Source organism: Nannospalax galili, unplaced genomic scaffold, assembly GCF_000622305.1.
Source record: "Nannospalax galili isolate Female #2095 unplaced genomic scaffold, S.galili_v1.0 scaffold406, whole genome shotgun sequence".
Taxonomy (NCBI): domain Eukaryota; kingdom Metazoa; phylum Chordata; class Mammalia; order Rodentia; family Spalacidae; genus Nannospalax; species Nannospalax galili.
In genome coordinates, this window is record NW_008357033.1 from 7,696,470 (window position 1) to 7,766,898 (window position 70,429).

At 45.6% G+C, this 70,429-nt stretch overlaps 3 protein-coding genes across 11 annotated transcripts in view; 2 read left to right on the forward strand and 1 right to left on the reverse strand.

Moving 5' to 3' along the window:
• The first annotated feature begins 13,964 nt into the window (after positions 1-13,964).
• On the forward strand, positions 13,965-42,618 carry Rbsn (rabenosyn, RAB effector). Of its 4 annotated transcripts, none has more exons than XM_008854927.3 (12): positions 13,965-14,248; positions 16,427-16,736; positions 22,214-22,354; positions 23,796-23,896; positions 24,952-24,997; positions 25,097-25,258; positions 27,838-28,079; positions 29,614-29,684; positions 33,991-34,077; positions 35,208-35,310; positions 37,988-38,092; positions 38,883-42,618. In XM_008854927.3, the coding sequence occupies exons 2-12, from the start codon at positions 16,592-16,594 to the stop codon at positions 40,029-40,031; spliced, it is 2,352 nt and encodes a 783-aa protein (XP_008853149.1). In that variant the 5' UTR covers positions 13,965-14,248; positions 16,427-16,591; the 3' UTR covers positions 40,032-42,618. The 4 variants fall into 4 exon arrangements, with proteins under 4 accessions (XP_008853149.1, XP_029412917.1, XP_008853150.1 ...); XM_029557057.1 differs by lacking the exon at positions 13,965-14,248 and adding an exon at positions 14,300-14,354; XM_008854928.3 differs by lacking the exon at positions 13,965-14,248 and adding an exon at positions 14,571-14,755.
• A 1,997-nt stretch (positions 42,619-44,615) lies between these two features.
• On the forward strand, positions 44,616-55,968 carry Mrps25 (mitochondrial ribosomal protein S25). Its single transcript, XM_008854933.2, has 4 exons — positions 44,616-44,775; positions 48,767-48,873; positions 54,976-55,063; positions 55,608-55,968. Exons 1-4 carry the CDS (start codon positions 44,642-44,644, stop codon positions 55,792-55,794), a joined length of 516 nt encoding a protein of 171 aa, XP_008853155.1. The 5' UTR covers positions 44,616-44,641; the 3' UTR covers positions 55,795-55,968.
• Positions 55,969-63,279: 7,311 nt separating this feature from the next.
• Positions 63,280-70,429, reverse strand: part of Nr2c2 (nuclear receptor subfamily 2 group C member 2) — an 88,205-nt gene continuing 81,055 nt past the window's right edge. For 2 of the 6 annotated variants that reach the window (XM_029557049.1, XM_029557048.1), the window contains exons 12-15: positions 68,398-68,642; positions 67,737-67,874; positions 66,555-66,660; positions 65,888-66,182 (exon numbers count right to left, since the gene is read on the reverse strand). In XM_029557049.1, coding sequence (XP_029412909.1) covers positions 65,936-66,182; positions 66,555-66,660; positions 67,737-67,874; positions 68,398-68,642 — 736 coding nt within the window. In that variant the 3' untranslated portion in view covers positions 65,888-65,935. Of the gene's footprint in view, positions 63,846-65,886; positions 66,183-66,554; positions 66,661-67,736; positions 67,875-68,397; positions 68,643-70,429 lie in introns of those variants that run through there. The other 4 variants (XM_029557051.1, XM_029557047.1, XM_029557046.1 and 1 more) reach the window with 4 other exon arrangements.

Sequence of the window (70,429 nt, forward strand, 5' to 3'; positions counted from 1 at the left end):
AGACCTGGGTTCAAATCCCAGCACCCACACGGCAGCTAACAACTGTCCATGACTCCAGTTCCAGGGGATCCAACAACCTCTTCTGTCTTCCGCGGGCATTGCACGACAGGGTGCACTTACCTACATGCAGGTAATACATGCATACACATAAAATAAAAATATAATTAAATGAAAAAAAAACTCTAAAAAAAGAAACTGCATTTTCAAAGTAAACCTGCAATGCTGATCAACTGATTAGAACTTCATTGATTGTGGAGAGTTTAGAATGTTGTAGGTTGAGAGCATAATTACAATTTATCTTGGGTTATCTTTTTAAAAAATATGTATTTTTTATTTTATGTGTGTGAGTGTATTGCCTGCATGTGTGTAAGTGCACCCATGTCGTGCAATGCCGTGGAAGTCAGAAGAGGGCACTGGATCCCCTGGAACAGGAGTTCAGACAGTTGTTAGCCACCGTGTGGGTGCTAGGAACTGAACCTGAGTCTTCTGTAAGAGCAGCGAGTGCTCTTACCTGCTGAGCCATCTTTCCAGCCTCCATCTTGGGTTATTGTTAGCCCTCTAAATAGTTGTTCCTAGCCCACCTGTGTCTGACCTAACATTCTGTGACAACAGAAAAAAAACCTTTTGGAATATATTAACAAAACTAATTTCCATCAACAAAAGGCTGAATGCCATCACATAGCATCTGAGGTCTATAGCTGAAATTTTTGGCTTTGCTGTAACTGCCTACTTAATGTTTCCACCAATGTATTTGAAAAGTATCTTGATACAGTCACTTTTTTGTTACTATAAAGAATTTTTTGTTTTTATTTTATGAGTGTTTTGCTTGTATGTACAGAAGTGCACCACATGCATGCAATGCCTGTGGAGTTGATTCTCTGGAACTGGAGTTGCTACCATATAGGTTCTGGGAACCAAACCCTGGTCCTTTGTAAGAGCAGCCAGTGCTCTTAACCACTGAGCTATCTTTCTAACTCTAATATCTTCTGTTAGTAGAAAAAGTCATCAAACTGCTTCCATGTTGGAACTGGTATTGGGTTGACCTAAATTGTGGGAGCCTGAGAGTGACTCTGCAAAGATGGCACTGAGAGGAAGCGAGCAGGGTGAAGCTTGGTGTGTTTTGAAAACCTCCTGATTGGCTGAAGGACAATTCCCCGTCCCTGGGGATGCATGATCAGTGCATGATCATCGTTGATGCCTATGGAACCCTGCCCATGTGGCAGGTTGACCTTTAAGTTGATTGGGTGCTTTCGGGGGAGGGGGTTTCCGAGGGGATTTCCAGACTGCGTTTTTTGCCTATATAAGCTCTGTGACACCTGCAATAAACGAGTTCCTGCTTGACTAGACTCCCTGTCGCATCTGATTGTCCTCGGCGAGGAGGGCTGGCGGAACAGGCGGACAGCGTGCTCACCTTTCCCTGACCCCCATTGTGTCAAGTCCCTCCTGGGCGGGACCTTGGGGCAGACCCCTGCAACTGGCGCCCAACGTGGGGCACGAAGAGAGGGCCTAGATCAGTCAGGGCCAAGCGAGCTCTGAGGTGAGTGAGACCCAAAAAGATGGGTAACAGCAACAGCAAGCCAGAGGACCAGGCGCTTAAAGTGCTGAGATACATGCTGAAGAGTTGGGGTCTGGAATTAAGGGGCCAGAGTGCACTGAGGGTGTGGGGGGATGTCCTACACTTGGTCCCTTGGTTGCCCACCAGCAATATGTTTACATGGGATGTCTGGGACCAGGTTGAATGGCTCGCTCGGCAGAGGGAGATTCACCTGGGGGTGGACACTCCATTGGGATTCTACCCCACTATCTCTGCCCTGAAGTCATGTTTTAGGGCCGGGAGCCCAGTGCCCCTGGGGCCAGAGCCCAAAAAGGCCAACCCCTGCTCTGATGATTGGATCAGGTTTGATGAAGAGAGGAGCCAGGTGACAACACCAAAACCAAAAGCCACCATGGGTGCTTGCTCTCCCAAGGAGGCTGTCGGGACTGCCTGAGTGCAGCCACACCCTGGGCCTATGAGTTCCGGAGCACTTCCGCAGCCTGACCTAGAGTCAGTCCATCTGTCCGGTCACTTTCGATTCTCACCAAGATGGCACCCGGCACAGGTCAAGGGGGAGGGATGGGGAAAACTCATCCCTGACATAGGATTGGCTCCACCTGGCCCTGCCTCATTCGTGGCATACAGAGGGAGTGGCCCCTCAGCCCATAGGTCCGCGACACCAGAAGCAACTGTCACTCACGGCTCAAACTTCCCGCCGTGAGACTTTGCCTTTAAATACCTGTGCCTGCTGCAATAAAGTGTGTTCCTGCTCTGACTTGGCACCCAGCTCTGTGTGTTCCTTTTGAGCCATGCATTTACCATCCCGCTCAGCCCTGAGGGGAGAAACAGATTATCGGCTGGCTCCAAGGATCTCTCTTTTTCCCTCCCCGCGTGTCGGAACCCGACAAGAGGCGGGGGGAGCACATGTAAAATGGCCACCATGGCTGGAAGAAGAGTGTCTTGCCTCCCCCTCGGCCCCCTTCAAACACCCGGAAAAGAAATGGAAGCCCACAGAGTACAAGGGAGAGAGGGTGAAACCAAAACAGGAACCCCCTGTGGGTGCTCACGCTTGCGCGAGTCCCCCACCACACACAGAGGGACCACCTGCAGAATGGCTGCCATGGGTGGGGATGGAGCACCTTGCCCCCTGAGCACCCCCTGAGCAACTGGAAGGAAAAGGAGAGTCCATATGGGGTAAGGAAAAGGAGGACGAACGGCCAGCATATCCCAGGGCTAGTAAGCTGCAGGGGGCGGTAGAGGTGTTTCTGGTTAATGTAAACCCTGGGGGCAATCATCCCACCCCCTGGTACCCCTGGGATGCCAAGGATTTAAAAGAGTTAAAAAAGGCTGTGGCTGAGGATGGACCCAATTCACCTTGGGTGGAAACCCTCTTACAGGGCTTGGCCCACCAGCCCTGTACCACTAAGAACTGGCTGGACCTCATGAAAGCCGTCCTCCCAAGTCCCATGTTTATTAAATGGTGCACCTTCTTTAAGGAGGAGTGCCGAGTTCAGGCAGAAGGGAATTTGGCTGCCACCCTCCCCCCATCAGGTACTGCTGTCAGGTACTGCTGATCAGTATTCTACGGGGGCATAGCAGGTGGCCATCACTGCACCCTATACAGATCAAGTGAGGGCTTTAGGGCTATCGGCCTGGAGAAAGTTGGATGAGGGACTCACAGAGGCTCCAATCGCAGGGATCACACAGCACCCTAATGAGCCCCTTCATGAGTTTGTGGACAGGGTGGAGAGGAGCCTATGATGCAAATTCCCCCCTCCCCAGCCCACTAAGGGAACAGTTCACTAAGTTATTAATATGGGATGGGATAAACTCTGATAATAAATTGGCCTGTGCTGGACTTAGGGACAAGTCTGTGGGAAGGTGGATAGTGGCTGCTAAGGAAGTGGGGTCTCAGACACACCAGGCCAGGGCCATGGAGGCAGCCTTGCAGTCCCACACGGAGGCACTGACCTCCGCCTTGTCACAAGTATTCTTGGCCTCAACGGGGCTGGGGGACCACAATTAGGCAAAGGGGGGGCACAGAGAGGGGGCCAATACTTTGGCTGTGGCCAGCCTGGACACTTTAAGAGAGACTGCCTGGAAAAGGGTAACAGGCCCAGACTTGGGGGGAGAGGGCCTGATGGGGCCCCCAACCATGCCATGCCCTTGATGCCATAAGGGATTCCATTGGAAAAAAGACTGTAGGTCTCAGTTTGACATTGAAGGGAAGCCTTTAAACTAAATGAGGTGCATCCTCCAGTCCCGTCATCCCAAGGAGGCATGAGATGCCATCCCCCGTTGGGTCAAGCCTAGCACCCTGCCCTGATGTCCAGTTTTAACCCCTGTCTGCAGGCCAACTGGATAGTCCCCATAGTCACAGGCGTTGCCTAATCTCCCCAAGGTCCCTAGGATTCACCCCCAATTCTAGAGGCCAGTATTCCTCTGGTTCCTACCATCCAATGGACTGCGGGACTGCCAGTCTGGGTGGAGCAGTGGCCATTACCTTCAAATAAGTTACAAGCCTTAAAAGAGATTGTTCAGGAGCAGTTACAACTGGGCCATATCTGGCCTTCTACAAGCCCTTGGAACACTCCTGTGTTATCCAAAAGTCCTCAAAAAAGTGGAGCATGCTCCAGGACCTTCAGAAGGTTAATGAGAGAATGGTCCCAGTGGGTACCCCCCTCAGGGAACTGCCCTGTATCCCTGCCATCCCCTCTGACCTGGTCTTAATGACCATAGACATTAAGGATTGCTTCTTCTCCATTCGGTTACATCCTGAGGACTGTGAAAAATTCACCTTTTCAGTCCCTACACTCAATTATAGCACCCCTGATGAGTGGTATGAATGGACGGTGCTGCCACAGGGCATGGCCAACAGCCTAGCATACTGCCAAAATTATGTGGGATCACTCCTAAAACCTGTGGAGAAACATGATGGGGTCTTACTATGTGTGTATATGGATGATATAATTCTGGGAGCCCCTACCACTCAACAGCTGGAGGGCATGTATAAGACCACCCAAAAATGCTTAAAAAGAGGAGGCCTTCATGTCTCCTCAGATAAAATACAAATTATCCCACCCTTTAAGATATTAGGGACCAAGCTCTCTTTGGAAGGAGTGTCTCCATTAAAACCCCAGTTAGTCCCTTGGTGCTGACCCTGACCAGTTTACAAAAATTATTGGGAGAGATTAATTGGCTCCGATCTTGGTTCCCCGTTGCCACTGGGGTCTTACAACCATTGTTCCAATTGTTAGTAGGAAAACAACCCTCTGACACAATCCACCTTAGTCCCCAGCACTGTGAGATACTAAGCCAGGTTCAAAAAGCAATAGATCAAGCCCAATTGGCTAGATATAACCCCTCCAAAAATTTAGGATTCTGGGTACTGCCCAGAGGAACCCTAATGATGTTGGCTGTCATCCAAGAAGGAAGGCCTCTCCAATGGGTGCATGCTTCCTTGGGAGGTGTGCTACGGGTCTATACACCCACGGATCAGATGGCAGACCTCCTGCAAAAGGGATGCAAAATAACTGTGAGACATTATGGCTGAGACCCCCACAAAATCATTGTCCCCATTGGCTTAAAGATTTTAATTGACTATGCGAAAATAATGCCAGTTGGCCCTGAGCCCAGAAGGGCTTTTAGATTGCCATATGGGCCTCATAAATGGGTCAGCTCCTTTTGTTCTCTCCCTGGAAGGACCCCCAGCTCTTCCTCTGAAAGCCCCTGCCAGATGCCTGTACGGTGTTTACTGACGGGGGCCGGTATGGAGCTGCTGTGGTGATCTATTCCAAGAAAAATGCCGAGCCGCAAAGATTTTCATATCAGTGCAGCAGATCGGCCCAGTTTAAAGAACTCATGGCCACTGTCCTGGCCTTAAGTAAAGTAGAGGAACCCATAAACTTATTCACTGATAGCTTGTATGTTGCTAACCTCTTCCCAGGGCTTTTGGGCTTGTATATCCAATTTGATAAAAACCCCATTACTCCTTTAATGATACAGGCTCGTACCCTCCTCCAACAATGAGAACATCCGCTTTTTATCCAACACCTTAGAGGACACCAACATCTGCCTGGGTTTCTATCACTAGGCAACGCCGAAGCGGATAAGTTGGCCTCTACCCAGCTCATGTCAGCCAATATATTCTCAGCCAAGATTTACATGAGCTCACCGTAAGGTGAGGACTCCACAAAATATTTCCTCATATACCTATTGTTGATCTAAAGAAAATCATTCAAACTTCTAAATCTTGCCAACCCCTCCTCCAGGTGCCCCCATTACAGCCCCAAGAAGTAAACCCAATTCAAACCTTTGGCAGACTGATGTCACACATTTCCCTCCCTTTGGTAAACTCAAATACATATTTGTCTCTATTGATACATATTCACATGCATGTTGGGCTACAGCCCACAAGGGGGAAAGGGCCAAACATGCTCAAAGTCACTTCCTCCAATGCTTTGCCACTCTGGGCTTGCCCCACAGTGTTAAAATGGATAATGGGCCATGCTTTGCAAGCCAGAGCTTACATGAATTTTTCAAACGATGGAATGTCTAACATAATACAGGAATCCCTTACAATCCCCAAAGCCAAGCAATTGTAGAACGCAATCACCAATGTATAAAATCGCAATTACAAAACAAAAAGGGGGAGGCAGCCCCCATCAGCAACCACTCATGGCCCTGTTTGCTATCAATATTCACAATTTTCAAAAAAATCAATCAGAATCAAAATTTCAAAAACATTGGGGCAAGCAAGAACAATGCCCTGAGGTGCGGTACGCTGGAAGGACCCCATTATGGGGCAATGGAGAGGCCCAGACCCATTGCTAACCATGGGTCGAGTCTTTGGCTGTGTCTACCCTACAAAAGATTCAAACCCCATGTGGGTGCCTGCTAGGAATCTTAAATTCTATAATCAAAGGGAAGATGACTCCAACCAATCAGAACCAATAGAAAATGATGACTAAATGATAAGTTCAATAGGCCACTAATCGGCATAATGGTCCATGGACAGAGGTTCATGAGACAAAATTCCTCTTTTATTTATAGGGCTGCAATGAACAGGCCTTGGAAATTGTTGGTGGTTTTTACGGCCATGGGAATTATAGCTGGAGCTCTGTTCATCACTATCATGGTCATCCGGGATTTGTATGTAAGGATAGCGTACACCAACAGCACAATTAAGGGTTTTAATTCCTCTCATAGATCCAAAATGTCAGGAGAATGGAGGCTCGTAATGGTGTTGATATGGACCTTCATGGCCCAAGGGAGAGTACATGAACCAAAACAACTGACATGGATGGTCATGTCAGAGTATGGGGACACTATGTTCCAAATAACCAAGCGTGTTCCAAATAACCAAAGAGGAGGCTCTATGGACATGGTGGCCTGACCTCTACATGGACATCTGTGACCTTGCAGCAGGGACATGGGGTTTCCCCAAATACATCCCTGGGGACCCTGAGCCTGATTGCAAAGAGAGTGTGACAAAAAACAATGCCCTTCTACAGGGCTGGGGGGACTGGGGTTATGGGTGTAGCCACCCTGTCCTGAGATCAAAGATCAGAAAACTACCCTTTTACATATGTCCTGGGACTGGGAGGATACGTGGGAAGGCCCATCAATGTGGGGGAGGAGGTGACTTCTACTGTGTGGCCTTGGGATGTGAGATGACAGGGAATTTCCCCTGGATGAGTGGCAGATCGCCTGACCTTATATATGTCATTCCAAATCATACCGAGTCAGGCCTGACGGGCATAGGCAGGTGCTCCAACATGGCCACAGGGTTCAGCAGCATGCCCTTGGGAGATTGGACAGGGCCGGGAGGTCCATGTGAACAGTTTCGCTGTAATCCATTAAAAATCGGATTTACAGACTCAGGGAAAAAGGATAAAGGATGGCTACAGGGTAAAATTTGGGGGCTCCATTTATATGTAGATGGACATGATCAGGGAGCCACCTTCAACATTAGGCTAAAGGTATCAGAGCCAATAAGGGTCATTGGGTCGAATAAAGCCCTAGCCCCGGGGCCCCCCAGGACATACCTGACCATTTCACATAATGCTACTGCCCCAGGAGATGAGGACACTGGAAATACCATGCACCAAAGATCGCACCCCATTGGGAATGAGGAAAACCCCCTTCTTCAAATCTTGAGGCATGCATAGCTACTTCTCAACTCCTCTGACCCATCCAAAGTGTCCACCTGCTGGCTCTGTTATGACACAGCACCCCCCGCCCCTTTTATGAGGGGATTGCAACAACAGGAAGCTATGACGTCCCGGAGAACTCCCAGAAATGTAGATGGCAGTCCAAGGCTTCCCTGACCTTGCAACTGGTCACGGGCAGGGGCCTATGTGTAGGTAACCTGCCACAGGCCCTCCAAGACCTCTGTAATCATACTGAGGCCCCTGGTAATACCACCGGGTTCCTCATACTGGGGAATGATACTTGGTGGGCTTGCAGTATGGACCTGACCCCATGTGTCAATTTATAAGTCCTTAACCTCAGGACTACTGTGTCATGGTCCACCTGGTTCCTCGACTCATTTATCACTCAGATGAGGATCTTCTGGATTCCCTTGAGGGGACACACTCACGGGTCAGGTGGGAGCCTGTCTCAGTCCTCACACTCAGCCTTATCCTGGGGGCTGAGCTTCTTGGGGCGGGAACCAGGATCACCTCCTTAGCATGGCAGGGACAGCAATATTCTAACCTTAGGGCCGTTATTGATGTTGACATTGAGAGACTGGAAAACTCAATTTCCCATATGCAGGAGTCCTTCTCCTCCCTAGCTGAAATGGTTTTACAAAACTGCAGGGGACTAGACCTGATTTACCTCCAGCAAGGAGGGTTCTGTGTTGCCCTAGGGGAGGAGTGCTGTTTTTATATAGACCATTCTGGAGAAGTAAAGGACTAGATGGCCAAAGTGAGGGAAGGGCTAGCAAAGAGGAAAAAGGCCAGGGAAAACAAACAGGGTTGGTTCGAATCCTGGTTCAGTTCTTCCCCCTGGCTGACTACCTTAGTTTCCACCATATTGGGCCCCGTACTTGTGGTCATTCTCCTGCTATCCTTTGGGCCATGCATCTTGAACTGCCTAGTAATGTTTGTCAAAAATCAAATAAATGATGTACAGGTGTTTACCCTCAGGCTCCAATACCAACCTGTGCCCCACGACCCTTGAGCTGGTCATGAGAGAGATCGTTATGATTGTCTTGACTCGATAATTAATGCTTGTCCTTGAGTGTTTTGCCAGGTTATAACAGCAGAAGAACCTATGAGACCACTATGACTGCCCCTCCTCTCTATTATAACCTCCCCCCCCAGAAACAAGACCCCCCCCGGTTGTCCATGCGCAGCTAATTTAAATGGGCCGAGACTAGAATCATTATGGGCTGGCATTATCCATATGGCTGCCCTTAATCATGACACATTTTTAGCCAAGGATGGGCAAGATGTCCTATGACAAGCACTCCTAAGACAGGACGTGCACATGGCCAGGTGCATGGTTTAATGATGGGCAAGGCTTGGTCAGGGGTGACACAACCTAAGACAGGCAAAATGCACAAGATTAGAGGAAGGAGATAGCCATCTCTCCTCAGGGAGTAGTCTATGAGAGGGGTAACCCATAAAATAAAGTCAGTCCGGCCTTATAAGATAAAAATAAAAAGGGGGAGATGTGGGAGCCTGCGAGCGACCCTGCAAAGATGGTGCTGAGAGGAAGCAAGCAGGGTGAGGCTTGGCGTGTTTTGAAAACCTCCCAATTGGCTAAAGGCCGCTTCCCCGTCCCTGGGGATGTGTGATCAGCGTGTGATTATTGTTGATGCCTATGGGACCCTGGCCATGTGGCAGGTTGACCTTTAAGCTGATTGGGTACGTTCGGGGGAGGGGGTTTCCGAGGGGATTTCCAGACTGCGTTTTTTGCCTCTATAAGCTCTGTGACACCTGCAATAAACGAGTTCCTGCTTGACTAGACTCCCTGTCGCATCTGATTGTCCTCGGCGAGGAGGGCTGGCAGAACGGGTGGACAGCACGCTCACCTTTCCCTGGCCCCCATTGCAGCAGGTCCCTCCAGGGCGGGACCTTGGGGCGGACCCCCACACTAAATCTGCATTTCCAGGCCAAGGTCACTTACATTTGGCTTCAGACTCTCTTACCTCTTTGAGGCAAGAGTTTTTTTGTTGACATTTCTCAGCTGGCTGAGGGTTCATATGTCTGAAGACTGAGGTCAGGGGATTGACATGGGAAGCTATGTTTTTTTCTCTTACCACTCAAGGACCCTGCTGAGCCTGTGTCCTCACCTCCCTGTACTGAAACCATCCTGTAGTATCTGTGGCCCAGTTGAGCAGGCCTATGGAAGCTCAGGTCCATTCTGAACACCTTAGGGCCAAGTGCATGGTTGTACTGTTTGGGTGCTGGGAATGGAACCTGGGACTTCCAGCATGCCAGGTAAGCACTGCACCCCTGAGCTACTTTCTAAGCCCCTGGTGCAAGGCTTGAGTTCTTGCTTATGCTATCTTTTACCACTTAATCAAAGACTCCTATTAGCAGTCAGTGGCTATCTTCCCAAAGTGGGTGACAAGCTTCAAATTGAATGGCCTTGTAGCTCACATCTCCCAGGTCAATTTCCTGTTTTCTACCCTTCATACTCACCAGTGGGGTCAAGGAATCTAGCTACTGTTGGGTTTTGTTGAAATCAGGGTTAATTTCTGCAATATTGCTATGGTAGGTCTGCTGGAAGACTTCAGAGTGGTACCTAATTTTTAGTGGCAGCAGCAGCAGCTGTAGCTGAAGAGTTCCAGAAAATGCAGAGACCATGAGGACAGAATAGAGATGACAAGAGGCCAGAGAGCAGATGTTGAAGAAATAACTGCAAAGAGTCAGGAAAGAAGGTGCAGCCTGCTGCAAGTGTAAATAAAGGCCACAATCTCTGGTATCCAGGGCTCCTGACCTGTAAGGCTTCTTATTGCCAAGGGCTTAAAGGCCCTAATCCCCTGGGCTAAGAAATGTAACACTTGCTGCTACTGAGGGTCAAGAGTCCTGACACCCTAGGCCCAGAGCTGTATCACTGGCCACTACTGAGGGCTTGAAGATCCCAATGCCCTGGGCCTGAGCTGTAACACTGGTTGTTGCTACAGGAGCTGAGACGGTCCCAGCCTTAGACACATTCAGGAGCTGTGACACTGGCAGCCACTGTGTGCTGCTCCTGCTCACTATCTCCAGAAGCCAAGGGTTATAATAGCTGCTAAGTACCCAGAAGCTGAGGGTTAAAACCCAGGGCAATGAGCCTCCAGCCTGAGCACCTAAGTCTTTGGCTTCTACAGCATGGAGCATCAGGGCCCTGGCTCTTTAGGTTTGGGCTGCAGCCTCTGGCTCTGCCAGTCTATCACCAGGCCTCCAGTACTCAAGGCCCAGGACTGCCAGCATTGGAGAGCTAATCCTTGCCTGCTCAGGTTTCCTTCTGGGTAAGGAATCCCATCAGCTGACTGGTGACATGTTTTCCTCTTTCTCTTCTTGTCTTTGCTTATTTCCTGAGCCACTCTGTGCAGTGGCCACCTACTTTGCCTGAACACAGCACAGTCCATCACCCTTTCTGTGGATCCTGCAGGCCAAGGTCAGAGTCCTCCATCATCATTCATGCTTCCACAAGCCAACTGCAGGGTGTGTCAACCTCAACCCTCAGGATCTCAGCATTAGGCAGAGGTTTGGGCCTGGTGCTAGGGTACAGCTGGCCCCACGGGAAGTCACATGATGTGCCCAGTTTCCTCTGATGTAAGTTTACCCACATCCCCATTTCCTCTTCAGCTCAGATTTCAATCTACCAAGATGTCTTTTGTTGCTTGTGTTGAACTTTGACAAATAAAAGGCCAAGAGAAAGAGAGCCAGAATCCTGAAGTGAAAGGTAAAGGCACCCAGACCAGCTGCCCGAGATTCTTTCACTGGAAGTGGCCCCCTGGGAGCAATGTGGTTCTTCCTTTTCATGTCTAGGTTTCTCTATGCTCCCACTCTTCCCCATACCATGCCCTTGCATGTGCTGTTTCTCTGGCATGGGAAACCCTTCAGGGTTACCTCTACCTGAGTGCCATGCTCATGCATTACTGATCTGGGAAACCTTATAAGGGGTCATTCCACCATTTCTCTTTCCATGCCAGATCATTTGAACATTTGTCTTTGAATGAATTGGCTCATAAGCATCTCCCTCTCCCTCCCCTTGCCAGAGGGAGGCCTCTCCCAGTTGTGTGGTCTTGGGGGAATCACCTAACCTCTCTGTGCTGCAGCTTCTTTATTAAATGGGAAAGATATCAGTTAGTACCTCATAGGATGGCATGATATTAAATGAGTTGAGATATGTATAGCATATCAAACAGTTGGCATGTGCAAATCACTCATTAAATATTAGTCATTATTATTAAAATGGAGACAGTGGGGCTGGAGAGATGGCTAAGTGGTTAACAGCTCATCCTGTTCTTGCAGAGTACTATAGTTCCCAGCAGCCACACTGGGCAGCTCGCAACCACCTATAACTCCAGCTCTAGGGACCCAACACCCTCTTCTGGCCTCTCTAGGCACTGCATTCACACACACACACACACACACACACACACACAGACAGACACAGACACAACTCTTCAAAATAAAGTGTGGTAGCCCCTACCTTTAATCCTGGCTCTTGGGAGGCAGAGGCAGGCAGAGCTCTGAGATTGAGGCCAGTCTGTTCCACATAGCAAGTTCCAGGCCAGCTGGGGCTACAGGGAGACCTGCTCTCAAAACACACACACACACACACAAAGTAGGCACAGTTGGGGCCACAACTCAGGTCTGTGGACCCCCTAACTCTTGTCTTTTTCCCAGCAATTGCCTACCCCAAACTCTGTGCTGTCTCCATACCCTACATGAAGTGTTAGCATGAGGAGGCACAGGGATCAGCAGACTAGAGACCTGCTGGGGAAGGGTCATGTCATCTGGGTCATGTCATCTGCACAATGAAGTGGAGACTGTGATCATGGGTTTCATTTTACACATATGATACCAGGAGTTAAATGGGTCAAGTATCACAGCTAGGATACCTTGGATGTGGAGGTGGGAAGGATGGAGGCCACCTTCTGTCCCCAAATCCCAGGATCTTCCTGTCATTCTTTTTGGTTTTTGCTTCAGACGCTCAGAAGGGGTGAAGGACACAAAGCAAATGGGCTGGGGGGGGGGGATAGATGAGTCTGCTTCCATACCCTGTGGTTCAATGGGTAACTTGTCCATCATCTGTCCTTGGTAAGTACCATATATTTTACAGAGATTTGGCCACCCCCAGTGGAACTCTCCCCCATCCACGTTTTTTTTTTTTTTTTGCTTTTGAGACAGGGTCTTATGCATCCCAGGCTGGTCTTGAATTTGCTATGTAGCCAAAAATGACCTTAAACGTCTGATCCTCCTGCCTCCATCTCCAGAGAGTTGGGGTTATTGGGGTTGGCTACCACCCCTTGTTTATGTGATGCTGGTGATGGAATCCTAGGCTTTGTACATCCTTGGCAAGTGCTAGAGCGCTCAAACTGAGCCACATCGTCAGTCCCCTGAGACGCCTTCTCAAGCCTCCACCCTCTTGTGGCTCTAACCTATCCGATCCAGGTCTTTCAACCTCTTGTCTGCTGATCAGACCTTCAGTCCCTCACTCAGGAACTTTCTGCGAGCACGGCAGGTGAGGATGAATGGGAAGCCTTAACGATTCCGCGGCTGCCTCACTTTTTAAGACCATCAGTGAAGTGCCAAAGCACTACACCACTTGATAGTGTAAATTTCAGAAGAGACATAAGCTTCATTAGAGGAGGTCATAAAAACAAATTTCTTAGAGCAGCTAACTGGCTCTAAATTGGCAGGCTGGCCTTGCTCAAGCCTTATCAACTGGTTACTCCCTGGACTGAGAGAGACCGTTTATGGAGCCCACCTCTCTCCTTTAGTGCTATAGATAACCCACCTGCCATGCCTGAGAAAATAATCTTAGGAAGAAGACCCTCAGTCACTCCAAGGACACCAGACCCTGGCAGTGAGTTAACTCCTGAAAGCTGCAGCTGTGTCTAAGAGCTTTCTTATAAGAACCTCAAGGTTTCTTAAATTGTAGATGTTAGATTCCCTGACAGCGTCTACTCCTCACTGTGGCTTCGCCCAATAAAACAAGTCATATTCCTGTTGCAGGTCTGGTTCTGGTTCTTATTTAACTTTAAACGCCTTCCTTTTCTGCCCTCCTAAATCTACTAGTCTCAGTATCTCCTGCCCCCGAACCTCCATCTCGGAACGGGTGAAGGGCAAGCGCCAGGCTACACAGCCTCTCTGGTGTGTAACATCCCCCTCTCCTCCCCGGCAAGCTCACTGCAGAAACCAGGCTCCACCTCTTTCCACCGGACACCCTTGTGACAGTGCGTGCGCAGAAACCTCGGAACTGCTCAACTTCAACATATCCCCGTCCTCCACGCACTCGAGGACTCGGCGCTCGCGCTGCCTGTCAGCCTGCCTTCCGGTTTCCTCCAGGCGCTGCTGCCGAGTGCCGAGACTCTGATGGGGATGGCGGCTGCTGTTCCCTGAGGGAACGCGGAGGCCCCAGTCAGGGCCGCAGGACGAGCCTGGACTGCTGGTCTGCGACAGTACGGCCGGCTGTCCTGACCGTGGGTCTCAAGGAAGAGTGTCAGCCGGCTGGAGGCCGAGAGTGCGGGCGGCGGTGGCTGAGGTGGGTGTGACGCGTAAGGCCCCCCGGGAGGCTCGGTGGGCGGCCTCGCGGCGGCTGTGCAAACATGTCTCTGCGGGAGGGAGGCCTTCCGCGCGGCGTCCGCGAGGTAGCACTCCTGTGGGCGCGCGTGGCGGCGATGATCTCCGCGGGGCCGGGGAGGCTGCGGCGAGCGGGGTGGGTGGCCAGACCTGGTTCCTCCCGCGTTGGGATGGCGGTTTTGTACAGCTTCGCCTGTAGTGGCGGCATTCGTTTTGGTGGTTCGCGGTAGCTTTCTGTGTGGCGCATATTTAGTGACGCCGGGTTGAGTCGCCCGCTGCATTCACCGAGCTTTGCCTCTGCTTGCGAGTGTCACCGCGTTGGACCCGTGGGCTCTGGTGATGGCGAAAATCAGTCTCCCCTCCCAGGCTGCCCTCTTGTATTATTTAGTCACTTCGTATGTGTGCATGTGATGCACATGTGTGCTGAGAAGGCCATCCCGCGGCCGCTGCCTTGTAGCATTTTCTCCAGGTGTGAAGTTTGGGCTGCCATGTAAAAGGCGACGTGTGGCAGGGGTGGACGGGGTCTTGGGTTTGCCTTGTTTAGGGATGCGTGTGGGGAAGGAGGAGACCATCGGCCTCCGAGCATCCTGATTATCATTGGCTGGGGAGGGAACAGGTCGGACCAGGTAGGAGCTGCCGCTTCAGTGATGCCCCAGTAAAAGGGCTGGGTCTGCATGTGTTGTCACCGCATTTCTTTTTTAAAACATATTTTATTATTTTTATTTTATGTGTATGAGTGTATTGCCTGCATGTGTGTAAGTCCACTCGTGTTGTGCAGTGCCGGAGAAGGTCAGAAGAGGACGAGGACGTCGGATTCTCTGGAACTGGAGTTACTGACAATTGTTAGCCTCCATGTGGGCGCTGGGACTCGAACCCTGGGCCCTCTGCAAGAGCAGCCAGTGCTCTTAACTGCCGAGCCACCTTTCTAGCCCCGAGGTGTTTTTTTTTTGTTGTTGTTGTTGTTTTGGTGACAGTTTTTCTTTTTGGTTTTGTTTTGGTTTCTTAAAAAAAAAACATTTTAGTGTATGTGTGTGTAATGTGTGTAGGAAGGTGCACATGCTATGGTGTGAGTATGGAGGTCAGAGGACAACTTTAAGGAGTCAGTTCTCTCCTTCCACTTTTATGTGGGTTCCGGTGATCAAACTTAGTGGCAAACACTTTACCACTTGCCTACCTTTGTTTGGTTTCTTGAAACAGAATTTCATGATATAGCCCAAACTGGTCTCCAATTCAGTATCTTCCTGCCTCTACCTCCATAGATTACAGGCATGAACTGCCACACTTAGGTTTTTTTTTTTTCCTTTTTCTTTCTGGTCTTTGAGACAGGATCTCCCTTGTAGCCCCAGCTGGCCTGGAACCAGGTTGGCCTTGAACTCACAGAGATCTGCTGGCCACTGCCTCTGTTTCCCAAGTGCTGGAATTAAGGGTCTGTGCTATCAAGCCTGGACTAGCTTTGTATTTTTAATACATGTGCCTTAGAAATACCAAGAGCTCTGTATAAGCTGGGTGTGATGGAGGATGCCTTTAATCCCAGCACTAGGGAGGCAGAGGCAGGCAGATCTCTGAGTTCAAGGCCAGCCTGGTCTACATAGTGAGTTCCATGGCATGGAAATGATGAAGTTGACTGTGCTGGTGGCATAGGCCTGTAATCCCAGAAGTCTGAGGCAAAAGGATGGTAAGTTCAAGTCCTACCTGGGCTATAAAGGCCAGCCCAGGCAATCGAGACCCCTGTCTCGCAATAAGAACTACAAAAGGACTGAGGTGGAGCTCAGTGGTAGAGCACTAGCCCAGCATGCACTGCTTCCTAGGATCACTTCTCAGTACTGAGAAAAAAATGTTTTTAAGTGATGAGGTTGGACCATTTAAAATGAACCTAAGAGAAGTGCCCTGGGATCCTATTTGCCTATCTTTAGGAACCTACTTCCTGCTCCATTGATTTACTGGTGTCCCTTGATGTTCTCACATGTTGGGTTGCTTTGTCTTTGTCTGACTTTTTGAGCAGCAGCTTGTTTTTACAAACTTAACACCGAACAAACATTAACCTTGTTTTTATAAACCTGTACCTTTGTTGAACTATGGAAGAACAAAGAAAACGTTTGGCAGCTGCTAATTTGCCTGAATTGGCTTTTGTTTTTCTTAGGTTCCTCCTGCTGCAGAGAAGAAATCTCATCCAGGGCCATGATGCTCCTTTCCCATCATTTGTGTGCTGCCTGCTTAAGCTAACACTGCCAGAATCCTCCTCCCTTGGAAGGAATCAAGCTGACTTGGCATGAGGCTTCCTTCCTGGGACTGAGAGGACACTGCTATGGCTTCTCTAGATGACCCAGGGGAAGTGAGGGAAGGTTTCCTCTGCCCTCTGTGCCTCAAGGACTTGCAGTCTTTCTATCAACTTCAGTCACATTATGAGGAAGAACACTCAGAAGATCGTGATGTCAAAGGGCAAATTAAAAGTAAGAGACAAGGGTCTTGCTTACCCCATTCTGTCAGATAGACCTTACTTAATACATAGGATGGTTTCACAGTCTTCCATGTTGCCACTGGGATATGATGTTGATAATAACAGTAGCAAGCAGATATCTAGTGCTTGCTGTGTGCCCTGTATTGTTGAGAGTCTCCCTATGTATTTATTTCATTTAATTCACCTGCCTCAAGTCATGCCAAGTGAAGTCAAGTCTAGTTTTGAACCTAATAAACATAATCACTGTGATCTGCTGTCTCTTGCTAGATTACTCAAATCATCCTCGGCCTGGGATGGTTTGGCTAGGAATGCCTTTTCTTTGCTGTGAAAGTAGAGGCATAGTGTACCCATTTGCCTGACACTGATTTAAATCTTACTGCCATCCTTCCTTCCCTAGCCGGACTTTGTCCTCTGCAGCCCAGGAAAAGGAATGTCATAGTTGAAAACAAAGAAAAACAAGCCCAAAAGTTAAGTCTTGTTTTTTGAGCTTTCAAGAGCTCAGGTTCTACAGAGCTGTAGAGAGAAATTTTCAAAGGTAATTTCGACTGTACATAATGTTTATTGTTTCTTGGACTTTAGGTTCTAACCTCAAATTAGTTACTGCTCCTCTGGAGCTTACATCCCTAGTGAGATACCCTGCTTCTCTCACCTGGCAGCATTTTTGGAGGTCACAAGAGTTGCAGAATCTGAATGCTGTATTCATAGTCTGTACTGGGTGGGAAAGAAGGGCTGACTGCTAGTTCTATTCCTAGTGGACTCTGGCCTCCAAACATGTGACTCACGTGCACCCTGTGATCAAATATTTGTCCCTGGAGCTCCACACTCCACGTCTCACTTCTCAGTTCATTTGAAAACATGAACTCCATTCAAAAACATAATGAAGTGAAATGTTTTAAAAAATCCTCAAGACCATGATTATTAAGGAGACTTCTTGCTACTATAGAGGCTGGAATAGAAAGAACAGGAACTGTTAGGAAGAATACCGAAAAGGATGGTGCTTTGTAACTTTGGCAGTTTCCTTCATGTACATTCTCATTTCATTTTGACTCCCCACAGCCCTGTAGGAGGGTGGGAGTTGTCATACATAATAATTGTGTCTCAGAAATGTCTAGTAATAAATTCAGAGTCACACAGCATTGGCAGAAGTAGGCCTGGAACTTGGATCTTCTGCCACTTTGAAGTCCAGTGCAGCTTTTTCTCCCTGGCGTCACGGTTGGGGAAAGACTCTCTATTCTTGATCACAGCATGCTTTATTGCTTCCAGGAGGGAAAAAAGGAACAAAAGCCAAAGCTTGATTATCTAAGCTTCCTGTGAACAACGGAAGGGTTGGTTTTCAAAGGGCTTCCTGTCTTAGTATTAGGTGACCTCAGCCAACCATATTACTCAGAACCCTATTACTCAAAGCTTAGGCCAGTTTGTAGAGAGGTTAGAGAATGTCCTTGGACTCCTATAATCACCTTTTTTTGTTTGTTTTGTTTTTTGAGACAGGGTCTCCCTGTACCCCTTAGCTGGTTTGGAACTTCCCAACTGGTCACAGAGATTTGCCTGTCTCTGCCTCTTGAGTGCTGGGATTAAAGAGATGTGTCACCATGCCCAACTTTACAATAACCCATTTTTAAGAGGAAAATGTTTAAAATTCTTTAAAGAATGTTACATTGTGAACCTAGGGAATATACATAAAATGAAAATGTTTCTTTGAAAGAAACTTGTAAAGGTCCTCAGGGATTGTCATCCTTGGCGATTGCCTCCCCATGAGAATGGTCTACCTGCAGGGATGGGAGTATGACTCAGTAGTAGAACACCTAGCTTCCATGAAACTCCAGCACTGTACACAGAAGGGAAAAAGGAATATTCTTGCTTTTATCCCTTCCATTTTTACCACAAAAGAACTAAAAATTGAATTAACCATTCTTTTAATACTAATGGTCATTTCTTTTTTTGGGGGGGGTCTTTTTGAGACAGGGTCTCCCTGTAGCCCCAGCTGTCCTGGAACTTACTATGTAGACCAGGCTGGCCTTGAACTCACAGAGATCTGCCTGCTTCTGCCTCCGAGTGCTGGGATTAAAGGCGTGCACCACCATGCCGGGCAATACTAATAGTCATTTCTTTAGTCAGGATAAAATTCCCTTTTTGTGTATGGGTGGGGGTGTTTAAAATTTTAAATTACATTTATATATTTTGTGTATTTGCTTATGTGTGTGGATGTGCATGCTATGGCACATATGTGGAGATCAGAGGATAACTTGTGGAAGTCCAGTTCTCTCCTTCCACCATGTGGGACCTGAGGATTGAACTAAGGTCATCAGGCAAGTCATTACCTGTTGAGCTATCTTGCATTCCAGGTTTTAGCTTTTTTGAAACAGGGTTTCCTGTATCCCAGGCCGGCTGCTAATGCAGTGGAGCATGACCTTGTACTGATTCTTTTGCCTCCATCTCCAAATTCTTAGATTGCAGGTATGTCCCGCCATTCCCTGTTTGGATGAATTTTTCTTTTTTTAGATTTATTTAGTTTTTGATTATGTATATGCATGTGTATCTGTGTGTGGGTATGTGCATGTGAGTGCAGGTGCTTTTAGAGATCAGAGGTGTCAGGAGCTGGGGTTACAGGCAGCCCGATGTAGGTGATGGGACCAACCTATGGAAGTAAGTTCTCCCTGTCCACCATTAGGGTCCTGGGGATCAAACTCAGGTTTGGTGTGGTTGTGCTGTGTGGGTTTGATTCCTGGCTTTGGTTCAGCTTTAGTTCAGCCCTTTACAGTAGGCAGAAGAAAAGGTGGTTGAAAGTATATGTAACTTCTGCTATGTTTTCAAAGATGTGTGGATTGGTTCCTAACTGGACCCTCTGGATGGGCTACACCCACTCTGGGAAAGTTGCCAGGCAGTTCTTCTATGTCTTCCAAAGTGGTTAAATGGCATAGACTGCCTTTTTGATTCAGCACAGATTAGTCTTGTCTGCAAAATGAAGTGTTGTTTGCAAACTCTTAATTTCCTGTCTGCTGGACCCTTTGTCCGTATCAGGCAGTTTCCTCTCCTCTTGTTAGAAGAAACAACCTAGCCAGGTGCAGTGGCTCATGACTGTTGTCCCAGCACTCGGGAGGCAGAGGCAGGCAGATCTCTGTGGGTTCAAGGCCAGCCTGTTCTACATAGTGAGTTCCAGGACAGCTGGGGCTACAAGGAGACCCTGTCTCAAGAAGACCATTCTCACTCCCCTGACTGCTACCTCTTCCATGTTTGCATTTACCTAGACTTTAGAAGGACTTCTGGGAATGTTTTATTTTTTTATTTTTATGTGTATGAATGTTTTACCTGCATGTAAGTGCACCCATGTTGTGCAATGCCTGTGGAGGCTAGAAGAGGGTGTCGGATCCCCTGGAACTGGAGTTACAGACAGTTGTTAGCTACCATGTGGGTGCTAGGAATTTCTGGGTTCTCAGCGAGAGCAGCCAGTGCTCTTAACTGTTGAGACATCTCTCCAGCCCTGGGAGTGTTTTTAATATTGTTCAAAATAGGATACCTCAAAGCCATAAGAACCACATGAAGTATTGATCTATTAAATGTCAAGTAATGATGCCATTTTGTATTAAACCTGATATTTTCATTAAATTCTAGTGGCTGATAAGGATACTAACCACTCATGATTCAAGATCATTAATGGGAACAAGAACATACGACTGAGAATTATTGTTATTTTTCCTACCAGTTAACCTTTGTTCAATTTTGCCAGATGTTCCCTCACCTCAGCACAGGTGGCAGACACCCATTTTGAGAGGCATAGTCATTTTGAGAGGCATAGTTTGTGACTGTAGTTCTGGCTAGGCTTCAGGCAGGGAGGCATCTGCTTGCAGCTCTGCTGTCTATAAGCTTTACGATCTTAGGTGAAGCAAGCCCTCCCATTTAATGTCATTTCCTCTTGTAAGGAGGGTTGTTATTGTGAGCATGAACTGACATAATGTTTTCAAAAGCACTTTGCATCATTCCTGGCACAAACTATTTCCATTTCTTAAAGCCTTTTTTCGAGTAGACTCACATACATTCAGTAAATAGGGCAGAAGCAGGAAAGACACAGTGCTGTGTTCTTAAACAATATCTTAGCCTGAGAATGTTGGTTTGGCCACATCCCATTCTGGAGGTAAATGAAGATTGTTTACTCCTGAGTCCTTAATACTATAAATTAAAAAAATAGGGCTGGGGGTGGTGGTGCATACCTTTAATCCCAGCACTCGGGAGGCAGAGGCAGGAGGATCTCTGTGAGTTCAAGGCCAGCCTGGTCTACATAGTGAGTTCCAGGACAGCTGGGGCTACAGGGAGACCCTGTCTCAAAAAGACAAAACAAAACAAAACAAACCCCATATATATATATAATATATATTATTATTTTTATTTTACGTGTATGAGTATATTTAGTACTTGCATATATGTACTATATACATACCTATGTCATGCAGTGCCCATGGAGGTCAGAACAGGGAATTGCATTCCCCTGGAACTGGAGTTACAGACGACGGTTAGCTGCCATGTGGGGGGCTGGGAATTGAACCCGAGTCCTTTGCAAGAGCATTCAGTGCTCTTAACTGATGAGCCACCTCCCTGGCTCCCCAATACTATAAATTTTATTTAAAAAACAAAACAACAAACTTTAGGGCATGGAGTAGTAACTCGATGGTACAGTGGCTTGCCTAGTGTACACAAGAGCCAGGGTTCCACCCCCAGTTACACAAAACAACAACAAAATGATTGCATACAAATAAAACCCTTTTTGCATTAAAAATATGTTTATTTATTTATTCATTTATTTTATGTGCATCAATGATTTTCCTGTATGTATTACCCCATGTTCATGCAGTTTTGGGACCCAAATCCTGGTCCTATGCAGGAGCCACAAGTGCTCTTAACTGCTGAGCCATCTCTCCAGGCTCATTTTTTAGTTTATATTTCAGTAAATTTTATAAATGTGTATAACCACTATACCAATTAAGACAGGAAAAAAAATACTTCTATCATCCTGGTTTCCTAATTGTGTTTGATTTTGCCACTTTTCTTCAGCTAGACTCTTCAATTTGACAGTAGCAGTAACTTAGCCTGTGTGTTAGAACCATGAAGCAGCAGTCTCCTGCTCTGTGGAGTCAGTAATAAAGTGCTTCTCTGTTTACTGTGCCATTTCTTTTGGGATCCAAATATCCTATATTCTTGTGTTTTTTTTTTTTTTGGTCTTTTTGAGACAAGGTCTCCCTGTAGCCGCAGCTGGCCTGGTTTCGCTAACGGAGACCAAGCTGGCCTCGAACTCACAGAGATCCGCCTGCCTCTGCCTCCCTAGTGCTGGGATTAAAGGTGTGCGCCACCATGCCTGGCTTCTTGTGCATTTTTAAACAAGGATAATTATTTTATCATCTTTTTTTTTGAGATTTCCCTTGATATTATACTGCATGCTTTTCATGGGCTCATTTCTGGTGTTTGTTCCATTTCTTCAAGATCTCGTCCAAAAGGCTAAGAAAGCAAAGAACAAGTTGTTGAAACGAGAAGGGGATGATCGAGCAGAATCAGGGAGCCAAGGATATGAATCGTTCAGCTATGGAGGTGTTGATCCTTACATGTGGGAGCCCCAAGAGCTTGGTAAGAATATTCATTCATTCATTCAGTACTTATTGAGCATCTACCATGTTTTTGGTAATTTTTTTATTTTAAAAATTTATGTATTTCACTATTTCATATATGTTTCTATAAAATGTACTTTGGTGATATCTCCCCAATATCCGCTTTCATCCCCTTCCCTCTTCTACTGAACTCCTTCTTCCTAACAAGCCCCCCTCCCACTTCCATTGTTTTAGGTGATAGTTTCAGAGCTGATTAAGAAGATATTAATAAACTCTAAAGGTTAACCTTCTCACAAACCTTATGTCCTGATAGGGAGAAAATGGAAGGGAATGAGTTGAGATCCACTTTATGTTAGGCACTGTGTTAAATGCTTCGTATATGTGACCTCATTGATTTCCCACTGTCTCCTATGAGAATGTGCTTGAGGGTCAGATAGGTGGTAAACTGTAGAAATAGAGTGTGACTGTGGGTCTTCCTCATGTCAGCCCAGCTTCAGACCCTATTGACAGATTGTCTCCTTTTACCAGCCAAGTGAGAGGCACTTTTGCAGCTTACTTTTCTGAAGTGTGTATTATGGCTCCATCTACTTGTTTTTTAAAAGTAGCAGTGCTGAGGATAGAACCTAGACTTGGCCACAGAGCTACAATCCTCAGCCCTTCTCTCCTTTCAGTTTGATAAACCCAACCCTAATCTTACGTAGACCAGGCTACATAGATCCACCTGCTTCTGTCTCCTGAGCACTGGGATTAAAGGTTCGTGTTACCGTGCCCACCTTAATTTGTTTGTTTGGTTTTTTGGTTTAGTGTTGGCTTTCTGGGAAAGATGAGAGTCAGTAAATGTTTCATGCTCACTGAGGTCATGTGCTACTTGGTTCCATTTGTATTGACATTTCTGCTGGGTTTTGGCTGCTAGACTGTGAAAGGTATCAGTTTAGCAATACAAAGGGTGTGTATTAGCACTTACTGTTAGTTATTTCCATTTTGAGAAATAACTATCAGATTTTTATTTTGATAAGAAGCAATATTGTGAAGTAGTTAGTACTATCATTATCCTCATTTTATAGTTGAGGCCTCTCTTACAAAGAAGAACTTGTCTAAGGTAAGATAGTATGTGACAGAATGACACCTGAACTCAGGCTAGGTCCAGGGTTTTTGTTTTTGTGTTTTTTTGTTTTTTGTTTTTGAGACAGGGTCTCCCTGTAGCTCCAGCTGTTCTGGAACTCACTATGTAAACCAGGCTGGCCTTGAACTCAGATCTGCCTGCCTTACATATTGTACTTTGTGTCTCCAAGAGCCATGGTTAACATTGTGGTAAATTTCCTTCCACTTGCTTTCTAGTTTTAAAAATTTTAGTAAGATCCCCAAATCCTGAACTTTGTATTTGCTTTTACAGTTTATTGAGGATTAGAGAGCTCCATCAGAATAATTATAAATCATTTATCTTTTCATCTTTCCTCTAGGTACTGTGAGAAGCCATCTTTCTGACTTCAAAAAACATCGTGCTGCAAGGATTGACCACTATGTTGTTGAAGTCAATAAATTAATAATCAGGTTAGAGAAGGTAAATTTTTTAGTTTTTAAAACTTTCTTTCTGCAAGTGCAAATTTTTTATGAAAAACCTCAATTTCTGTAGCATGTGTCATATAAATAATGTATATTTGATGCTGGCAAGAGTTACCTGGAGGACAGTTGTGGCTTGGGCTCATTTTCCTGAAGGGAATGGCTCAGTGATACTCACCATATGCCCAGCTTCCTTTTTCTACGTGTGAAGCCTACTTGGTTACTGGAAAACCTTTCCATTTTGAGAGTGTCCCAAGCACAGTCACTCATTGGGGCATAGTGTGTGATGTAATTTGATGACAAACAAAAACCGTGCCCAGCTCTGTGAGGAGTACTCAGTCAGAACCAGTGTGCATTGTAAAAATATCTGGCTGGCCTTTCTTGTCCTGCAGTACTAGAGTATGCCTGAAGCATCACCATGACTAGCCTCTACTTCGACCCTAAATATGCTTACTGTGTATCATTTGGATTATATGTGTGAGGCATGTGGTCCGAACCATAGGTACAGTTGTTTTTTTTTTTTTTTTTGTTTTTGGGGTTGGTTTTTGAGACATGGTCTCATTGTATGCTCCTGGGGGGCCTGGAACTAACTATGTACACTGGGGTGACCTTGAACTCACCCAGGTCTGCCTGCCTCAGCCTTCTGGGTGTTCGATTAAAGGTATGTGCCATGTTGGGGTTGGAAGCCAGGATATATACCACCACCAAACTCTGAGCCCAGGTACAATTCTTTATATGTGACCAGTTTTATTTTCCAGGAAGATAGGTGAATCAGGAGCTCCCCATTGCTTTCAGTAGCCCCATGCCACTCTGCCCACCCCTGGTTATTGATGAAACTGGTAACTGACAAGAGATTGAAAGTGAGTCATAGGTATGGAGGTGTCTTCTGGATATGAAACTAAACATGTCCCTTGTGAAATTGTGTGGGTAACTGAGGTTGACTGATGAATCTTGAGAAATGCAAGTATGCACTTTCTTGCCTGAGTGTGAGTGGCAGCAGTGTTAAGAGTGTCCATCAACTGTTAACTCCATTTGCCATTACTTTTTCCTAATTAGCTCACTGCATTTGACAGAGCAAATACCGAGTCTGTGAAAATCCGAGGTAACTATAACTTTGATCATGTTCATTCTTGCTTTTACTTTTTCTCAGACTAACTTTATTTTAAAATGCTGTACTCTTTTTTTTTTTTTCTTCCCAAAGCAATAGAAAAGGCCGTGGTGCCCTGGGTCAATGACCAAGATGTCCCTTTCTGTCCAGACTGTGGGAATAAGTTCAGCATTCGTAACCGCCGCCACCATTGCCGCCTGTGCGGGTCTATCATGTGCAAAAAGTGTATGGAGCTCATCAGCCTGCCCTTGGCAAGTAGGTGATGTGGATGCAGGCCCTGGACCCTGCTCTCTGCTAGGACTAGCATATTTGTTAATCAGCACTAGGCTTTTGGGGCTACTTGGTTTAATTAATGGCCCACAGAATCTTCATTCATCCACTTGAGTTCATGAGGCCCACTACAGCCTAGGTACCATGCTAGGAGCCAGGATTACAGTGGTCTGTAACAGGAGTTAATGAACTTTTCATATAAAGAATCCAACAATAAATATTTTAGGCTTTGTAAGCCACATGTGGGCTCTGTGCCATTTCTTCTTACTAAAAAGAAGTAATCATCTCTTAAAAACTAGCCGGGCATGATGCACACTTGGAGGCAGAGACCAGAGGATCATTACAAATTTGAGACAGCTTGGGGTACATAATGAGACAGGGTCTCAAGTAAACCAAAAAACTAAACACTAAAAAAACCATAAAAAAACAAAAAGAAGGGGCTAAGTGTCAGGGTACACACCTTTACTCGGGAAGTAGAGGCAGGTGGATATCGCTGATGTCAAGGTTAACATGGTATACATAGTAAATTCTAGGCCAGCTGGGGCTACCAGGAGACCTTGTCTCCAAAAACAAAGCAAAAAACAAATATAAAACTAAGCTAGACATAGTGGTTCATGCCTATAGTCAGCATTTGGAAAGCTGAGGCAGGAGAACTGCTAAAGTTCAAGGCCAGCCTGGGCTACAGAGTGAGATTTCATGTCAAAAAGCAAAAAAAAACCAAAAACAGCCATACTTAGCTTAAGAGTTATATAAAAACAGGCCACAAGCTAGACTTGGCTTACAGGTTATTGTTGGAACACTTCTGGTCTAAAAGGCATTGACTGTTTCCCCAAGGAGCTCAGTATCTAGCAGAGGAGACAGACTCTCAAATAAATTATTTCTTCATAAAATAGAGATTGAAGGGGCTGGAGAGATGGCTCAGCAGTTAAGAGCATGGACTGTTTTTGCAGAGGACCTGGGTTTGATTCCTAGCACCCACATGGCAGTTAATAACTGTCTGCAACTATAGTTCCAGGGGATCCAATACGTTCTTCTGACCTCTTTGGGCATTGCAGGACATGGGTGAACTTACATGCAGGGAATACACTCATACACATTAAAAAAAAAAAAAAATCAATAAAATATTTTTTTTAAAAAAAGAGCTTGAAAAAATATGCCCCCCCATTCCAAGATAAAGCCCTGAAGTTAAATGAATGAATGAATAAATAAATAAATAAATAAATAAATAAATAAATAAATAGGCTGTGCAGCTCTTTCTTAAGGCTTTGTGAAGAGGACCTTGAAAAATGAGCAGTAACCTTGTCCATCTTGTGATAAAAGCCACAAATACCTCAGTGTCATACAGAAAGACTAATGTCATATGAGACATATTAAGTGCCGTGGAGGTTCCAGTGAGAGTGAGAGCATGGGTTCTTGGGAATCAGAAGTGATGTTTGAGAAGCACCTTGAAAGAGAATAGAATTGTGAAGGAAATGGGGGAAGGAGGGCATTCCAGGTAGAGTAAAGAGCAGCAATGAATCCTGGCACTCAGTGCCTGGGAAGGTGAGTAGGAAAGCTGGGAGACTTGCTAGGGAAAGTATACAGGGTGTGGGTGAGAACTGTAGGACAGGGCTACAGAGTGCAGGTGAAGCAGATGCTCCAGGACTTTGTATGTCAACTGGGTGGGTAGATATTGCTGAAGGAGGGCTGGGGTACAGCTCAGTGGTAGAGCACCTGTCTAGCATGCTCAAGGCTCTGGGTTCCATCTCCAGCATGGATTAACAACATCAGAGAGTTATACTAACTGTGAACACCCTTGGCTGTGAGGCCTCTGGACAACATTGGGCAATGTGACTCCTCTATTTAGTTCTTGTATCCACCAGGCCCACTTTACCTTGGTACTTTACTTTCTCCCTGAGACTTCATAAGCTTCATTTTCAGGACACTCTTCACCTTTTTGCCCTTGGGCTTATTAATCAGGCAGCTGCTATATGGTGGCCTTGACGGCTGTGTTAGGGATTCAGGTATAGAACACAGTTTTTCCTGCTAGACAGTTACAGAGTCTCAGAACAGCTCTTCGTATACATGCAACTGTTATACAGGGAGAGAAGTGGAATGTGTTCCAAAATGGGTGATGTGGGAAACAGTTGAAGGATAGTTTCTACTGTGGTACTGAAGGAAGGCTTTGTAGAAGACATACAACTGAGCTGAGCTTGGAAAGCATATTTGCCAGATGTTTGGAATTGGTGGGAAGGCTATAGAAGAGTCTCTGGGGAATGTGCTTTGTGTGGAGAAATAGGGCAAACTGAGGTGAGTGTGGGAAGACTGGGTTAGGGCTGAGCTTCTGAGCTTTAAGGACAGGCCACCACAGGGTGTTTGGATCTGATCTGCATAGTAGCAGCACTCCTTTCTCACCAGAGTCTGACCCCACAACTCAGAGGAGCAGATCCTCTTCCTTCTTGTCCTGAGGTGAAGCCTGGTCTTAACTATTTCTCAAGTTAAACACCTGTAGCTTGAGTGCTGCGGTCACAGGTAGTGGGATAAGAGGATGCTGAGGGGTCATTGCTACCTCTATTGGTTTATAGATAAGCTCACCAGTGCCAGCAAGGACTCCTTGAGCACCTTCACCAGCCCCAGCCAGTCTCCCAACAGTGTTCATGGCTCCCGCCGGGGCAGCATCAGCAGCATGAGCAGTGTCAGCTCAGTCCTGGATGAGAAGGATGATGACCGCATCCGCTGCTGCACACATTGCAAAGACACACTGCTCAAGAGAGAGCAGCAGATCGACGAGAAGGAGCACACACCTGACATCGTGAAGCTCTACGAGGTGACGCATCCCAGGCAGATTCAGCTGTCCACTGTGCACATGCCTGCAGATTCTAGAGAATGCTCTGGAAAGTTGTTCCCTTGAATCACTTTTAATTCCTGCCCAAGGGCCATGGTTTGATTTCCCAACTAGGCCCTGGGTGAGTCATAAAGTCATCCTGGGTGTGTGGTAACAAGTTTTTTTCCCCACCTTTCCTTTCCCACTTGAAAGTAGGGAGGCCTGGGGCAAAGTGGGAGGAGGGCAGTTGTCTTGTGGTGTGGTCAGGTTCTGTGGGGAAGTCAGAGGCTGAAGGTGTAGTAAACAGTGGACTGCAAAGGTTCTGGGAAAGCTACTTTTGAGTTTTGGTCTTCATGAGTTTGAGCTGTTACAAGTTTTTTGGCTTGTACATTTATTGCCTATCACCTGAGAGTCAGTAACCCCAAAACCCTAAATGGAGCCTCACTTTGAGAGGCAGTACTGTAAGGGATGGGGATGCAGCCCAGTGACAGAGCTCTTGTTATGGGTGCCATGTCCAGCACACAGCTGAAATCAGTTGGTATGCAAGAGAAAATAACAAGTGCAAAGAATATCTGGGCTGGGCCTGGTGCTGCACTCCTGTAATCTCAGCACTGTTGAGTCAGAGGCAGGTGGATCTTTGAGTTCAAGGCCAGTCTGGTCTACATAATGAGTTTTTCTTTTTTTTTTTTAAATGTTTTATTTTATTATTTTATGTGTATGAGTGTATTGCCTGCATGTATGTGAGTACACCCATGTGATGCAATGCTGCAGAGGTCAGAAGAGGGCTTTGGATTCCCCTGGAACTGGAGTTAAGGATGGCTTGTAGCTACCATGTGGGTGCTGGTAATCGAACCCAGGTCCTCTCCAAAAGCAGTCAGTGCTCTTAACCGCTGAGCCATCTCTCCAGCCCCCAACATAATGAGTTCTAAGCTAGCTAGGGTCACATAGTGAGGCCCTGACTCAAAAACAAAAGAAGCAAAAGGGGGAAAAAAAATTCTGGGAGTGAGGCTGGGTCAGCTTCCTGATGGTCAGATGAGACCTGTTGGGTTAGAACTACCCCAGGGGAGCCAGGTAGGGAAGTGGAGGATATGGAGAGCAGGAGGTCTAGGCAGAGGATGCTGCTTATGGAAAACTCTGAGCCAAAGAACAATGTTTTTTCTCAGTGACTACCGAATGGTCAATATTTCTTTAGGTTATGATGGCTGTTTCTATAACAACTATATTAATACTGATGATTCCACAAGTGGTATTAGTAAAACCAGTGCTAAGCTGCAGCTGTAGCCATCTTCCATCCTTGTGTGAAGGATGTCTCTTTTTTATAAGTGCCTATGGAGGTCAGAGGGCATCAGATCCCGTGGAAATGGAGATGATGGGTTAGGGATGGTTGTTAGCCATCATGTGCATGCTGGGAATAGAACCCAGATCCTCTGCAAGAGCAGCCAGTGCTCTTAACTGCTGAGCCATCTCTCCAGGCCCCTAGATCAGAATTTCTACATATTCAATAGTGCAGCACTCACCTCTTTGCTTTTGTTTTTAGAAACTACGGATTTGCATGGAGAAAGCTGACCAGAAAGCTCCTGAATACATCAGGATAGCAGCATCTTTAAAGTAAGCTACTCCCCTCTGCTTTTCTGAATTAGGGGTGACTGTTTTCTTGCCTTTTAGGTCAGTACTTCATTGGCTGAAAGTGGAAATTGAAATCTTTTTGCTTATTTGTTTTTTGGTTTTCCATCTTTTCTTTGGTGCCGAGGAAGGAACCTAGCTTTGCATTTGCTTAGCACATATTCTATCACTATACTACACCTCTGCCTGTAAAAATGGAAATCTTAACTCGACTAGCTGAAGAAAATCCTCACAGCTATGTATCAGTGGGCACATGCTATCATCTCATGATTTTTGTAAATACACATAACCCTGTTCAGGTGTTAAGGCTGAATGATAAAGCAGGTTTGGGAAAGGCCTCAGGCCAGAGGTACCACTCCTCAGTGCAGTGCAGGAAATAGGTGAGGAAAGGCAGCCATCTCATGCTCATGCCTGGCAAGGTGCCTCTTCACAGAGCATTGAGGTATCAGGGCTTAGAACAGGCATTTCCTTTTCAGCACAGATGGGTAAATGTTGGAATTGGGCGAATCTAATCTGCCATATGCTTTGTTTTTTAAATTAAGATGTTCACATACTGTTTTAAAGTGTATAGTTCAGTGATTTTTATAATAGTATAGTCACAAGGTTGCTCAACTGTTACCACAATCTTAAGTCCCAACATTTCTATCACTCTAGCAAGTAACCTTCTGCCTGTAACCCTCACAACCATTGAACTGTCTGTTCTGTCTCTGTGTCAATTTGTGATATATCAGGTAAATGAAATTATGTGATCTTTTGTGTCTGGCTTCTTTTACGTAGTGCAGTTTTCAATATTCACCCATGTTGCAGCATGTACTACTTTTTTCCCCTTGTATTAAGATGTAGATTTATCAAGTTTGTTCATCCATTTGTCAACTGATGTACATTTGCATTTTTTTACTTTTAACTGTTATAATGTACCTTTTAATTTTTGTTTCTGTTGGTTTTGAGACAAGTTCTCATGTAGTCTGGGCTAGCCTGGAACTCACTCTAGCTGAATTTGGCTTTGAACTCCTGATTCTCCTGTCTCCACCTCACAAGTACTAGGACTATAGGCATGTACTACCATGCCTGGCCAGGAATAATGCACCTTTCATATTCATTGAGTTGAGAGAGAGAGACAGAGAGAGAGAGAGAGAGAGAGAGAGAGAATGTGTGTGTTTTTACATATATTTCCATTTCTTTTACCTAGGAGTATAGCCTCTGGGTTTTATGGTAACTATGTTTAACTTTTCAAAGAATTGCAAAATTGTTTTCCAAAAGAACTAAATGAATTTACATTCCCTCTGACATTGTATGAGTTTCTATTTCTCCATAGCCTGGCCAGCATTTGTTGTCATCCATCTTTTTATAGATTGATTGATTGATGTGTAATTGTGGGCACATGTGTGCCATGGCTAGCGCTACCTCTCTACATTCTGTGCTTTTCCTGCATAGATGCATCTATAGGTAGTGGGCTTCCTTGACCAGTGGGACAGCCATTGCTGAGCACATTTCCAGATGGTTGACTTCTCTTGCTCCTCCAAAAACCAACTTTACAGGGTTTTATGTCCACTTCATTCATCATTCATTTAGCAGGAACTCACTGAGTACCAGTTATGTGCCAGCCCTGCTGTATTAGAGTTCTGGGGCTGAGGCAGTGAACAGGGAAGACAGTGCTGTCATGGAGCTTTACTTTAGTGAGAGCACAGACTGTCATTGAGTGAGCAAGTCATGAAGAGGATAACTCTAGCCATGATCGCTGTTCTGAGGGAAGGAAGTTGATATGATAGAGACCGAAGAAATGATTTCACATTTTAAAGAACTTTCTGATTTTCTGGGAGATACCAAGACACAGCCTTAGTTCTAGCTACTTAGGAGCCTGAGGCAGGAGGATCACTTGAACTCTGGAGTTTGAGACCATATATATTCAACATACGAAGGCTTTACTTTAAAAAAATAGAAGTAGTAGTAGCAGCAGCAAACCAGACAAAGCCTGTTTTCTGACTTTTGGTTTCATGTTCAGTAAGTTTTGTGATGAGAGATGATAAAATCACAGCATTGAATCCTCTGATTATAGAACACTCTGGTATTTTTTCTAGCTAAAACTGTTTTATGGATGGTAAAATTGGTAATGCTTACATTGCAGCTGCTTCCTATATAGTTTTGAGTGGCTATTGGTGAGGTTGATAACAGCTGAGACCTGCTGAGCTGTTTTGGCTCAGAAGCATCTCACTAAGACTATAGAAAAGAAAAGTCATAATGAAGGCACTTGGAATTCAGCAGTCTGGCAAGTAGGAGTGACAGTGTTGTAAATGAATAATTATACTATCACATGGTGCTATTGCTATCCTTCTGAGTTATGACACTTTTGGCCTTTTCTGATGTCCTCTTCATCCTGGGAAGCCATTCCCATCCTGCTGGACTTGGAGCCCAAGTAATTGTCTCCTATAGGGAGCAGTCTTTGAGAAGGGGAGTGAGGGGCAGTTGTCTGTGAGAGGGGTGGGGATTAGGGGCAGTGGTTTATGAAGGGTATGTGAGGGGAAGTTGTCTCTGAGGAGGGCATTTGTTTTAGAGAGTGCAGGTGTGGAGCAGTTGACACTGAGCTCAGTGGATTCTTGTCCCCTGCTTAGTTGTTCTCTTTGGCAGTTGAGTGTGAAAACTCAAGTGACTCTTCTGCTCCCATGTAGTATAATTGACTGGTTTATTTAGGTTACTTCATGCATCCTGTAAGAGACAGTGACATTGCTCAGGGCTCATGAGCCGAAGTGGATTCAGCTGCATTTGTTCTGTCATTGAGCACAAGAGCCAGTCCTCAGGGGCTGGGGAGATGGCTTTGTGGTTAAGAGCATGTACTAATCTTCAGGAGGACCCGAATTTGGTTCCTAGCACCTATGTCAGTTGGCTTACAACCTCACAACCACCTGTAACTCCAGCTCCAGGGAATCTGACGTTTCTGGCCTCCTTAGGCACCTGCACTCAAGTGCACATACCATACACACATACATGCACACATATACACATAATTAAAAATAATGAAATAGGGGCTGGAGAGATGACTCAGTGGTTAAGAACACTAGTTGTTCTTGCAAAAGACCCAGGTTCGAATCCCAGCACCCACATGGCAGCTAACAGCTATCTGTAACTCTAGTCCCAGGGGATCCGACAGCCTCTTCTGACCTCTGCGGGCATTGCAGGACATGGGCGCACTTACCTACATGCAGGCAATACATGAATACACATAAAATAAAAATAATAAAATAAAAAAATAATGAAATACTTATTTTTATTAATTTTAAATTGTGCATGTGGGGGGGTATATGCATGTGTGTGCAGTGCCTGGATCAGGGCATTGGATCCCCTGGAGTTGGAATTATAGGCAGTTCTGAACTGCCCAACATGGGTGCTGAGTATTGAACTCTGGTCCTCTAGAAGAGTAATACGCACACTAATTACTGAGTCATCTCCTCAGTCCTGATAAGATAAATCTTTCTTTTGAAATTTTTTTTTCTAGCCAGGCATGGTGGTGTACACCTTTAATACCAGCACTTGGGAGGCAGAGGCAGGCGGATCTCTTTGAGTTCAAGGCCAGCCTGGTCTACATAGTGAGTTCCAGGACAGCTGGGGCTACAGGGAGACCCTGTCTCAAAAAGACCAAAAAAAAAAAATTTTTTTTTTTTTTTTTTTCTTTTAAAGAGGAGCTGAGCCAGGCATGGTGTCGTCTATCTATAATCCCAGCACTCGGGGGCAGAGGCAGAGGCGGGCAGATCTTTGTGAGATTGAGGCCAGCCTGGTCTACATAGCCAGTTCTGTGCCAGCTGGGGCTACAGGGAAACCCTGTCTCAAAAAGACCAAAAAAAGGTGGGGTGGCTAGAGATGGCTCAGTGGTTAAGAACACTAGCTGTTTTGCAGAGAACCTGGGTTTGGTTCCTAACATCTACATGGTGGCTCACAACCATCTATAACTCTAGTTCTAAGGAATCTAATGCAGTCTTCTGGCTTCCATGAGACTTCCATGCATGTGGTATACTTATACACATGTAGGCAAAACATTCATACACATAAAACAATTTAAAAAAAAAAACTGGTCCTGAGGTCCTCAGAGTTCTGGTCTATCTCCAGGGTATCTGCATATCAAAGTCACTTTTGCTTGATTACTACATCCCAAGGAAGAAACAGTGCATTGTCTCCCTGATTCTAAAATGTCCTTAGAGAGAATCCCCTTTTCTGGGCCCTTAAACCTTGGGAAGTCCTATACTGTGCTTTGTAGTCAGCATGATAAAACTTAGATCAAGCATTTTTTATTTTTCCTTAGTGCTGGAGAGACAACCTACAGTCTGGAACATGCCAATGACCTTCGATTGGAAGTGCAAAAAGTATATGAGCTAATAGATGCTTTAAGGTAAAAGTCTGCTTGGTCATGTTTCTGTTGGCTTATGGGGAGGTGATACTTTGATGAAGCTGTGGGTGGTGGTGAACAGATATTGGCTTATCTAGAATCCTGGTGTCAGAACATGGCAGGAGGGAAGGTGCTTGCTTTGATCCTTAATAGAGCTCTATAACTTTTGGCTAAGGATTTAGAATGGTTGGGGCTGGAGTGTAGTCAGTGGTAGAATACTTGCCTACTATGGCAAGGCCCTGGGTTCTATGTCCCTGGCACTGCTGGGGAAAAAAGATTTCAAATGGTCATTAGTAATAAAGAAATAGGCAGCTTCTGATACCAACTGTGTGCTTGTCACTGGACTGTCCTCATGGAGCAATGTATTCTAGCAAAGTTACCCAAAGATCATGATTAGCATCTCAATTTTATAGATTAAGGAGATAATGGCATAGCTAATGACAGTGGAGGAACTGCAATAGAAACCCAGGTTAGTTCTTTTTTGTTTTTTTTGTTGTTGGTTTTTTTGAGACAGGGTCTCCCTGTAATCCCAGCTGGCCCTGGAGCTCACTGTGTAGGCCAGTCTGCCCTCGATTTCACAGTGAACTGCCAGCCTCTGCCTCTCTAGTGCTGGGATTTAAGGTGTGTGCCACCACACCTGACTAGGTTCTTTCTTCATAGGTGTACCACTCTTGAAGACCTCAATGCCCTTGGAGGGAGTGTAGGAGCTCAGAGCAATAACTGAGATGAACCATTGTCCATAGAGACTTGCTGGACTTGCTATATAATTTGCAAGGCCTGGTGCAAAATGAAAACACTGTTTTATTCAGACTTTGAGAATTTTAAGACAATACCAGCAGGGCATTCAAGTATTGGCTTTTAATTGCCATATCCTATGTCATAACCCAGGTTAGTCATCTGTGAATCTAGGCCTTGGTATGTGGTCAGTTCCTCAGTGACCATATATTTGTCACACAATCTGTTCTGTGTTAGGGTAACCAAAGGGTAAGGAATGGGCTTTGCCATCGGGAACACTTTAGTCTCTTAACTATTTCTCCACATCTTCCTGGCATGAAAGCCTAGCAGCACACAGACTTTACTTTGTTTCTGAGGCTGGCAGTACTCATTAGACTGATGTGTTTGTTCCAATTCAGTAAGAAGATCCTAACCTTGGACTTGAATCAGGATCCTCCACCACATCCAAACACTTTGCGGCTACAGAGGATGATAAGATACTCAGCTACACTTTTTGTGCAGGTAAAGCCAGGCTGGGGTGACATAGGTGTGTGACATTTATGGTCTGTCCTGCTCTTCTTTCTCTCAGAAGATAGATTCATGCCACTGGCTTGCTTGTTTTCTGTTTATTCATTTATTATTTCTTAAGATTATGAATGCATTATAAATGCATTATAACTGTCACATTTGGAGAAAAAAACAAATATAGGTAAAAGTACTTTAAAAAATTAATTATTTCGGGGGCTGGAGAGATGGCTCAGTGGTTAAGAGCACTTGCTGCTCTTGGAGAAGGCCCCAGCACCCACATGGCAGCTAACAATCATCCATAAACCAGTTCTAGGGGATCTGACATCCTCTCTCGGCCTCTGTGGCATTGCATGACATGGATGCACTTACATACATGCAGGCTAAAGATGAATTAAAAACTAAAAAAAATTTTTTTGGTCTTTTTTGAGACAGGGTCTCCCTGTAGCCCCAGCAGGCCTGGAACTTGCTATGTAGACCAGGCTGGCCTCGAACTCAGAGATCCGCCTCCCTCTGCCTCCTAAGTGCTGGGATTACAGGTGTACACCACCAAGCCTGGCAAAAACTAAAAATTTTTGACTTCCATACATATATATGATGTATTGTGCTAATATTCATCCCCATTACCCATTCTTATTTCCTTCTTCCCAACTAGTCTCCTTCCTTCTTCATGCCTTTTATTTTTGCATATGTGCAGGTCTTATGCATAAAGCTACTTTTAATTTTGTGTCTCCAATAATTATTATACTCTTCCTTTTGGTGTGTTTTCTTGTTTTGTTTTTTTTTCTATTTGCATTTTTTATAGGCAGTTAAAATTTTTTAAATGTATGATTGTTTTGCCTACACGTATGTAGGTGCACCATGTATGTGTAATGCCAGTGTAGGTTAGAAGAGAGCATTAGATCCCCTGGAACTGTGGTTTTGGATGGTTGTTAGCTACCATGTGGGTGGGTACTGGGACCCAAACCCAAGAAGAACAACCAGTGCTTTTAACCGTGGAGCCATCTTTCCAGCTCTTGTATGGAGTATTTATAATTAGTTCATTGTATTAGTTTTCTCATTGCTGTTGACAAAATACCTGATGAAAGTAACTTAAGGCAGGGAGGATTTATTTTGGGTCACAGTTTGACAGTGTAGTCCATCATGGCAAGAGCTTGAAGCATCTGGTTACATTGCCTCTGAAGTTAGGAAGTAGAAGAGAGATGAATGCTGGTGCTCAGCTCACTTTCTCCTTTTTATTCAGTCCAGGACCCCAGCCCATGGTATGGTGCTACCCACACCCAGGGTGGGTCTTGCCACTTGAGTCAAACCTTTCTGGAAAGACCTTTATAGACACATTCATAGGTGTGTTTCCCTGGTGATTCTAAATCTAGCCAAATGGACAACAAAGGTTAGCCATCATGTGTGCTTGAAACTTGTGTCTTGTTTGAATCCCTGAGTTTTATATTGAGCACTGTTTCACAGTGTTTAACTGGCTTTGTTCGGCTATGGAATGCTGATTTGGCCATATCTACTATCCTTTATTTAGCTATTTCATTTTAGTTGGGGAGTTGATGGATTCTAAGTTTTTGCTTTAATAACTCTTTAAGTGGTGTTTCTTTTATAGAATAAGCTCCACAGGGATTCTGGGTTATTGGCTAATGGTTTAGGGGCAGAGTAAAAATAATTCCCTGACAAGAATATCCAATAGGATTGCTTTGGGCCTGTTTTCTCACACCATGGTGCAGATAATTAGACTTTTCTCTTTTGTTCTTCTTAGCAACCATTTGTTGAATTCTGCGGGCAGTGTTTTAGGTGCTGGGTGTCCTGTGATGAAAAAGGGGACCCACAGTCCTGTCCTAATTAAGTTTATATTCTAGAGAGGGGTATTGTGTAAGTTTTCCTGGAGAAACATGAATAAAGGTTTATTTGCCCCAGATAAGGCACCAGTGACAGATCAAGGAAATGATTCTATCTAAGTTTGGCTTGGTGAGACACTGAGTTATTAGGGTTACACCCAGGAACATAGTTTACTCAATGTAGCTGCATCCCACAAAGCCCATACTAGCAGGGCAGTGACTCACTAAAGCTGCATTATTGGAGTCCCTGGGTAGCTTGGTGGTTAAAAGCAGCTCTAAGGAAGAAACTCCTTTTTCCCAGTAATTGTTTACTGCTTATATAATCTGTTTTGTTCTGCTTCAAAAATTACTGCTTACATACTCTTGGAAACATATTGTGAGTCTTAGAAATTTCAGGAGTTTTCTGAGTTTTATAAATTCTTTAAGTTTCATGACCTCTTGAGCCTCTAAGTTTCCCTCCAACAGGACAGAAAACACATGACAAAAATAAAATGATATGTTAGAGTAAAAAGTGCTGAGGAGAAACATGAAGGATGGTAAGCAAAAACGGTAGTGGGAAGGGCTGGGATGTAGGTATATGAAAGTAGATGGGTCAAGGACACAGCCTGGAGAAGCTAACAGTGGGCCAGGGGGACATCTGGAGATTTGTTGTGACCATCTCATAAGGAAAAGGCAGGCCCATCTGAAAGTGACTTCTTATCAGGATCAACTTCTTCCTGCTGATGGCTGATGGTCACTCTGTGGGGTGGAATGGCTAGGCCTAAGCAGACAAGGCTTAAGGTTCATTTTTTTCTGAAGAGGTTTCAGTGTAAAAATTATCTTTGGTACACCTATAGGAAAAGTTACTGGGTTTGATGTCACTGCCAACTAAAGAACAGTTTGAAGAACTGAAAAAGAAAAGGAAGCAGGACCTGGAGCAGAAGAGGACCATAGAGAGACAGGTGTGTGGGGTCCAGGCCCCCTGTGGCTGCTGCCTCCCTGCTCTTGACCCCTAGCTGCTGAGCCACTTGTTCTCATGCAGACTTGTTCTGTTCTGCCCTCACCCTCATCTGTGGGAACCAGAATAATTGTTCGCTTTCTCACTGGGCCCTAGTGTTCTTTTAGTATTTCTGCTGATTCTCTTCTGCCTAGATCACCATAGGGATTGGCAATTTTCCCTTTGGTTGGCTTGCTGGAGGTTCTCATAGAATACATTGGAATTTGCACTGTTAAACAGAACACAGTGGAGTATGATGGTACATTGCCTATATCTCAGCCCTCAGGAGGCTGAGACAAGAGGATTATAAGTTCTAGGCCAGCCTGGGCCACATAGTGAGACCACATATTTTACAAGAAAAATGAGGGTGCTAGAGTATAGTTCAGTGATAGAGTACCTGCTTAGCATGCTTGAGGCCCTGGGTTCCATCCCCAGTACCACAAGAAACAAAATGAGAACAAGAAATAACATGTATATTTAACATCATGTGAAATTTTATCATTATGTAGGTAAGGGTACTAGTGATGGAGATTTAGAAAGTGTGTAGCCAATGAAACTAAGATCAGGAATGTATTATTCCTAACTTAACTATTGTTATTTTTGAAAATCAAAGCCTGCCTCACCCCCTATGACTATCTTGTTTGAGCAGTTGGATTATCTTAGTTCAGAGGCAGGAAGGTGCTAGGCCCATAGATGGTGGCTGACAGGGTAGACTGTTGCTTACTGGTGACTGTGGTGGTGTTTGGTGTCCGCAGGCTGCCCTGGAGTCTCGGCGAGGTCTTGAGGAAAGGCAGAGTGGCTTGGCATCTCGTGCGGCCAATGGGGAAGTGACATCTCTCCGAAGGGGCTCTGCCCCCTTGAGAAAGGCTGAGGGCTGGCTCCCGTTGTCGGAAGGTCAGGGACAGAGTGAAGACCCTGATCCCCTCCTCCAGCAGATCCACAATATCACATCCTTCATCAGGCAGGCCAAGGCTGCAGGTCGCACAGATGAGGTGCGCACACTGCAGGAGAACCTGCGGCAGCTGCAGGATGAGTATGACCAGCAGCAGACTGAGAAGGCCATTGAGCTGTCCCGGAGGCAGGCAGAGGAGGAGGACCTGCAGCGGGAACAGCTTCAGATGCTCTGCCAGCGTGAATGGGAACGAGAACAGGAACTGTTCCGGGTGGCATCCCTGCATACACGGACTAGGTCCCTAGACTTTCGAGAAGTTGCACCCTTCCAGTTGGAGCCCAGTAGAGGGCCTCGCACTCACCTTGCTTATGCCTTAGATCTGGGCTCTTCCCCAGTTCAGGGCAGCTCAGCCCCTGAGACCCCTACACCTGGCTTAGCTCCAGCACCCATCCACATGTGGTCTGGGCCCCCAGCCCTTGGCCAGGAATTACTCCCCCAGAGCACCATGTCACAACAAAGTGATATATCCTCCCTCAATCCATTTGATGAGGAAGACCTCTCCAGCCCTACAGAGGAAGGTGCTGCCAGCCCTGCTCTAGAGGCTTTCCTGGGCCCTCCAGCTGCTGTCCCTAGGGAGTACAATCCTTTTGAGGAGGATGCTGAGGAAGAGGAGGCAGCGTTGGGGGTAAGGAATCCCTTCACTGACCCAGACAGTCCAGCTCCTAACCCCTTTGATGAAGATGACCAACCCCAGCCAAGGCCTTTGAGCCCACCTGCTCCTGGAAACCCCTTTGAGGAGTGCATCTGCACCAATCCCTTTGAGGTGGACAGTGACAGTGGCACAGAGGCCGAGGAGCACATCGAGGAGGATTTGCTCCTGCAGCAGATTGACAACATCAAGGCTTACATATTTGATGCCAAGCAGTGTGGCCGTCTGGACGAGGTGGAGGTGCTGACTGAGAACCTGCGGGAGCTGAAGTGTACCCTGGCCAAGCAGAAGGGGGGGTCTTGACTGACAACAGTGGGCAGGGACCTGATAGAGGTCTGGGCAGTAGGACAAGGCAGGGGCTACCAAGAGGGAGGAGAGAGGGTGGCCATCTGGATGTACACAGGTGAGGGACAGGAATGTACAGTTCTGTGCTGTGCACTTTGAAGCATTTCCACTACAGCTTAACAAGAACAGAAGAAAAAAAAAATCAGCATTCATTTGCTGTTTTTTCTGTGTTTTTTTTTTTAATTTAAAAATTATTTTTAATCGGGGTTTTCCTTTTTCAAGGAGGCTTTAACTTTATTTCTGAGATACATCTCAATGTAGATCTGTTAGGACAGGGCAGAAATGGCTGCTGGGCACCACTTGGTCTGTTTGTTGCTGCCTGTTCTCAGTCATGATGCAGGGCAGCCCTTGGCAGGTCCTGTACCCAAAGAGGCAGGATGGACACTATGAGCCATTGTTTGCTCCAGAAATCTGTCATTGGGCTGTGGACTCTTTCACCAGGGCTCTCCTCCCTCTCAGAACTGTCTGCTGGGCTGTAAGGGAGGTGCTGTTATGAAGGGGAAATCTGGACCCAGAGGGGCCCAGAGTGTCTTTTTATGGGGCAGGGGAGTGTTGCCAGCATGGTCCCATCACAGTTAAAGGAAGTAAAGTTCCCAGTGCAGGGGTATCTATGTGGCTTGAGTATGAAAAAGGACTGATAAATTTTTTGGTGGATGTTAGTATGATTTAGGAGAAGTTTCTGCTTGAGCAGTTGTCTGTTCCTTGGAAACTTCCCTTCAGGGCTTAGGCAGAAAGATTGTTCTTGGTCTCATTCAAGGGCTGGCTGACTAGTTCAGGAATTGTGATCAGGAAGCTTCTGTGGCGTATCGTCAAGAGAGGTATCCACTTTGAGTTAGAAGATAAATTCTAGTAAGTTCCAAGGCTGTCTGATCAGTCTTCTTCCCTGTGGTTCATTCTGACTTGGCACTGGTGAAATGTTTTCTTACTACTTTTAGTATTGAGAAATGGAAATACTTTGATGAACAGCCTAGGATCATTCCACATCCCTGAAGTACTTGAACTCTTTGATAGGACAGAAAGGGAAGTTGTGTAGCTTAGTATTTTGGTTTACAGGAACAGAGCCCTTGACTGACAGCTGACTCATAAGCTCCAGGTGTGCTAAGCTTTAGGTAGTTTCTGCAATGCCACTTGTCAGTTTATGGACAATAACTGACCACTAGTCACTTTATTAACTCTAGACCTTGGCTTCCATTGGTTACTGGTATGAGAGCTGAAATTCTTTTGTCACATTCTGATGAAGACCCATCTTGGTGTCAACCCCTGGGTGTAAAGATCTCCATTTTGGCAGCTCTAATCCCAATTCTTTAGCACCTGCTGGGCCTTTTGGCTGAATGAAAAAGTCTTATATGGGACTGTGGGAATGGGGGTGGGGTTGGTGCAAAGGACCCTTTGAGTTTTGCTGACAAATGTTTATAGGACTATGAATGGATTACTAGCACCAGCCAGTTGCCATCTTGCTGGTGCCATGGGCTGTTCTGCCATGTTCTGCTATGGCCTCTTTCTGAGTCCTGGGCCTTTGATGCTGTTACTTGGAATTCTGGGCATAGCAGGCATGTCCTTCTTTGCTTGGGCTGCCTTTTGTCTGACTGAAGAGGCAGCAGCCCTCTGTACAGAATGAAGCTCACTGCTGGTTTTCATTGGCATCGCTTTTCTTGTAAGACAAGTTCAAGCTTGTTATTCAGAGTGGTATGGTTGTAGACATTGCTTTTCTTATGAGAATGGGTTTCTTAATAAGCTGGATGATTCACTAAATGTACTCCTTCCCTGAACTCATGCCCAGGAAGTAGTCTGTGGCTGAGAGCACTGAGAAACACAACCGCTTTTAAAAACTGATTTTTAAAGACCCAACTCACTGAATATACTAAACTAACTAAAACCAGATCCTGGGGGTTTCACTGAGCTCTTCCATTGAATTCCTCCCTGGCCATATTCTCCTGTAGTTGTGACATGACAGGAGAGACCTCTCTACCTCTTGGCTGCACCACTTCCCAGAATTCATGTGGGCCAAGGTGGGATTATGGAGGGATTGACTGTAGAGAAAAATGGCCTATGAATGTAACCTCATCAAGTTCTTACCTCATGTAAACATTCATACTTTCTGAAGTCCTTCAGGTCAAACAGCTCCATCATGAGTGAAAGAGCAAGTTCTTGATGGGGTGTTGACCTGTGCCTAGACATAGGTCATGTTCATATGTGAAAGGGACTTTAGGGCTTCTGAAGCATCATGAGACACTGGCCTTTCCTTTGGAAGCCTTGCCTGTGCTCCCTGTCTAACACAGTAAGGGCCCTTACTCATTGTACTTATCACTCTACTGCTCATAACATCTTTTCAGATGCTAAAACGCTCCTCTAAATCATCATGAGTCATGTGGCATAGTTATGTGATGGGACTCATATTGAAAAGTTGGTGGTCTTCTTTAATAGGTCACAGACTGGAGGAGTGGGTTGTGTTGGTTATTTTATGGTGACTGTCAGCTTGATGGTCACTGATATGCATGTACTATGCTGGGGCCTTGTATCAGCTTTTATTAAAAAAATAAAACAAGCTGGGTGTGGTGGTCCTTCTCTCACTCCCCATGGGTCTGTAGGAAATAAGCTCACAACTGGAAGAGCTGCAAGATAGACAACAGAGGAACATCTATGGAAGCCAGAAGTTAAGAAGGGACACAAAAGGAAAGACACTACAGGAATTTGGAGCTTCTGATATCTACAGGTGCAGCAAACATTCAACACTCACTTTGCTAGCTAGAGGCTTATGTACCTCAGTTTCTGTTCCCCAGCACAACTAATGCTGCCCCACCAACAAATGGTTACAAGCATTCTAAAAGATGAGCTAAACTGAGGAGATAAAGCAAACTGAACCACTGATAGAAATGGCAGACAGGAAATTTGAACTGCTAATCATACAGAAACTAAGAAACAAATGACATAAGAACAGTTGAATGGGCTGGAGAGATGGCTCAGCAGTTAAGAACACTGGTTGTTCTTGCAGAAGACCGGGGTTTGAATCCCAGCACCCACATGGCACCTAACAAAGTCCATAACTCCAGTTCCAGAGGATCCAACAGCCTCTTCTCTCCTTTGCGGGCATTGTGCGACACAGGTACACTTACCTACATGCAGGCAATATACACATACACATAAAAAATAAAATATTAGAAAAAAAAACAGTTGGATGGCAGGCAGCCCTGCTATTGCTGTGCCTGCTTGTGCTCTTGCAGTACACTCAGCAAGCTTGCCTTTTTCTTAAAACAGTTCGGGGCTGGAGAGATGACTTAGGGGATGGCCACCTAGGTCTCCCAGGTTGTGAAGGTGCAAACATGAGGACCTGCGTTTGGATCCAGTACCCAGGTAAAATGCTGGGTGTGGTCATTTGTACCTATAACCCCAGCAATGTGGAGTATAAAGGAGGATTGCTGGGGCTTGCTAAGCCGAGCTCCAGGCTCAGTGAAAGACTCAAATGGAGAATGATAGAGCAGGACACCCAGCGCCCTCTTCTGGCGTCCATGTGTGCACACAGGTGGCTCCTGCCCTCCGGAGGAGCTGGATAATGTAAGCAGAGGTGAGAGCACTGAGTCAAAAGAAAGCACTGGAAATAAAAGATTAACAAATGGACAATCTTTTAGTGGGTTCATCAGTAGACAGTTCAGTGAAGTTGGGGAAGTCGGTGGAAACAACCTGCTGAAATGCAAAAAGGAAAGTTTAAAAGGAGCAGAATAGGACATTCAGGAACTATGAGGCAGTTTCAAAACATGTCATGCTGTTGGAATTCCAAAAGAAGAGAGAATAAGAACTTCCCAAGATTAGGTGCGATGTGGTTCACACCTATAATCCCTGATCGCTGGAGCAGAAGGAGGAGGATCAGGAGTTGAAGTCCAGCCTGGACTTGAACTGAAAACTGATACACACCAAACCAAAGATCCAGGAAGAGAACAGAGCAAGACAAATACTACAAATCTCCACTGTATATGTCAAACTGCACAAACCAAGCACAATTAAAAGAAAAATATTGAGAGAAGCCAGAAGGAAAAAAAAACATAAACGACAGTAAGATTTACGGTACATGTTCACTGCGACAAATGCGGAGGGAAATGTTGGGGGGTTGAACGAGGGAAAAGAACCAAGAAACACCCAGGAACCCTTTCGGACCTGGAGTTCAGCCTACGGCAGTCTTCACAAGTGAAGGAGCGAAGTCTTCCTGAGCCGCCTGAGCTTTGACTGGCTGTGGGGACTGACCGAGCCCAGAGTGGAGTGGCAGGCTGCACGCCAGAAAGAGCCCACATTCTTTTCTCCTTTGCAAATCAGATTTTTTTAAAAAAAAAGGTTAAATGTTAGAAATTGCGCAGTTCGAACATTTGATTTATGTAAGGTTGAAGCTACCAGCTGCCTTTAAACTCCAGCCCCTTACAAAACTCCGGAACACATTGAGGACCGCTCCGATCCCCGGCCCAGGACTACGAGTCCCAGGCTGCCCCGCGGCCGCGCTGCACACCGGGAGGCGTCTCCCGTGATTCCGCGCGGGTCAGGAGTCGCGCGGGGCTGCGGCCTGAGGGGCTCCTGTTACCACCATGCCCATGAAGGGCCGCTTCCCCATCCGCCGCACACTGCAGTACCTGGGCCGGGGCGATGTTGTATTCAAGGACGCGGTGAAGGTCATGACCGTGAACTACAACACGCACGGGGAGCTGGGCGAGGGCGCCAGGTCAGTGTGGCGCACGAGGTCGTGGTCAGACCGGGCTCCTCGGACGATCTGCTCCCGGGCTGATCTGAGGCCGGCCAGCTGCCCCATGACCCTTAGCCGCTCTTGAGTGGCCGGGGCAGCAGGTCTTGGGTCACGCCCAGCACTCAGCCGAGGCGCGGCTCTGGCCCCGGCTCTTCCACCTGTTGGATTTGGGCGATGTGGGGTTCAGTGAGAGAAGCAACTCCTGATGGAGATGATCTCAGCGAATCCTGACAGAAACCCGAGTGTCGTTCCCCCATCAGGGCTAGATAAGTTGCGGTTCTAGGTATCACAGCTGCGTGCGGGGCGAACAGGTGTGGAGTTGGAGAGAGGGAAAACGCGTTGTTAGCGGAGTGGTAGTTTCCGCACAGCACAGCAGCCTAGCTCAGCTAAGGGCAGTTCCCAACGGAAAGGTTTGACTCTTGAGCATGTCTTGAGCAGTTCCTCGGGCTCTTCGTGTACTCATTGTACATTTATTTAGCACCACGGAACGCTGGGCTGAGTACTGAATGCTGAGAATTCAGTAGTGACTGAGAATACTGACTGGAGAGGTTTTGTGGGAGGGATCTGAATGAGAGGAGAGCAGTGCCTTGTAGAGGGTGTCCCCGTGGAAAAGCTTTGACTGCAAGAGGACCAGAAGCTTTTCCTAGTTGTTTCTCTTGTTAGGTGTGATGGCTAATCCTGGGTGTCAACTTGACTGGATCTGCGATTAACTGATGACTCCAAGGAGTGAGGATCTGCTAGCCAGGGGTCAGCCAGGGAGGGCTTCTTGGAAGACTTGAGTCAGTGGACACCCAGATGCCCTTTCACAACGCGTTGAACAGTGTGATACCATAAGTCCCAGGGCCCAGCTTGGAAAATGATGGAAAGAACTGAGGCAAGCTGATGGGACTGTGTTGACCCAGAAGCACACGCCCTGCCCAAAGGGTTCTCACTGGCCTGGTATTGTGGGCTCTGGGGAGAATTCTTGATTTGTTAATGTGTCAACATTTCAATTTTTAAAATATGACTGCTTTTAAAATTCCATCAAAACAGGCCTATTAGCTCTGTACTTCCATTCTCACATACTTTAATACACGCCCCCCTCCCCCGCCCCATGAGTGGCATCCACACATTAGGCTTGGTTGATCCTAGTGATAAGGGCTTGCTGTCTCTCACCTAGCTGGCCAACCCCTGCTGTGCATGTGAGCTCAATATTTCTACCCTCCCTGAGACTTTCCTGCATTCCTAGTGGCCAGTGACTGCCCTGCAGCCCCTACTAGCATGGGTCTCTGTTGGGTGAGTGGGGAGATGCCTCCCCGAGAACCAGAGGCCCAGCCCTCCTCTACCAGAGGTTTGTGCTTTTAAGACAAAGACCTCAGGATGCAGTACATGATCATTTGAGTGACAGGCCTATGTGGTAGAAACCCAGAGCAAGCACAGCTGAGGCCTTTCCCTTAATTGTGTGACATTGGGGCAGTTCACCCCTAATCTCAGTTTCCTTTGTTGTAACACCCCAACTTCCAGGGTTGTGGTGGGGGAGGTGTTGGAGAATAAAGTGCCTGGCAGAGTACAATGGGTGCTGACCTTTGGTCACCATCCCTCAGCAAGAACCCTCAGAGCACATATGACCTAGTATGTCTCTAGGTCCTGGTTTATTTGCACAAGGTGCTGTAATGTTGGGCCATCACTCTGCTGTAGGGTGGGAAGGAACAGAGGTCTGAGAAGGCTAAGTTTGGCCTTTGAGCCTCCAGATGGTGTGCTGTGGGAGCTTCAGGGCCCTAAAGGCAGCAATTTTGAGTTCTTGGAGTTTTATGCCCATGTAATTAAATAACTTACTCAGAAAGCTTTTAATTTTTTGTGTGTATGTGTGTGGGTACATGTGTCTGGAGGCCATTGGAGAACCTTGGGTGTTGTTCCTGAGGAGCTTGTTCTCTTTGACACAGGGTCTCCTTGGCCAGGGGCACACATTCATCTAGGCTGGCCTGCAGGCCCTGGGGAGCCTCTTGATTCCACCTCCCCAGAGCTGGGAATACAAGAGCCACCATGCCTAGCTTTTTTTTTTTTTTCCCCTTAAGGGGCTTCTGGGGATCAAACTCAAGTCCTCATGCTTGTGCAACCACTGTACAAATTGAGCCCGTTTACTTACTGTTTTAGATTGGGCATTGCCTGCAGCCTTGCTGTGATGGAAGAAGAGGACACATGTGGTACCACTGCCCACCATCTGCATCTTATTCAGCCCACCCTCCCTAGAAGTTTACTTCCTGAGTTTGGAGAGAGCTAAAGTTCTCTGAGGAATTTAAATACTGAGAATACTCATTAGGTTACTGTGACTTTGTAAACAGACACACTTGAGCCAAAGACAGTACTATGATTATCTTCCTTTTTGTTTTTTGCAAATCCTTTTGTTTTGCCTGTAGTTGATAATTTCTGTTGCTTTATTTAATTGCAGATTCTGTCCTAGTTGTGGAAGTATCCTTAAGTTGTTATAGGCAGGCTTTCTATTGAGTTTTTAATTTCATCTGTGAAATTATTTTAGTGGTTTCAATCTGGACTGGTGGTGTAGTCTCATAATCTAGAGGGCTGTACACTTGGTATAACCTTTAAGGCACAGAGCAACCCCCTGCCCTGGGTCATGTGACTACAAAGTGAACACCAGGATCTGCAGTCAGGCAGAGTGGCTGAGACCAAGCTTCTGTCCTGTGCATCGCGAACCCTTTCTGTGGCTGGGGCAGGCTGAGCAGGAAGCAGGGATACCTTTGTTTTGAGTGGGGGCATTTGGAGAGCCTTTAATTTAGGGATTGCTTACAGTAGTGTGGGCAGGAGAGGGAAAAATGAAACTGCAAGGGACAGTGTGGTTTTCAGCCTAGACTGGAAGAGGTGAGGGAAGGGAATGTCTCTTGGAGCCTGGGAACCAAGAGGGCTGTCCACAGGGGCCTTTAGGCTGGACATGCCAGGGTTGAGCTAGGGAAAGAAGTAGCTGCCTTTACCTGTCATGCCTGCGCTGGTGCTTCCTACCACCCTTTGAACTCATGAAGCCAGACAGCAAGGTGCCTTTATAGTTGGTAGGTTCAGGATGGTGAGCAGGTGGCCAGGACTCAGTGTGCATAGGTGGGAGGAGCCTTGACTTTGCCTGTGTTCTAATTCTAAGCTGACCACCAAACAGGTCAAGGCAATTCACATGCACATGCACATATATTTTCCTTCCTGTGTAGCCCAGTCTAGTGGTAGCTGTTGCCTCTGTTGCTGTCAGTTTTACTAATGATGTGTGCAACTCTGTCTCAGGGGAATTATCCTTTTTAATGTTTTACAGACATTTTTCTTATGGTTTGGCAAATGTTAATGCTTTTTGTTTGAGCTAGATCTATGTAGCCTAGGTTGACCTTGGACTCCATCCTCCTGCCTCAGGCTCTGGAGTGCTGGGATCAAAGGTATGCAACACGCTCACCACCCCCTTCACCCACCGCAGATGTTGAATTTGTTTTTTGCATGTTTGCCATGTAAATATTTTATTGTAGTCAGTTACCTGATTTCAGTATTCTAAGTTTAAAGGTTTTTTTCTATGCCTGGATTGTAAACACTCCTGTAATATTCATGGTTTCATTCATTTTAAAATTGTGGCATAACCTAGATGCAGTGCAGCCAGTAAGGAGCCTTCTCAGTGACCTGTTCACTGTGCACATGGAGATGCAGGATCTGTGTGCGTACAGGACTCTCCCATGGCCTTGATACTGGGAGTTATGTGAATGCTATGGGGCGGGCACAGGTTTGTTTACCCTCCAGTGACTGACTATGACTAGAAGTCCCAATGGATGCGCTAGTGTTGGGGACACACCAGTGGAAGATCCCTGTGCCATCCTTATGGAGAAAGGTATATTTTTCCACCTGTTGGAGATAGGTTCCTCTTAGAATCTGAGGCAAACCCTAGACTTTATAGAAAAATGTATGAACAAAATTTTAGGGAAAAAATGGTTTCATTTTTTGCCTTTTGCAGGAAATTCGTTTTTTTCAACATCCCTCAGATCCAGTACAAGAATCCTTGGGTGCAGATCATGCTGTTTAAGAACATGACGCCATCGCCCTTCCTGCGGTTCTATCTAGGTGAGTGAGACACATAACTGCACAGTATAGGGACTGTTACTGGGGAGACTGAGAAGGATACCTTCTGCTCTTCCAGCCCTGTCTGGGTAGCAGTCAGGCTGTCTGAAACTACACTTTCACAATGCACAGCCCTTGGCTTCCTTGACGGGTGCACAGAAGCCACTGAGATCTGGACCTGTCTCCCTCGCCTATCCCTTCCCAGCTCATTTCCAGTTGTTTTCTGCCAGTCTCCCCACATTTCTTGCTGCTCTGTGCTGGTGTGCCTTTGCTTATGATGGCCCTTAGCCAGGTAGTCCCTTTCTGCCGGTCAGCTAGTGGAATGATAGTAGGCTGAGGATGTATGTTCAGTGATAGAGTGTGTGCTAGGCCTACACAAGGCCCTGGCTCCAGCCCCAGCACCGAAAAACCTCTGAACAAATATCCTTTAAGCCTAGTCTTGGCCCTCAGCTCCTGGTGCCCCTCTGTGCTGACCAGTCTCTTAAAAGCCACAGGTGCCCTTGCTCAGCACCATTCTTCATCCCACTAGGAGCTGGGTGTCTCTTTTCAGTTGAGTTTGGTGTAGACTGTCAGGTGTCTCACTGATACCCTGCTTGTTCATCCCATTGCCAGTTACTTGCAGCCCATCCTTTGCTCACCTCTGTGGTCCATGGTAGAACTGCCACAGGAAGAACCACCAATATTCAAATCTGCCTGTGTTGTGCGGATGGAGTGTTGCCCAGGGGCAGCCTGGGGCCAGGTGCTGAGAGGTTAGGGAGTCCTTAGGCTAAAAGCCCTGCTTGGTGGTATCGCATTCTTCGTGGGTGGGAGATAGAATAGACAGAAAAGCAGTGAGATGTTGGACAAGTGCTGTAAACATTAGGAACTTAGCTCGGTCTTGTGGAGAGAAGGTGGTCACAGGCCCTATGCTTGTGATTGAAGTCACTGCATGGAGCAGGGTGGAACTTTAGTGAGGGAACTACAAAGCAGTATGGTTGGGTGAGTATCCTGCACTCCCAAGGAGGATCAAGAGGTGTCGCTTTGGCATTCAGTCGCCTCCCCTAAAGGCTGCATGTTAGGACTTTTTGTTTGAGACTCACTCTGTAGCCCTGGTGGGCCTCAAACTCATAGCTGTCCTGCTTTAGCCTCTAAATGATTATGGACATGTGCCACTATGTTTGGCAGCTTTGTCTTAGAATTTCTTATCAACACAGTCTCTTAGGATAGCTTCTCCTTTTCTGGACACTGGGTCTGTGGGAGGAAAAGCCAGTGCCTGGCTGGCTGGGAGGTGCCCTAGCCATTCCAGGACCCTGCAGGCTCTGCCCATACATATGGCAAGATCATCTGCTTGTGCTGGTAGTTTCTCTGCCAGCCATGTATCCTGTGGGAAAGGGAAACTGTACCACAGGGATATGTCCTGGCCCCTAAGAATCAAAGCCTAAGCAAGGTCTTCTTTTGCAAAAATCCCTTTACTCATCCTGTTTTTGATAATTATCTAAGGATGGAACCCAGGCTCTTTAAAGTGCTAAGAATGAGCTCTACCCCCACAGCTACATCCTAGCCACTTTATCCTTTTTCTTTTTCAGAGACAAGGCCTCACTGTATTGCCCAGGCTGGCCTCAAACTCCTGGGCTCAAGTGATCTTCTGCTTAACTTCCTGTGTGCTGGAACCCTAAGTCTATGCTTAGTGCCCAGCTTTTCTTGATTAATTGCTTAGCAGTCATCCACTGTATGAATCTCCTGGTCCATTCATCTATTGATGAGCTTCATATGAGGGTTATAGAGTGTGGGTAGCAGGAAAGTGGTATATCCCACACCTGGGAAAGAGAATCTGGGTGGGAAGAGCTGTAGATGGGGACACAGCCTGAGAGAGGGGATTGGCCAGTCCAGGAGACATTCTAGCTTGGCACTGGACATAAGCAGCCAGAAGAGCACTGAACTGAGCAGCTAATACAGGGAGGCTGAGAAACCCGAGGTTGAGGGTCCATGTCTGTGGAGCAGGTTTTAGCTGTGTGACAAAGGGTGGAGGGTGTCACCTGACCAACAAGCTGGTGGCTCAGCCTTTCTTCCTCACATAGGCATTGCTGCCATCTTGGTATTCACCTTCATGAACTCATCAAGTCCTAGTGACCTAGAGGCCCCACTTGCACATGAGCAGGATTGGGGAATTGGAGTTTCCAATACATGAACTTTTGGAGTCATATTCAAACTAGCACTTTTACAAAGTTCCTTTTTTTATGTTCTAGTGTTCTAGGGGCTAGAGCATCAGAAGCCAATTTGGGCTGTTGTCATACTGTTGTTTATATGTGGTAGTTTGAGTGCAGTTTCTTGTCAGACAGTGCTCAGAGGGTAATTTGTAAGTCTGTGGCTTATATTCCCCGCAACCCCCCCCACCCAGTTTGGCACTGGCTGCCCTTGCCAAAGACCCAGGTTCAGTTCCTACCACCTACATGTTATCTAACAACTGTCTGTAACTCCAGTTCTAAGGGATCCAATGCCCTCTTTTGGCCTTCACGGGGACTGCACATACATGGTGCACTTACATACATGTAGGCAAATACTCATACATAAAAATACATCAAAAATTTTTTGTCTTGGTTTTTTGAGACTGGGTCTTCCTATAGTCCCAGCTGGCCTGGAACTTACCATGTAGAACAGGCTGGCCTACATCTAACTCCATCTGCTGCTCCCAAGTGCTGGGATTAAAGGCATGCACCACCATGCCCAACTTAAATAAGATTTTTTTTTCAAGTTTTAATTTCTATCAACTGTAGCTCATCTACTTCCTGTGTTTAATAGGTTTGTGGCCTGACTAGAACGCCTCTCATACCACAAAGCCACTCTTATTTCCTTAGGAGTACAATCACATTTTGTGCCTGTGATCATAAAAATTTTTTTGTGTCTCTGGTGCAGGTGCATGTGCCTGTGTGCACTTACACAGGCCAGAAAGGGTGTCCAGTGTATTCTTCCACTATCTACCAATTCCTTTGCAGCAGGGTCTCTCCATGAACCTGGGGCTCATGTTTTTTGCTAGGCTGGAATCCAGCAAGCCCTAGCTATCCTCCTGTCTCCACACCCCTTGAAGCCAGACTTGTTTGTTGGATGACAGGCTTGTTATGTGGGTGCTGGGATCTGAACTCTGGTCCTCATGATTGTTCTGTAAGCACTCTTAACCACTGAGCTATCTTTCCAGGCTGCTTGTGATAATTCTTATTTTCTGTGTACTAAGGCAGGAGTTGAAGTTGAGTTTCATTTTCTACATTTTGGAAGTCCAACTATTGAAGCATATGTTGGATTTCCATGGTATTTTTGTCCATAGTCAGCTGGCCATGATGAGGTACAGTTTGGTCTCTCCATGCTGTGGGATAGGACTGACAGGCTGCTGACATCTGCTGTAATCCTGGTAAACCAGGAAGTTTCCAGAAGAGGTAAATCCATAGCAACAAAGTGATAGCCAGGAGTGGGGAATAGAGTAACTGTGAAGGAGTACAGGGTTTCTGTTTGGATTATGAAAAATTATGGAGCTAGACAGTAGTAATGCTGTGATTATACAAAAAAACCGCTGAGTTGTATGTTTTGGTTAAAACAGTTAAGTTTTATGTTTTACTGTACACAAAGTTACCTGATTATATACTGAACTCTTTCACTGATCTTTGTATTGTAGCATTATATTGAAATTGGGTGCCATGACAACTCCCCACCCCCGGATATTTTATTAATCTACATCTTTTGCTTTTGAGCCAGGGGTCTAGCCTTGACTTTTTGGTCCTTCTGCCTTGGCCTGCTGTGTGCTGGGATTATATAAATTTAAGATGTCTGCCAGTTTCTAGAAAAAGGCTTGTTGTGGTTTTGTCACACTGAAATTATAAGTCATTTAATAGTACTGAGGATGCTGTGTTAGTAGCTTAAACATTTCTTTTTCTTGTGGTTTGGTGGAAATAACTACACAGAAGTGCAGCTGAGTTCTGCATTTGCACCTTGTCTCTTCTGACATTATTTCTAATAATTTTCTAAATTGCTTAAGATTTTCTATATACACTCTAATTACATCATCTTAGACCACAGAACAATACTTTCTTTGTATTTTCTTTTTTTTTTTTTCATTAGTTTACTGGCTTCAGCAGCAGAAATATTTTGCAGTTCCACAAGCAAGGTTTAAGTTACTCAGCATTGTCATTAGTACTTAAATTTTCTGGTTTTAAAAATTTTGGCCTCCACTGGTTGTGGTGGTGCACACCTTTAATCCCAGCACTTGCAAGGCAGATGCAGATCTCTGGTCTCCATAGGGAATTCAGTTCTATAGGCCAACTGGGGCTAGAGGGAGATTCTGTCTCAAAAGACAAAAAACAAAACAAAAAATTTTTATTTTATGTGTGTATTTTGCTTCCAAGTATGTAAGTGCACCCATGTGTGCAATGCCCGAGGAAGTCAGAAGAGGGTACAAGATACCCGGACCTGGGGTTAAGAATAGTTCTTAGCTGCCATGTGGGTGCTAGGAACCAAACCCAAACCCAAACCCAGGTCCTCTGCAAGAGCAGCCAGTGCTCAACTGCTAGACTATCTCTGCAGCCTCCTGTTCTGTTCCCCCGCCCCCCACTTTTTTCAGAGTCAGGTTATCTTACTGAATTGTGAGTTCATAAATACTCTGGATACAATTCTTTTGTCAGATACATATGCATGATTATTTTTCTCCCAGTCTCTAGCTAGTGGCATCTTCTGAAGTGAAAGTTTTGAATTTTAAATTAAATTTACTTTCTTTGTGGAACTCACTATGTAGACCAGGCTGGCCTTGAACTCACAGAGATCCACCTGCCTCTGCCTCCCGAGTGCTGGGATCAAAGGCGTGTGCCACACGCCTGGCATGGATCATGTTTTTAATATGCCTGAAAAAATATTGCTTTGGTAAGGTCATGAAGATTTTCGTTGTTTTTTTTTTTTTTCGTGTGCTGGGGATTGAACCCTAGGCCTTACCAGTGCTAGATAAGTGCTGTCTGCTGCTATATTCTCAGCCCTCTTCTGTAAGTTTTCTAAAAAGTTTTAGCTGGAACCAGTGAGAGGACCCAGTACAGGAACCTAGTGACTCCACAAATTCACCATTTAATTGCAACATGTGGACACATACATAATAGTTTTAGCTCTTAAATTTAGGTCTCTGGTTCATTTTGATTTTTTTTTCATAATGTGGGGTTACAGTCTAAATTCATTTATTTGCATTAATTCAGTTCCAGTATTTGTTGAAAAAACTATCTTAGTTGAAATTTTCTGGGGATGGAGAGTTGGTTCATCAGTTAAGAGCATTGACTGCTCTTGCAGAGGAACCAGGTTAATTCCCATTGCCCACATGGTGGGTAACAACCATCAACATTACTCCAGTTCTGATGCCCTCTTCTGACCTCTGTGGGCATTGCACGACACGGGTGCAGGCAATACACTCATAAAAATAATAAAAATTTAAAAAAGCATTCTCTTGGCATCTTTCCTGAAAACCAGCTGACTACAGATAAAAGAGCTTCTTTAACTTGAACTTGGTTCTGTTTTATTTGTGGTGTGTGCTGTTAGGGAAGCAGCTCATTATCTTGACTGCATAGTTTCTGGGTATAGGACACGTGGAGAGCCAGCATCCCCCTTTGCTTGGTTGCTGGGTATTGAGTGTAGGGTCTTGGGGTGGCTCAGTGCTCTATCCTGTATACCCCAGCTTTCTCATTTTCTTATTTTTCAGAATTGTGATTTTTTTCATTTCCACATGAATTGTAGACTAATTTTGTTAAGTTTCTAAAAAACTGTATTGTGGTAGGAGGGAGACTGTACTGAATCAATGAGTTTAACATAGAATAGCTTTTTATTAAAATTGTATGTTTTTTGTATATACTTCAGTTTGTCTACATGTCTTAATGCTGATTATCAGTTATTTAAAAATATTATTGAACTATTTCTGTCAGTAAAAGTAAATTGAAGACAGGGTTTCAGTGTGTAGCCTAGGCTGGTCTTGAACTGTCCATCATCCAGCAGGATGCTTCTGCTTTTTGAGGCTATAGGCATGCGCCACCACACCTGACAGTTCCAGCCTTTTGAGGTTGAGACATTTGCTTCAGTCCTTAGTTTCTCCTCTGTGCCTCTTGTTTGCAGATTCTGGGGAGCAGGTCCTAGTGGATGTGGAGACCAAGAGTAATAAGGAGATCATGGAGCACATCAGGAGAATCTTGGGGAAGAATGAGTGAGTTGCCCAAAGAATGTGAGGGAGAAGGAAGAGGGTGTGTAGGGAAGGTGTGGGGAAGAAAGATTCTCTAGCTCCAGTCAATAACATGAGCTTGGGCAGTAGCATCAATTTGGGTTTGGTCTTACTGGTCACCAGTGTGTGAATTGAAGTCACCAAATCTCTTGTCTACTTCCTTGCTGTGAGGGTGAACAAGGGAAACTTGGATCCTGGTCTCAAAATTCCCTTTGTTTCTCTGAATGAGGAAGGGCAGGAAGAAAGAGAGGGAAGCCAAGAAAGTCTCTAAAATGAGAGACTCCTTTGCCTTGTGATTGATCTCATGGGTTGCTCCAGTGGTCAGGGGACTGCAGCCAGGTGCTTCCTGGTGCCCTTCCCCTCTCCCTCACACGGAGGCCACCTGAAGTCTGTCTTCTGCCTCAGGTTGAGGGATCAAAGGTGAGCTGTGGACAGGGTAGAAGGTGAGAAAGTGTGGTGTCTCAGCTTAGGAGTGGTGCTTTCCCTGAGCCCCTGATCATGCCTGGCTGCTCTGTGTGCTCCTTGGCAGGAAAACTCTCAGGGAGGAGGAACTGGAGAAGCAGCAGCGCTCTCATCCAGCCAACTTTGGCCCTCGGAAATACTGCCTGCGGGAATGCATGTGCGAAGTGGAAGGGCAGGTGCCCTGCCCTGCCCTGGTGCCCTTACCCAAGGAGATGACAGGGAAGTACAAAGCTTCTCTGACAGCTCAGGACTAAGCAAGGTCACTGGGCTGGACTGATAATGGAGACGGGTTACATTGGCACCACAGATGATGGAGATCTCTCTGCCATGTAAAGGCCGGCTCACACACCTTTGTAAAGGACATGGGGAGAGGGCCAGGGTTGCCAGCTGCTGAACAGATGCCAATAAAAGATTTAGTATAACATGCACATGGTCTGATCCTCCTGGCACAAAGACTGTCTGTGGCAGGCGGCTTTGGGTTGAGGAGAGTGCAAGGCAATCTGGATCCTCTGTCTCAGTTCTAGAACTGTCTCTTCATCTTTGCTGGCTTTTATAGTGGAGGCCAGGAGGGCTGCTATCCTCTGGCTAAGCCACCTGTGGCTGGCAGGATGGATGCCTCTCCTTTTAGTACAAAACAAGTGTATGGGTAGTGCTCACCTTCTCAACCAAAGCCTAGCAACCCCTGCTTCCTGGGGGTTCACAGCTGTGGGTAGAGGGGTCCCTGATGCACTATGTTGGCTATAGCAGGGATCTTTTTCAGTCTTGTGAAGGCACCACCTGGTGGGAACTTGGGGGTTCTCCTGCTGAGCAGTGCTGTCTAACTTGACTTTGTTAGGTTGCTTGTTAGGTTGGGAGAGTGTGACATCTAGTTCTTTTCCTCTGTTGTCACTGTCACTTCAGTTACGCTGGTTCCATCCCTTAGAGGACAGCAGAGCCTTCCAGGGTTGTCTCAATGTTTACTATAGACCTTTTAGCACTTAATCATATGATGAGTTTATGGGGTACAACAGGCAGTGGTTAAAATTGCCGAAGGCCCTTTGGGCTCAGGGCAGGGCTACTGCCCTCCCCTGAGCAGACTCAAGCCCCATCTTCCAGTCCTCACCTGGTTTCTCTGTGCAGAGTGGTGAGAGGGGGCAGCTGGCCAACCACATAAGGGCAGCCAGTGTGCTTATGAACCATGAGGGAGGGATTCATGTTAAATGGTACAACGTGAGGCCTTTCTAGTCACTGCTCTGGTTCTGGCTTGTTACTTTTAGGCAGACCCATGTTCAGATGATGGCCTGTGGAAGCTGGAGTGGAAGGGGGACATAGGCTTTAATGTGTATGGGGTGGGAGTACTTGACTGGAATTTGATACCTTGCTTCCTTCGGTTGTGTAGGCAGCAGATGCTGAGGTGTGGAAACCGACGTCACTGGGAAGAGTCATTAAGTCTGTCTTTTCCTATTTAGGAACAGGAGGGTTCACTTGTATACATTTAAAAACCTAATGGGGCTGGAGAGATGGCTCAGTGGTTATAAGCACTGATTGCTCTTACAGAGGGTTCAAATCCCAGCACCCACATGGTAGCTTACAACTATCCATTAACTCCAGTTCCAGGAGATCCGACGCCCTCCTGACCTCCAAGGGCATTGCATGATGTAGGTGCACTTGCATATATGCAGGCAGTAAGTACACTCATACACATAAAATAAAAATAAAATATTAAAAAAAAAACAACAAACTAACAGAACACATTTGGTCCTCCTTGACACACTATGTACTTTAACTAGCTTTTGCCAGATGTTACCCTGAAGTGATAAAGTTTCCACTTTGAGGTACAACTGGCAATAAAGCTGACTGGCAGCAGTGAACTCTGTCAGGATCTGACTGGGACCTCTGAGCCCTCAATCGTGATGGTCAGAAGATGGAAGAGCAGTTCCAGTCCAGCTCCCGAATCTGAGAACTTGTACCTAGCATGGTGGTCTGGTGCCTGACTGTACCTATGTTTCAGTGAGGCCCACCCATGTTTAGAAACAGTCTGTGTTACATCTTAACGTCCATGCAGAGCTGCTGTCCTGGGAGCACATGGAGACAATCCTGCTGGGGTTTTTCCACTGTTATTTTCAAGCCTACCCGACAGAAATCACTTTGGCCAAGCTGTCTCTCCCAACTGCTGGTTTCTAGGTGGATGCCTGGGTCACATGCTGTTATTGTTATGAGAAAAAAGAAAGATGAGTGGGATACATGCTGGTCTTTAATTCACTTTTAATAGTATAAACCTCATTTAGGTAGTATTAAGCCACAACAATAATGCCACATTGAAACAGCATTTAATAAAATGCATAAAGCTAACCATGCACTGCAATACTCTATATACAGACATGACAATGCAAATTCTTCAAGACTGAAGACATTGATTAGATAGAAAATTCAGTTTAAAAAGAACATGCTATTTTTTAAATGCCATCACATAATAGCTGATTTCACATGGGGAAGAAAGCTGTGGAAGGTGACAGCTTTCAGCAGGTTTTAAACCTGGAATTAAAGGTAATGGCATAAATGGCATTTTCTATAATGTGAAATTACAGAAACAGTCCCAAGAAAATCACACCGGATTTTCCTTTAATAGATGTCTTTTTTAAAAAGGGCTGATAATGCAGCTACATCTTAACAGAGAAATCCAAACCATAGGTAAAAACTAGTTGGTACTATGAAAAATGTGCAGTTTTTCAGTTATAAAACTAGTTGAACACTGATTTACAAGATAATTGGGAAAACAGACTAGAAAAATATCCCAGCACTTGAGTTGTACAGCAGCATTGGAGTCTGTGAATGTGCGGGCTGTTAGGATGACCACTGATGGTATTTTCCTGAAGAAAGGCCATTTTTACTATATAGTCTACACCAAATGTTACCCAAACATTAAAATTTAACACAGTCTAGCAATAGGTAAATGTTGAGCAGTTTTTCTATGTTTTATGTATAAACACCAAAATTATTGAAATTAATTGAAAGTGCTTAATTGCTGAGCATTAAAAATATCTGCTATTTCTTCCTCCTTCCTAAGATACTTTAAAGCTCACAGCTGAATTATTCTTAGGGTTGCTGTTAAGACAAATAGCCTGGAAGAAAATGGAAGGATTCATTTAGAGACTATCAAGCTTTCATGTGTTTTACTTGGAAAGCCACTTTTAATAGTGTGATTGTCACAACAGGCAACAACATGGGTATGATCGAACAATCATGAGGGGTGAGGCTAGGGACTCAAGTGGAAAGCTGAAGCCAAATGACCCATGTCTCACAGAAGGCACTGGGGACTAGTCTCATCAAGTGTTTCTTAAAACATTTTGATAGCTTATTTCAACAATACAGAGCAACTTGTGGGTCAAGCAAGTCTTTGCACTTAGCCAGTGGTCTCCTCCAGCCATGCCCCTGCTTATCATGGCCACTAGCAGCCTCTGCCAGCCTGGGCCCTGGCTCCCAAATGCCACAACTCAGCCTACATTCCAATTACAGGGGACAAATTTCATCAGATTTGGTGAATGAGGAAAGCCTGTCAACTTTAGCTTTCTTATGGGCAGACATGTCCATATTAAATACAACTTTCACAAAATAGAATTCAGTCTGGATCCCCCTCACTTATTTCTAGTTAAAGGAGTAATTTGCCATTTGTGGTTTAACCACCACAAGTTAGCTATCAGCACTGTTGATTTTGAAAGAGGATTTGGTAAGCTTTTTATTTTTACCTGGCATGGAGATGGGAAAGCCATAAGCCAGTGCCCAAGTTGTACAGCCCCGCAGAGTCCTGAGTCCCTGACTCTTGTGCCTGTCTCAGAACCACACAAAGAACTCAGAGTACTGGGGGAAGGCTGATGGCCTTAGCTACAAAGTTCCTTCCAGTTAGGCCTAACTGGTTTGTGAAAGCAGGTTCATAGTCACCACGTAGCTTTGCATATCAGGCTAATCTCTCTTCCAGCTTCCGGACCCTTATGAACCCAGAGAACTGCCCTCCGAACCAGACCTTTTCTGGCTCGAGGCTTCCTTGTGTAGGAGTGACTGACAGCTTGGCCTCTACCAGGCAGCTCCTTGCCCCAGAGAAATGTAGTTGGTAAGAAACTCACCAGCATACCTTCCCTGTTGGAGGGACCTTAACACCACATTCATTCACATGAGCAACGCTAGCATCAACTCTTGACAACATAAGCTTGGATACATGGCTACATGTCTGTATACATAATATACACATATGTACACACATTATATACACTGTACAGAGAAGATAATATAAACACATGTACATTCATTCAGTCATCTAGGCCTGTAACTCTGGACATACCCAAATGTGGCTGAAGGGACTGGGGCTGTGCACGGGATGCACACTGATGGGAGGCACTCTATGAGGTGGTCTAGAACCTTGTACAAAACACCTAAACCAACCCGATCTCGGCTTTAAAACTTTACATTGAAGTTAAGACATTTGCAAAGAGCCGCATAATCTAGAGACTGGAAGTTGGGTAAAAAAAGAGGTGGGCAACTTGTTCTGCCAGTGTGAGATGTTCCCAGGACCCTCCCCAAGAAACAGCTGTCAGATGACGCTTTTCATGGCCCACTGCATGCCCAAGCTGTTTCCACTAGAAAGCAGCAACAAGCTTCCAGGGATGCCAGTCAGAGGCAGTGTGTAAGCAGACTGACTGTGAGAAATGCCCTTTGCCTCACTACCCCCAGCATAGCTACGGGCCACAATTGTTGGCTCGCTGCCAGGACTGTCCCCAAATAGCCAGTATGTGAAGTGTAGAAACTGCTACTCCACTTGGGGGCCACAATGTCCACACTGGCCACCCTGGCTGATGGCTTGACTACCTCAACAGAGTCCGTACCTAATACTGACACTGACAAGCTGGAAAATGATCCCTCAAGGGCATGACAAGTGAATTTACTTGAACTTAAAAGTACAAAAAACTACACAACCCAACCCAACTTCAGCCTTATGAAGAGGCTGGACAATAAACTCCAACACATGCTGCAAACTGGAAGGATGGTGACATATTGTAAAAACACCTTGAGGAAATAAATACTACTATTTGCTAAGGAATTTGGTCTTTGTCTACATCTCCTGTTTTTATGCTTCTATGTAATGATCTCAAATGTTAACACATAACTATCTTAACATTACTTCAGATACTTTTGGAAAAGAGCCCAGTTAACCAGGATATTGTGTGTCCACCTCCCAGAGCCAATGTCCCCTCAACTGAGAAGAGGAGTGGCTAGGCTCAACGGCAAAGTGGCTTAACTAGGTGGGCAGAGGGCCAATCATGCTTCATCAGCCTGAGAGTGTCACAGACTCCTAATCCTAATCAGGGTGTAAAACCCCTGAAAGCTGGAACCCAAACACTGGGCTGTGATTTCATTAAATAATTGGTTTGAGGCTGAGCTTCCTAAATCAATTTGATAAGAGATGGAATGGACTAGCACTCCAAAAGGCTTGAAATGATTTCAGTTGGTGAGTTTTAGGGTATGTGAATATGGCTGTTAAAAGAAAAGGCTGCTTTAAGGTAAGGCCAAGATGATCTGGGAAAACTAGCCTTAAAGGAGTTTTGAAAGCCCATAGTAGTCCACTTGAATTGACCATTACCAGATAAGGGACTTTAAGAAGGACCAGGCTAGACTCACCAACTATTAAGCAAAATTGGTTTTTTTCTTCAGTGCCATCTTATCAGAGCTCAGCACTTCTTACCTAGTCTAGAAACAGCTGAATGGACCAGGGGGTACCCAGGTCCTGTCTCTGAGTGGCCTGGGAGTACCTGGTATGCAAGGAAAGCAAAGCCAGCAGCTGTAAGATGCACAGATGTATGTCAAGATATCCTCGACCAACTAGTTTACAAACAGAGATGAAAAAGACCCGCTTCAACTATCCTGCCCACTCCTTTTGTCTTTTGAATTAAAAACACATTAGTATAAGAAAAATAAATAAAACTTTAAACTGGAAAAATTAAGCCCTTTCCATCATTTTGTACTGGCCACTATTCTCCAATATTGGTTTCCAATCCAGACAGGAATTTGACAGTGGCTTATATGAAGTATCCCTAACACCACAAGAGGAAGCAGCCTGCCTTGTCTTGAGCCCCATGACATTACCTGTGGGCCTTTCTGAACAGGTTCAACAGACACAGATTGAACCTTGTAGGAGGTATTTTTCTTAACTTCTACTAAACAAAAAGCAAATACCAAGTACCTAGAGCTCAGCCTCCCACTTTTCTCAGAAAAGGCAGTTGCTGACATGTGTTCATCGGAATGCAGAGTGCTTTAAGTCAGGCATAATTCCCTTGGAACTGAATTCTATTCTTGGTGGGAACTATGGTCACTCTTCTTTTTTGTTTCTATGCTGCAGATGGAACCCAGGGCCCCAGTACAGGAAAGGCAAGCACTGTACCACTGAGTTACAGCCCAGACTCCACCCTCAACCTCTTTAAAAACTTTGAGAAGGGGTTTCTTCACTAAGTTGCCCAGGTTGGCAGTAAATTTAAGTCTCCTTCCTCAGCCTCCCAAGTGCTGGGATTAAAGGCATACCCTATGTACCCCACCTTAAAGGTTGCTTTTGAACTCTTTTTCCAAGAGCGGGTGGCCTGCTTCTGTATTATTTTAAATGCCTTGGGGGGCTATAGACTAAAGAGCACTGTGTCTCGGGACACTAAAACTCTCTTCTAACACTTAAGAAATGTGTCCTGACACCTGCTAAGCTATACAAGCCCCAGTCTCCCTCAGCAGGCTGTGAGCTCACATAGCCCCCATTCAGCCGCAGGTTCTGAATGAGCACAGATACAGGCCTCTCTCCAGGCACACTGAGAATAAGAGCCCCCCTAGAAGAGCGCACTCTGCAGAGGCCCCACTTACCTGGACAGCATGAACTACTGTCATACCCAGGTCATGTTCAGGAAGTGCTGTCGGGTTCAGAGTACCCATCTTGCACTTTTTGGTCAAAAGCCTCCAGTTCCTATAAGTGGTGTAGGACCCTGGGCACATTTTAAGTCACTGGAAGAATATATAACTCACTTCACAGGTAATTCTTACAAGTTGCAATCTAATTCTGAAAACCAGTCAGAGGAGAAGCGCAGACACTGGAAGAGTGCAGACACGCACCATAAATCAAGACCATGGGAGGGAAGCTGACAAGCACCTCTCTGGCTGGTATGGCAGCTTCTGGCTTGGGTTACTGCCAGTTGTGCTGCCTGGACATTCCCACTTACACACAATGCCAATAAGCTACATTTCACTCAGGAATTAAGCTCAAGATCACTGCGTGCAGTTCAGAGTGCTGCCCTCTTCTAAAGTGAATGATTGTCTTCTGTACCCTAGTGAGTTTTCACAAAAATCATTACATTTCGGCAAAAGACATACAATTTTCCATTTGCCCTGTCTTCTGGCAAGATGTTGCTAACATTACAAATTTGATAAGAAGTCCTTAGAAAGTGCTAATATTACCCTGGTAATTAGTAGCTATTAATTCCAAGGAGGTTTTTTTCTTTTGTTGATTTTTTAAAAATTTTTTTATTTGTTTTTATTTTATGTGTATGAGTGTATTGCCTGCGTGTATGTGAGTGCACCCGTGTCGTGCAGTGCCGGAGGTCAGAAGAGGGCTTCGGATTCCCCTGGAACTGGAGTTAAGGACAGTTCGTAGCCGCCATGTGGGTGCTGGGAATTGAACCCGGGTCCTCTGCAAGAGCAGTCAGTGCTCTTAACCGCTGAGCCATCTCTCCAGCCCGTTTTTTTTTTTGTTGTTGTTGTTGTTTTTTTTTTTAAATAATGTATTTACACATACTATTCTTAGGGTCTTTTAGTTTTAATACTAGTCTCTGACGTTATAAAACCTTTTTTTTTTTTTTTGCCCTTTGAGAATTTCTAAATACAAATTGAATTAAAAGATTGTTCCAAAATCTGCATCATCAAAAGGCATTAAAACATTTCTTATGGAGGGAAAGGATCCTACTAGTCTTTTAGTTGGTATTGTTTGGATGAACAGGTAAGAAGAACCCAGGTAGGAAGTGGTTACTACACTGGAAATATTTGCACATACCAAGACACCACTACTTCTCCTTCCCCTGCATCTGCACAGTCCTAGGAGGCTTCTTCCTGTCCTCAGCTGCCCACTGTGCACTACAGACTGGCTCCAGTGATCTGGCCGTTATACTCTGCGGTCTCCATCTTGAGGATGTAGGGAATTATACTGTCTATCGAAACATTGCCAATGAGACCAGTAAAAAAAAGTTCTTCTGTTATGTTGGAACTCATGAGCCTGAGTGCTGGCAGGCGGACGAGAATCCGGGCCAATCTGGAAGAGAGCAGGCATTAGGGAAATTAAGTGGTTGGCTGCTTGGGGGGTCCTTGTAGAACCACACAGAAGTGACCAAACAGATTCATCCATCATTCACTTTTTTTTTTTTTTTTAAATTTCAACAGTTTTTAAACATTTAATATGAGGAAAACAATGTGCAAAAATGTGTAAGGCTGAGCCGGGTGTGGTGGTGCGTGCCTTTAATCCTAGCACTTGGGAGGCAGAGGCAGGCAGATCCTTGTGAGTTCAAGGCCAGCCTGGTCTACATAGTGAGTTCAGGTCAGCTAGGACTATAGGGAGACCCTGCCTCAAAAAGACCAAAAAAAAAAAAGTATAAGGCTGGTTGGATGGCCCAGTGGGTAAAGTCACTGGCTGTGAAGGCTGACAATCTGAGTCTGATCCTTGGAAGCTACAAGGTGGAAAGAACCAACTCCTGCAAGTTGCCCTCTGACCACCAGTATGCCGTGGTCCCCACACCTACACAAAATACATGTAGTGAAAATGATCCTTTAAAATGTGAATATGTTATGTTGTTTATAGCTATTCTTCCCACCTGTACACAAAGAAAATACTTGGAAATCTATCAAAAGATGATAGGTTAAAGTATGGAGTTTTCAAATAATTAACCACTATAGATTCATTAAAGGGACAGTAAATACAGGGCTGGAGCCATGGCTCAGTGGTTAAGAGCACTCACTGGCTGCTCTTTCAGAGGACCTGGGATCGGTTCCCAGTACCTACATGGTGCCTAACAACTGTCCATAACTCCAGTTCCAGGGAATCCACTGCCCTCTTCTGGCCTTCATAGGCATTGCACACACATGGTTCACTTACATATATGCAGGCAAAACATATTAAATAATAAATAAAAATAGTAATGCCAGTAATGATGTATTCCTACAATCCTAGCACTCAGGAAGCTGAGGCAAGAGAATTAGAATTGGAGGTCAGCCTGTGCTGACCTGTCCTGGAGGGGGAGGGGGAGGAGGAGGAAGGGGATACGTATGTATCTTGCACAAGCAGCACCATCCATTCACTCAACCACCTTAAATCTCTGTGCTCCAGTCCTGAGGGCACCTTTTATAAGGACACCACACCAGATCTGAGGAGCTAAACACAGCAAAGGGTTGCAGGGGCAAATCAGGGTGGACTTCTGTGGCATGAGGCCATCTCAGCTGGGCCTCAGGCTGGTGAGGTTTTTACTAGCAGAGATGCTAAGAATAGGGAGGCAAACAAAGGTAATTTAGTGGGGATAGTCAGTATGAGAAAAGGCATAGGAATGGGAAAGCATACAGTGAATTACAGAGGCTAGGAGATGGCTCAGTCAGTGGGTAGAAGGTGCTTACTACGAAGCTTGACTGATCTGCATTCAACCCCCAGGACTGAAGGAGAGAAAACTCTCAAAGACTGTCCTCTGACCTCAATTCGTGCACTCTCGCACATGTGCCTACAATTTACATACACACACAAAGTAAATTAAGAATATTTTAAGCATTGTCTGGGCGTGGTGTCACATGCCTTTAATCTCAGTGCTCAGGAGGCAGGGGCAGGCAGATTTCTTTGAGTTCAAGGCCAGCCTGGTCTACATAGTGAGTTCCAGATCTGCTGGGGCTACAGGAAGACCCTGTCTCAAAAAGACCAAAAACAAAATTTTTTTTTAAGTGTTAAGAAAGAATTACAATAGAATGTAGCATATCTTAGACATTTGCCTTAGAAAATCCCTGAGTGGGTTTCTTAGTTACGTAAGAAATCTTTAGTTTTGGCCCTCGATCCCATATTTCGTCCTTCTCCTTGTCCCTCTCCTTGATCTCTAAGTGGACCAGAAGTGGCTCTCAGGGTTAGAAGCATGACATCTACTTTCTAAGGCTACAGAGCTGCAATTCTATTATGTGGCTATGCCTGCAGTGACCATTGACCATGCCCATCTGCTGCCCCACAGAAGCTGCAGGAATAGGCTTGTGGCCTCCTAGGGGAACAACTTACTTGCAATCAGGCCAGAGATCAGAATTTGTGGGTGTGGTGCATAATCAGACAGCCATACTGTATATGGACCAGAGGCTGAAGTCACCTCCATGTGTGATGAGTCTTCAGTGACTCCAGTGGAGGATGGTTCTGGGAAAGTGGCATTTGGTCTGAGGAGGTGTGTACAAGGTTGTCCTGGTTTTAGCACAGAAAGACCAACCAGGACAGCAGGTACAAAACCATTTATTTGAGAAGCACAGGGTCAGAAGAGGAAGTACTTGGGGGCCCAGGGAATCTAGATGGATTTCTATGCAGAGGATCCAAGTCTGAGGAAGGAGGCCAAATGTCTTTGCAGGCTGTTCATTTTGCTTACTTTGGGAGGAAAGTATGAGGAAGAAAATATGTGCAAAGGTAGCCACAGTCTGGAAAGGCCTGCTATGCATTCTATATTCAAATCCGCATGAGGCTGATACATACACCCACACCCTATTGTTAATTTTCCCTATCAGTTTATCTGAGGGTAAAATTACCATATACAACTTATCTCTCCTTTATAGGGGCCAGATTTCACTTTGCCAAGTACTCTAGTGCTGCTTCCTCTCACAGAAGCTGACACTTCTGTGCTAGCATATTCTTGCTTTTACAATGAGAAGTCACTAATCAAATATAGGCTTTGCCAGATTGCTAGAAACTGACCCAGCCACACTCCCACCCATCTGTCCTGGCCAGGGCCTCAGGCCTCACCGGTAGGTGTCTTCCGAGTAGGTTTTCTGCACATAGTCCTGTAGTTCCATCTGTGCCTTCTCCTGGAATTTCTCAATCTGGCTTGTGCCTGCCAAACCTGGATGATCTGAAAACAGAAAGCACCCAAGTTTCCCTCTGTATTTGGAAAGTATCATGGATTTCTTAATCTTTCTTTTTAGTCAGACTGCTGACAAACTAATCAAATACAAGAGATCAAGTTCTGGAGGCTCACTCATTGAACTGGGAAATTGTCAGAATAGCTCCCCCCCGGATTAGCTCTGAACTTCTTCCTTTATATTACTCTAGAAAACACATCTTAAAATTATATGAGAACCATTTTCCAGATACTTAATTGTACAATGACTCCTATTTTTAATATTTTATGTGTATGAATGTATTCCCTGTAATGTGTGTAAGTGCACCCATGTTGTGCAATGACCTTGGAGGCCAGAAGAGGGCGCTGGATCCCCTGGAACTGGAGTTATGGATGGCTGTTAGCAGCCATGTAGGTGCTAGGAATCAAAGCTGGGTCCTCTGCAAGAGCAGCCACTACTCTTAACAGTTGAGCCATCTCTCCAGTCCCAGATGACTCCTATTTTTATTAGCTACTTTGCTGATGGTGAATAGGGGCTGGGGAGGAAGAAAAAGGTCATACAATGTTCAGCCCTTGCTGTTGAGGTCAATGGTCAGCTCACGTGAGCTCTCTAGAGGCTTTGAAAACAGCTATAAAAAGGAGGCATGTGAGGCCAGCCCAGGTGCCTTTTGCTTTCCACCAAGAGTTCTGTTTCTTCAGCTGCTATGGCCACACCTTTTAGTAGCTGCTGCTATCCTCAGAGACTGGGCAAACCTGAGTTCCAACCTGCCTGGATTATATATGCTCAGAGAACCTGGAAGCTGGCAAAGAGCCAAAGCAAGAAAGGGACATCGGGTGGTGGTCTCGTTGGTCAGTGGCTTAGTTAGGGTATATATTAAATCCCTTCAGTACATTCAGATACAGTGGCACATTTCTTCTGGGCTGTAGCGGCAAGGATTTAACAATCAACGTACTGATGTTAGGTAGCAAAGCTCACTAGGTCATGGAAAATGTGGAAGGGCTCTCTACACTGATGACAAGATGGTTATGTTCAGAAGTATCAGCACACACAGTGCAAAAGTGTCACAAGTCCCCACCACATATCTTACCGGGGCTAAAGAGAACTATAGCTTTAAGGTATGCGTACTCATAGCCATCTATATCCAGTTTTGCCATGCTGTTACAGAACTCCTGCAGTTTCCAGATGTGCTCCATGACTTGCTTTATCCGGTCACCAGAAAGTTTATCTACAAACAAACATTACAGAGCCCCTGAGGAAAAGTGCTATGAACAATAAAACCAGTCTTTTGAGGGATTACAGAGACAAATGGGAGGGTAACTTGACTTTTTAAAGAGAGCCAAGTTATCTCAAGCTGGTCAAGAGCTGCATTTCCAGCTGAAGTTGAAGTAATAAGAGGTACTCAAGTTCTGCTGCTTTGTGTGCTCTGCCTGAGTAAGGCAGCTAACTCGGCCTGTAGGTACCAAGGGGTAATTCCTTTAATGGCCAGGACTCATGCCTCTGTTCATACCAGCTAGTCTCTGTAGGCCCTTTATGAACATTCTAATTCTTCAACGGCTGATAATTCACCTGACCACAATATATTAGATGGCCATTCCAGAACTTACTAGAGGAGAATTTATGATTCACAGGGAGCAGCTGGCTCAACTCTTTTGGTAAAACTCTGACACAGGGTCAGCCAGGGCTCGGCTTTATTCTACAGGCACAGGCGGGATCAAGACACATTCTACTCTCATATCCCCAGGACCTACCTTCCTGGATGCTGTTCTGCAGGTGGTTGACAATGGCTGCCAGGATGGTAGAGAGACTCATGACCTGGGCACATTGGGCCAGGCCAAGGGTGAAAAGCTCGTTCCAGCAGGCCCGTACCAGGCTGGTATTGCAGTCCTGTCTGGGGACACAAGGATGAGGCCGAGTGCAGTGTATGAGTCGGACTCCGAGCATGTGAGCCCCAGCACTCCCTACCATGTAACAAGGATGTGATTGATGGTCATTCCTAAAAAAATGACCAAGTTCATGAGCATATCCACGAAGGTTTCAACTAAAATTCTTTAGATAATAAAATTCTCTTATACATTTTTTAAGGCCTGTGAGATACACGAGATGGCTCAGTAGGTAAATGTACTTATCCCCAAGTCTGATGACCTGAGTTCAACCCCTGAAACCTACAATATGGAAAGAGAAAACTCCTGCAAGTTGTCCTCTAAGTTTCACATGAGAGCTGTGGCACACGTGTGCCTGCACACATATGTGCATACACATACATATAATACATGTTAAAAATACTTTTTAGATTTTAAGTAATGAGGAAAACATTTTTTATGCATGTGTCATCTATGAATATGACTGCATAGTTGTATGTACGTGTATATTTGCATTCAGGCCAGAGGGCAATGTCAGGTGTCTTCCTTAGTCATTCTCCAACTATTCTTTAAAAATATTTATTTTATGTGTATGAGCATATTGTCTGCATGTGTGTAAGTGCACCCGTGTGGTGTAGTGCCCATGGAGGTCAGAAGAGGGCATAGGATCCCTTGGAAATGGAGTTATGGATAGTTGTTAGCCACCATGTGGGTACTGGGAACTGAACCCAGGTCCTCTGCAAGAGCAGCCAGTGCTCTTAACTGCTGAGCCATCTCTCCAACCCCACTCTCCAACTTATTTTTGAGATAGGCTCTCTTACTGAACGTGGAGCTGACTGATTTGACTAGACTGGCAGGTCAATGAAGTCCAGGGATCCATTTGTCTCTACTGCCCTCCATATGCCCCCTCCACCATGCTGGGATTACAGATATGCGCCCTGGCTTTTAAATGGGTTCTGAGGATCCAAACTCAGGTCTTTATACTTATACAAAGGCTCTTTATTGACTAAAACACTCCCCAAGCCCCACAATAAGACACTTTTTTTTTTTTTTTTTGGTCTTTTTGAAACAGGGTCTCCCTGTAGCCCCTGCTGTCCTGGAACTCACTATGTATACCAGGCTAGCCTTGAACTCACAGAGATCTGCCTGCCTCTGCTTCCCAAGTGCTGGGATTAAAGGCATGTGCCACCACACCCAGCAAGACATTTTAATACAGAGTTAAAGAGGTAGCCCAATTGGTAGGATACTTGTGTAATAAAACACAAAAACCCCAAATAAAACTGGGGCATAGGGGCACACACTTGTACTCCCAGCACTTGGGCTGTAGAAGCAGTTGGCTTAGAAGTACAAGATTATCCTCAGCTATATAGTGAGTTTGAGGCCAGTCTGGATTACATGAGACTGCTTCAGACAAAAAAAAAAAAAAAAAAAAGGGATGGGTTGGAGAGATGGCTCAGCAGTTAAGATGGATGCTCTTGATGCTCTTGCAGAGTCCCAGGTTTGGTTCTCAGCACCCTGACACAGCAGCTAACAACTGTAACTCTAGTTCCAGGGGATCCAATGCCCTCTCCCGACTTCTGTGAGTATTGGAGGACATAGATGCATTTAAATACATGCAGGCAATATATGCTCATACACATAAAATAAAATAAAAAATAGGGATGGCTGCTGGGTGTGGTGACACACACCTTTAATCTCAGCATTCAGAGGTAGAGGCAGGCACTTTCTGTGAGGCAGATCTACATAGAGTTCCAGGCCAGCTGGGGCTATAGCAAGACCCCGTCTCAAAAAGATTAAAAAGGAAAATGGGGGAGAATGGCTATATTACTGTTTCCTTAAAATTTATTAAGCCACGCATAGTGGTAGTGGTGGAAGCATACTTATAATCGCTGGGGAGATAGAGACAAGATGAGATCCCCAT

Bases quoted from the DNA above. Each gene is read 5' to 3' on its own strand.
- Mrps25 (XM_008854933.2), top strand. From the start codon at position 44,642: ATGCCCATGAAGGGCCGCTTCCCCATCCGCCGCACACTGCAGTACCTG. The intron at 44,776-48,766 runs GTCAGTGTGGCG...TGCCTTTTGCAG, and splicing joins GAGCTGGGCGAGGGCGCCAG to GAAATTCGTTTTTTTCAACA. The intron at 55,064-55,607 runs GTGAGTTGCCCA...GCTCCTTGGCAG, and splicing joins AGAATCTTGGGGAAGAATGA to GAAAACTCTCAGGGAGGAGG.
- Rbsn (XM_008854927.3), top strand. From the start codon at position 16,592: ATGGCTTCTCTAGATGACCCAGGGGAAGTGAGGGAAGGTTTCCTCTGC. The intron at 23,897-24,951 runs GTAAATTTTTTA...TTTCCTAATTAG, and splicing joins TAATAATCAGGTTAGAGAAG to CTCACTGCATTTGACAGAGC. The intron at 38,093-38,882 runs GTGTGTGGGGTC...TGGTGTCCGCAG, and splicing joins AGAGGACCATAGAGAGACAG to GCTGCCCTGGAGTCTCGGCG.